The following is a 71648-nucleotide window of genomic DNA, read 5'->3' as shown; positions in this document are numbered from 1 at the left end:
AGAGGAGTAGACCTTTTAAACCAGAGGAGCTTCTCAGCTTCATGATGGGGCTCCACGATCTGCCATGGCAGTCTCCGCATATGGCACAAAAGGAGAACTGATGCCCTAGTGCTTTGAGTATATGCTATCTGGAGGAGTTAGGAAGCAAGCACAAGGTGAAGCTATTCTTGGTTTTGTCTTACGTGGCATACAGAAGTTGATTCACCAAAGAGCAGGACAGATGCCATTAGCTAGCAGAAACTGATACAGTCAGGTTTGGCATTCAGGAAATGGACCGGGACTCGGAAAAGGGATGCAACATCTTATAAAGGGGAGATATCATTAAAAGGAAGAGGTTAGTTGTAAAGGATCAGTAGCTTAAATGAAGCAAAGCACTAAAAAGTAATTTAGATATCTAACTACTGAGGCTCAGGAAATGTATTCACTGCTGGGTAGAAAAGGGAACCAGAATGACAAGAGACATACCAATATAACTAAATGGTAAGGGGGGCTCTCTGAGGCAAAGAGGAAGTCTTCAAAATTCAGAAATCTGACCTGGATGAAGTCAATAAACAAGAACATAAATTAGAGTAGGATCTAAGAGAGAAAAGAAAAAGATTAAGCTGGATTTTGCAAAACAATTAGCATAAGAATTAAAAACAAATGCCATCAGCTCATCTAGGTGTACCTGAAGCAGGAAACCTGTGAAGGAAATGGGAGGGGTCTGATGACTAGACAGGCCAAAAAGTTATTAAGATAAAGATACTGATGAGAAGCTGTGCAATCTCCTTGTATTAGTTTTTACGGCTAAAGATATTGGCCAAGCTCTTAGCTAGTAATAAAAATGAAATATCTGCAAAGATGGAAGTGTCAGAAGAAGACATGGGGAAGTAAATTTATCATCTGAACAGTCCCAGATGACATACATCCAAGATTAATGAAGCAGATGAGGAATACAGTAGCCAAACAGGTAAGAAAGGTAACAGCCACTGTCCAACAGGCTGGAGAGTAGATAATATATCTGTATTTAGGCCATAAATAATAAAATATTTTAATTGAGTCATAAGCATTTGCATTGTATCATTACTAGTAGACTTAGGGTAGTTAGGTTCCTCCTCTGTGCATTTAAAAGCCTGAGTTTGGATTTCTTCTAAATGCAACCACAATTTTGATTTCTGAACATGGTGTGATGACATTACGAAAGCAGTCCCTCTCAGGGCAGGAGGAGGAACCCTTTCAAGCTGAGGGCTCCTGGAGCCCACCACCCTGTTTGGGACTTTCACGGAGGTTTCACCTTTGAGTCTCTTCTACTTTCTACTGTAAGAAAACCAGGACATTCTACTTTAAAATTACCAGAAACAGAAAAATTTGTTGGCTACTACAGCTTAGGATTCTGTTAACTTTTTATTAAGCTTTTTCTCCCCACCCACCACTCACAATTTTTCTCTAAGCCTTAGTGGTCTTATTTATTATTTACTTAGTTCTTTCTCTCCATCTCATTTTCTTCTTTCTGACTTTCTTTCTTTCTCCCCTACCAGTCTGTGCAAAATGAAATATGACCTCAAGTCTATGGAGATCTATGCTTATTTTGATGTGCTAGGGATTAGATATTTAAAGCCCTGGCTATTGGTGCAATAACACACATCCTTGAATTATATGCTACAGAACAGTTCTAGTATTAATAAGACTTTCAGGAATAAAGCTGCATCATAACAGATTTAGTTTTCTTTCTGTATATACAGCAACATTTCTCTAAATTTTTGTTTCTTTCACGTTTCAATTAAGGTTTTGGATTCAAAGACTTTTTTTTTTTTTTTTCCCTCTGTGAACAAAAAAGATGTGGATGTCTGTTTCCGCAGGACTAAGGAAGTGTTGAAAGGAAATAGATTTCAGACCTAAAACATAGCAAGCTGATCTGCTGTAACTGAATTTTACTCTAACTTCCATCTGCAATCAATGACAGCATTTTTTCTTTCTTCTTTTGCAGATCTATGGTCTATCAAGTATTGACAGATGACAAACTGAGATGTAAAATTCTTCACTTGCTGACTGAGTTTCACCCAAATCTGCAGGCTCACTTTTCGATGGTATTACACTAAAGTACAGTTAAAGCAAGAAATGTTTCCGTAACTGAGACAGGGTTGGTTTTTTTTTTTTTTTTTTTTTTTCCTCCTTGCTGAGTCTCATCTAATAATGAATTGCTAATTGATAAAATGTCCTGCTCTCACTGTCCTACCTTGGATTCACTAAGTACTGCAGCTTACATATCATTCACAGATCATTAAGCCACGCTCACTCTTCTCCAGCCTCTGCTATACACCCTTCCCCAGAACAACATGCCATGTCGGAGGCTTAGACTTGTGATCCATGAATCTCGTCCTGATTTCTGGCGTGGTTTGTAATAGCTCAACTTTTACATGTCCATCTAGCCTTGCAATCTTCCCACTCTCTCCATGTCACAAGTTGCCCGTGAAGTTGCATGCACAGCTTAATCTTGCTGCTGTTAGAGCTCAGTCACAGCCAAACCAACTGGTGCAATGTTTCTGAGTGCTCTAGAGATGCTTCCCATCCATGCTATAGCTCCGTGCGAGCCAGAAGCAACGTGCTGTGATGCAAATGTGCATGCAGTCCTCCACTCATGGGCTGTGTTAATGCCTTAAACATCCTGTGGGAGACCTGCAGCCAGGTAGTCTGAAGCACTTCCCACAGTGCCTTTATGTGGAGTGACACCCAGCAGTGCCACCACTGTGGGGACCCAGACATGATTTCATGCTTCTGGTGCATCCCAGGATGGTAAGCTTGTGGGGTTTGTTCTCTGTATACGCACGGACATGTTTTGGGGGAGCGATCCTTCTCTGGTAGCCTGTATGGGAAGCCATGATTTGATTCTGCATGTTTTAGGAGAATTTGTCATCACGCCCACATAAAATCCCCAAATGTCAGAGGAACAAGAAGATACAAAGAGCAAGAGTGTTCTCATGCCTTTGGTCCAAGCATGCAGTTCCCATTCACAGCTCTGGCTTTGGAAACTCGCTGGCAAACTTCCCTTTTGCATTTGACACCCACTGACTATGGGTGTGGGCGTGTGTGTGTGTTAGTGCTCATACCCAGGGAGAGCCCATTTTTGTTGGATGAGACAGCTCTGCTGAGCTGATATTTTGGAAGCCATCATATGATGTCAGCCAAACACTAACATTATTTTTCTTCACCCACATGCTACTGCGAGCCAGAAAACAATGCAGCCGCCTGCTGCCGCTGTAACTTCGCCAGGCTGGCACCACAGCCCAACAGGCTGTCAGCAATGCTGAAGAGCTCGCAGGTAGCAACAAGCACACGTAATTCATGTCTACAGCTCAAGAACAAATTGAGCCAAACAGTTTGGAGGCCTTCAGCAAAATTTCCTTGCAGCTCTTGGTTTATTTGCTGGATTAGATATACACACTTATCAGGAAGAAGGAGTATCCACTTAGTATTAAGTCAGTAGGAATCACCAAAGCGCTAGTGCTTATTTCAGGATGAAAATTGTTCATCATAATTGAAATAATGTCACCAAATGACTCCAGCATGATGACTTTTTTCTTTCCAAACTAATTTTAAAATAATTTTTCTTTCCTACTTCTATTTCAGTCAGGTATATTTTGAGTTGTCAAGGTTGCAGAGGGTTTAGTATTCTTACTGCAGTAATGGTATAGAAATGAATGATTTACATTAACGCACCTAGAGCTTCCAGCTATTGTTTCCTCTTCTTCTTACCTAATAAAATGTTCCAATAACAAACAAACTAAGCTATTCTCCCAATGGATCTTGATGCATGTGGCTCACCTGATCTTTATGTTGCTGTCAGAAACCTGTTGTTGTTTTGCTTCTGGTGAGGGTATTTTAAGAAACTAAACAACAGGAAGCAATTTAGTGACATTTCTCCCAAGAGCTTGAAGATTGGAACACAGCTTTTTAATGGTTTAAAAAGAGAATTTCTACATATCAATCATGCTGACATCTCTTTCCAGCAGAGAGTTTTAATAGTCCATAAGGTTCCAATTTGTCTCTCTCTTTTTTTTTTTTTTTTTTAATCCTTCATTAGAAAACAAACTTAGTTACTTTGGAAATAGTTGTGTGCAGTACTAAACAACACTTCCAAGGAACATCTTACCTAAGATGAGTAACCAAAAATGTGAACAAAAGCAGAAATTATTTCAACCTTCAGTTCCTTAGAACTACATTTTAGAAAGCAGAAAATATCAGTCCCAACTGCTGTCACTAATAAATGAGATACAAAACAGTGCAACAGTGTATTTTGGGACAGATTTTTCTGCACACTTTTGCAGCCTTGGGCCAAACTCTGACTAGACACTGTCACCCAAAGCCTCTGCTCATAAATCAGCCTGGTTCCAGTTGAATCACCAGAACTGTGCCATGACACCCAGCTGAAGATCTGGTACACCAAAAATGTGTATTTCACGTGTGAGTTTGTCTTGCATTCTGTGATCTGAAGGACAGAGAGGAACATTTAGGAAAAAAGTTATTGTAGAATAACATCTTCAGTATGCTCAGGTTCAAGAGCCTGTCCTTCTAGTTGGCTTCCACTTCTTGTTTCCATCCCATCCGACAGGAATAGTGTATGTCTCCGTGCTACTTCCTTAGAAACCTTTTGGGGCTGCTTTGCTGTCACCACATGATGGATTATAAGAAAGGGGCTGGCTGTTCCCTGTAGCACTATCCCGTAGTTAAAGCAACATAACTCTGTGGACTTTCAAAGAGCTACACCAGGTTTACACAGGCTTTTGGGTAGTAGGGATGCAGTGATTCAAGGAGTTGTTTATTTTATTTAAATTAAGCCATTTCAGTATGGAGGGATTGCCCCAGGGCAAATTACCTACAAATGTTATTGAATCTTTTCTTCAAAAATAGGCATGTAGCACGTTCAGGTTGGGAGGGGGAAGGAAAGGAGGGCCAATGCGCAGCCACATCCACATAGACCTGAACCTGGTGACTGGGCTTCCTGTTCGCCTGCTCCAGCCAGGAGCTTAGGAAAGTGCAGAGCGTCCCAGCGGCCTGCTGAGTTCCTTCCCAGGTGAAACCTAGCAACCGTGTTTCTTGGTCTAAGCGCCAAATGCTTTTTCATTGTTTTCCTTTAGCAAAATCAGCTTTTAAGTCATTTTTATGTTTCCATTTAGATATTGATCTATCATATTCGCAAGCTCTTGGAAAGGCTTCCTTTGGCTGCGCTGAGGGTTGGATCGTGCCTTCAACAATGCATCAGTGAAGAAAAATTGGGGGAAAAAGAAAGCAGAGGCAGAGACAGGAAACCATTTCAAGTTTTCTCAGGTTTTTCCTTGCAGCTTTGAATTAAAAAAAAAAAAATCTAAATTTAACTTCCAGACCAGATCTTTTTTTCCATTTGCAAACTAGCACGCACACAGGGGTGAGGCACAGAGCCCCGGGAAGGGATGGCAACACTGACGCTGGGAGTCTCACTCACATGGTGCCACTTTGAAGACCTCCTCAAGCCAGTAGGATGCCAAGGGACTCTCTCGCCCTCCCCGTTTGGACAACCTTTGGTGAAAACTGAGTGTTGCAACAGGACGATGACATGTGTATATGTGAATGATATAGTAAAATAAAAATTAATAACAGCTGAGGGATAGGAGAGGCTATTCATCTACCTGCCATAACGCTACCGGCACATTTTGCAGGGCACTTTTCCTTTGATAGCCAGCTGAGTAGAAGTCTGAGGGGCAGCTGTTTTCTTTTTCCAGCATAGGCAAACGGCTTTGTGGGTCCTTCCTCTCTGCTCTCAGAATGACAGGATAGAGCATGGGGAATTTCCCACTGGATTTTCACATCCTCTGGGATAACGGTGTCGCCCTGGGAGCAGTGTGGGCCAGCTACCCGGTGTGCTTTGAGAAGAATGCAGCCTGGGTGTGAATACCACATCCAGCCTAAACTAGGAAAACGGAAAGGCAGATGTATGGAGGTGTCTCAGACACCCGGAAGGTATAGTTACTCACTGGTTTTAAAGCATTATTTGTATTTACAGGATGAACACAAGGCCTGAGTGTCTGTGTGTGATTTACTGATTATTGAATTGTTAAACATTTGCTTGCTGGGAAATGCAGACATTGGGACTGTCGCAAAATAAGACCATGTTGGTTCTAGCAGCTGAAAAATAATGACCTTTGTGCTATTTATAGTACAAAGAATGCCACAGTTTCTAAATCTTCTTAATCATCTAAGTAATATTCTTTAACTTCAGAATCCGATTCATTTTCCATTTTAATAGGTACATGCAGTGAAAATCTGAGGCATAGCAGCAGGCATTGCATTTGTAGCTAATTAAGGAAAACTGGACTGAGCCCACATGTGGATTATGCAAAGTGATTACTGGTGTTCTTTAGAAGCTGATAATTTTGAAAGCATTTCCTTGTGTTTGTTTGCTCTTTCCCGTATACCGGGCCATGATCTCATTGCAATTACAGAGACACGATGAGATAGTTCACATGACTGGAATACTGTCATGGATGGCTACGCGCTTTCTTAGGAAAGACAGGCCAGGAAGGCGAGGTGGTGGAGTTGCTCTTTATATGAGGGAGCAACTGGAATGTATTGAGCTCTGCCTACGGGTGGATGAAAAGTGAGTTGAGAGCTTATGGGTAAGGATTAAAGGGCAGGCTAACATGGGTGACACTGTCATGAGTGTTTACTACAGACCACCTGATCAGGAAGAGGAAGTCAATGAGGCCTTCTACAGACAGCTGGAAGTAGCCTCACGATCACGGGCCTTGGTTCTCATGGGGGACTTCAACCACCCTGATATCTGCTGGGAAGACAACACAGCTAGGCACAAACAGCCCAGGAGGTTCCTGCAGAGCACTGATGATAACTTTTTGACGCAGGTGGTGGAGGAGCCAATGAGGAGAGGTGTGCTGCTGGACCTTGTACTGACAAGCAAAGAAGGACTGGTTGGAGATGTGAAGGCTGGGGGCAGCCTTGGCTGCAGTGACCATGAGATGGTGGAGTTCAGGATCCTGCGAGGAAGAAGCAGGGCAATAAGTAGGATTGCAACCCCAAACTTCAGGACAGCAAACTTTGGCCTCTTCAGGGACCTGCTTGGAGGAATCCCATGGGTTAGGGCCCTAGAAGGAAGGGAGGTCCAAGAGAGCTGGTTAATATTCAAGCATCACTTCCTCCAAGCTCAAGATCGGTGCATCCCTATGAGTAAGAAGTCAAGAAAAGGGGGCAGGAGACCTGCATGGATAAGCAAGGAGCTCCTGGCAAAACTCAAACAGAAGAAGAAAGTATACAGAATGTGGGAAAAGGGACAGGCCACTTGGGAGGAATATAGGAACGCTGTCAGAGAATGCAGGGATGCGATGAGGAAGGCTAAGGTCCATTTGGAATTAAATCTGGCAAGGGATGTCAAGGACAACAAGAAGGGCTTCTTCAAATACATCGGTAGCAAAAGGAAGACTAGGGAAAACGTGGGCCCGCTGCTGAATGGGGTGGGTGCCCTGGTGACAAAGAATACAGAGAAGGCAGTTACTGAATGCCTTCTTTGCTTCAGTCTTTGCTGCTAAGGCCAGCCCTCAGGAATCCCAGACCCTGCAGACAAGAGAGAAAGTCTGGAGAGAGGAAGACTTTCCCTTAGTTGAGAAGGATCAGGTTAGAGATCATTTAGGCAAACTTGACATCCACAAATCCATGGGCCCCAATGGGATGCACCCACAAGTGCTGAGGGATTTGGTGGATGTTATTGCTAGGCTGCTCTCCGTCATCTTTGAAAGGTCATGGAGAACAGGAGAGGTGCCTGAGGACTGGAAGAAGGCTAATGTCACTCCAGTCTTCAAAAAAGGTAAGGAGAACCCAGGGAACTACAGGCCAGTCAGCCTCACCTCCATCCCTAGAAAAGTGATGGAACAGCTCATCCTGGATGCCATTTCTAAGCATGTGGAGGATAAGAAGGTGAACAGGAGCAGTCAGCATGGATTCATCAAGGGGAAATCATGCTTAACAAACCTGACAGCCTTCTACAATGGGATGACTGGCTGGGTAGATGAGGGGAGAGCAGTGGATGTTGTCTACCTTGACTGCAGCAAGGCTTTCAACGCTGTCCCCCATAACATCCTCATAGGTAAGCCCAGGAAGTGTGGGTTAGGTGAGTGGACAGTGAGGTGGACTGAGAACTGGCTGAATGGCAGAGCTTAGAGGGTTGTGCTCAGTGGCACAGAGTCTAGTTGGAGGCCTGTAGGTAGCGGTGTACCCCAGGGGTCAGTACTGGGTCCAGTCTTGTTCAACTTATTCCTCAGTGACCTGGATGAAGGCACAGAGTGCACCCTCTGCAACTTTGCTGATGATGCAAAACTGGGAGGAGTGGCTGATAGACCAGAGGCCTGGGCTGCCATTCAGAGAGACCTGGACAGGCTGGAGGCTGACCTGATGGAAAGTAGCTCTGCCAAGAAGGACCTGGGAGTCCTGGTGGACAGCAAGTTAACCATGAGGCCAGCAATGTGCCCTTGTGGCCAAGAAGACCAGTGGTATCCTGGGCTGCATTAGGAAGAGTCTTGCCAGCTGGTCGAGGGAGGTGATCCTCCCCCTCTACTCAGCCCTGGTGAGGCCACATCTGGAGTACTGTGTCCAGCTCTGGGCTCCCCAGTACAAGAGAGACAGGGAGCTACTGGAGAGAGTCCAGACGAGGGTTACGAAGATCATTAGGGGACTAGAGCACATCTTTTATGAGGAAAGGCTGAGAGAGCTGGGCATGTTTAGCCTGGAGAAAAGAAGGCTGAGAGGGGATCTTATCAATGAATACAAATATCTTAAGGGAGGGTGTCAAGAGGATGCGACCAGACTATTTTCAGTGGTGCCCAGTGACAGGACAAGAGGCCACAGGCACAAACTGAAACACAGAAAGGTCCATCTGAATATGAGGAAAAACTTTACTGTGAGGGTGACTGAGCACTGGAACAGGTTGCCCAGAGAGATTGTGGAGTCTCCTTCTCCACAGATAATCAAAACCTGTCCGGATGCGATCCTGCGCAAGGTGCTCTAGGTGACCCTCCTTGATCAGGGATGTCGGACTAGATGATCTCCAGAGGTCCCTTCCAACCTCAACCATTCTGTTTTTCTGTGAAAATAGTTCCTGAGGTGAGGAAAATTGGCTTCTAAGGAGTAACACTGTCAATGGCAATTATTTCGATCATCTCAAATTGACATGTCTGGTAGTCAACCATTGGGTCACAGCCATTCTTTCAATCAAAACCATTCATTTGTAATCCAAAGTTGGTGCAGCAAATAGTTTTCAAGCACGCAGTGATACTACATGTAGAACTCCACATACACCATAATTACCGCTCAAGCAACCTGCGAAATAGTGATATTTCATTTTCATTGGGCAAAAGCAGACAACTTAGTAAGTGCTAATTGTTCAAGGTAAGATTATACTGTGTTTAATTCCTGAAATGAATGGAGCTGTTTTTAGAGCAAGATGCTAGTCCACCTGAGGAAAGGAGACAGCATCAGACTTCTTAGAAGCAGTGGAAAAACAGCACTATGTCATGAACCTTGGTAAAGCATTGAGCAATATAAAAGATATATTAAACAAACAAACAACAAAACACTTTCAAATTTCCTTTTGAAATAAAATTTCTTTTAAGATTTTTTGACAGATTATCAAATTGCCATCAGAATATTGGGGGAAAACTGCCAAAAAAGATTAAGCAATGCAGAAAGATATTTAAGCTGATTTTGTGGTGGGAAACTTGCCCATGTACTCGATTTTACAAAGCTGAGAAGTGGTTTGGCAATATTCATAGCACCTTCTATTTACTCTCTTTTTCTCTCTCTTTTTTTTAAGGTCTACTATTAATCTTCTCATTAAACACTAGCAGTTCATCAGACCTCAGCCTTAGATGCAAGTAGGGAACATTTAAAACAAAAATATTGCCACTCCACAATACAATTATTACAAATAAATATGATTTTAAAAATAATATGCCCCTTCTGGGTTTTTGTAATCGGTTGCTGAAGTATTCCTCTCTGTGCTTTATAATTCTGCTGACAAATACTGCAGGATGAGCATAAAATAAATGTTGGTTGTGAAATGGAGGTGGTGCAAGGACAAGCAAGATGTCTGGGCAGACACCCATGAGGATGCAAAGGTGCCTTCAGAGCCCATCACGGGCCAGGACACTGTGTGCAAGCATCCCCCAAAAGAGGTTAAAGAGGGATGTGGACAGCCTGTGAGGGCATGGAAGCAATAATTTACAAGAGGTCTCAACACATCAGCAGCTCAACCGCCATCTGCTGCTTGGAGGCACCAGGGAAAAGGATGGATCTGAAAGAAAACAGCAAGACTGTTTTGGGGATGTTTTCCCCCACATTCTTGAGCAAGAGAGAGGTGTCATATGGGAAACCACCAAGATGCTTATTTGTCACTCAGGGAAATGATGAAAAACCTGACTGTTTGGGACATTTTCAGCTAGTCTGGACACTAATGTGTAGTAGGACTGGATCTTGCAAAAGCAGGTTGGTGGATGATGGTAACTGCATCCTTTAGTATTTTTTTAAGATGAACAACGGCAGGCCTGAATAATGAAAATTATACGCTGCTGGCATGTTAAGATTCAGAACAAAATTATGCTGCATTGAAAGATTTGTTAGCAGCGGGGACATTATCATGTCATCTATGGCCAAAACACAGCCACTTGCAAAAAAAAAACCCTTGAAGTACTGACAGGATAGTAAATAATTGTCATGCGCAGGACTGTTGCCTATGCTTAATCAAAGTGAGTGAGGACTGAAAAGCTGGAGCTGTAATGAGTTACATTTCATTTATGAGCATAACTGTTGCCCTCACTGCTGAACTCGCAAAACTGTAGTTTTTTTACAATAGTTTGATATGGAGCTACTACCTTATACACAGACATATGCTGTTTTTCCATGTACTCACAAACCATCTGCTCTGTTCTTTGCTTAAATTTTGGCTTGAAAGGGAAACAGCTTTTATTTTCTTAGTTGAATGCTCTGAAACATAGCCGTACATGTGGGAGAAAATATTGCTACGTAGGTGTATGAGATCAAAAAATAAACCTGTCTATAAAGATCATGTTTTATTCTAGCTATATTATTAAAGCCTTGATTATAAGTTTTCTGCCCTGTTTTCACTGCTTGTGGCAACAGAAATTTTGAAAGTGATTAGCAGCAAAGACAGCTGAAAGTAAGGTTGATTTAAAAACCCTTCAGTAATCTTCAGTAGTATTAATAGCTCTGTTAAGGATATTTTTAGAAATACATGAGGAGAAATTCTGCTCCGATATCGATCCTTGTACTGCCAAAACCAAGTTCATATTTTTTAATTTGATAACATCCCTTAAGATTGAGGTTGTGGAAGTTAAATTCCAGCAACAACAAGCGACTCCCTATACACTGCTCTTAAAAGAGTCTGTGCATTTTAATGCTACTTTCCAGTGTGTTGTTGCAGGACAGTGACGCCAATCTTCTCATTTGGAACTAGCTTTTTCCAAGATTTCTGTGTATGTTTTCAAACAGAAGCTTTCCGGCTCGCTAAGTATTTCTTCACATCCTTTCATTTCCTTAGTCAGACGAATCTCCTTCAGTAAAATAAAGCTGTGTTTTCCCAGTGGCTGCAACAACACCAACATAAATCCTACAAAATGCAGCGCAGAAATGGATACAATGCTGAAGGATTTGGAGTCTCCTTACCCTTATTGTCAGTCTTGTACCAGGACTGTATAAAAAGGTGTAGCAGAGTGCCCTCCTTGGGGTGGGCTGTGAGCTCCCCGGGATCTCCTGCACTGGGCATGGGCCTCACTTTGAAGGTCTTGTTCCCCGATTTGACTTTTGTATGACTCTCTGACTGAAGTCCTCTATACCAAGCGATCCACGAAAGCTGTGCTACTTCTCATAGCCCAAAAACGCAGCTGCTCGCCCTTGTGCAGGGCAGGGAGGTTCCTCCTTAGCCGGTAAGTAGTGCGTACACAGGGGAAGTCATGAGGCACTGCCCCGGAGCCCCCCTTCGGAGCAGCTTTTCCCATTCCTGAACATTTCCTACATTGCGTTTGATCCCCTCCCAGCGCTTCAGCCAAGCAGAAGATTTGGAGACTGTTCAGAGAAATGATCTGGGGGGATACAGCCCCAAATTTACTGGCCTGTTTTTGACGAGCACATGGGCATGGGACCCACTTGAATCCAACAGTTGCCTTCTCAGACCTTGCCAAACTGAGAATTTTTGGATGGTTTCAACTTGCAACCAAGAATCTGACCAGATTTGCTTGAAAATTGGCCCAGTTTCATTCAGACCATTTTACAAACTTCAACAAACATAGCCTGGGTTTTGACTTTTCTTGTGAAACTTGAAACCACATGTGTTCCACATGGTTTAGGTTTTTGTTGTGAATATCTTGCACAGCTCTATGGGAATAACCTTTTCTTGTGGGCTTCTAGCATTTCCCATCCCAGCCAGAACCATAAAGAGCAAAGGCTGGAAAATATGAAAACTACAATTATTTGGAAAAAAGGGGGGACTTAACTTTTTGAACCTCAAAGTAAGTTTGTGTTCATTTAGAGCTCAGAGTGAAGTTTTGAATTAATTTGTGTTTTATTTTAACAGTTAGCCTTAATTAGGTTCACTCAGGAGAAATCACTTCCTCTCTAATATAAAATCATGGAGCTTGCAACACATGGAAATTATAAACACTTTGGAGTGACTTAAGAGATGGGTGTGGGCTTCGCAGCAGCTGAAGAGCAAATATTTACAGTACATTAGGCTTCACTTCATTTCTAAATTATTATCTTCCCCTTTGGAATAATCCATTTCCAAAGACAGATTGCTACTAATGCTAGTCCTCTCCTCATCAGTTTTGTTGCAGGCAACTCTTTTTCCTTCATTTCTATATTGAAAATTCTTGTTCTAGCTCTCCATAGAGTCAAATGAAAACTGAGGAAATCCTTAATTTGACGTCACTTTTTCCCTGAATCCAACTGTGGCCTCTAGCAAATTATTTCACTTCTCCGAGCTTCAGTCTTCTTTTTTTCAAAATAAAGATAATGATACTTAGCCTCCCAACAGAGTTGTTCATTAATTCACATCCATAACAGGACTTTAAAATAGAAAGTGATATATAATGTTAATTAGTGGCATTATAATTGCTTATTCCAAAGCCCCAAAGAAGCTGTTACTTTACAGATTACTTAAGTTAGTACTAAAATATTCCCATCTTTGGTCTCAGTGTGCTAAGTTTATGAGAAGTTAAATACAATGAAAGCAACACGATGATATAAAAGGGAAGAAATAATTACAAACACCATTTTTATTCCCCTGATATAATTTCTGCGGTGTGTGATGTGCTGTTAGGCTTTGCAGTAAAAGTACAGCAACCTGGCTTTGCGTTACAATAGCTAAAGCCATCTGCGCACATGTAAAACCTTTGCTGGCAGGTTTCCATGTGCGGTTCATGCATTCCTTTGCCTGCGCAATTTGAAGCTGTCAAAAACTAATTAAATAATTATGTGGTTGTTACTGCAGCTGTGTGTATTCTTCATTACGTTATAAGGCTGCGGTTTGAGGCACTCTCCTGCTCTAGGTTTCAAAATATTAGTAATGGAAGGTGTGTTGTTGGTGCATGTTCAGCCGTTGCCAGGAAAAGCAGAAAGGGAAGGGAACCGTCCTTCGTGTCAGGCTGTCACCGCACTTCATACTGTACGTTCCTTATGTACAACACGGCTGCGAAGATATGAATTCACTGCTGGCACTGGGCAGAAGTCAGCGTGGCCTCTTCTGAGTCGGGGAATACAGAGGAGTCTCTGCAGAGGTGGATGTGTAATTGAGAGTGTATGTGCCTCTGCAGCATCTTGGACTTGTGGAGGCAACTTGTTGAGTGACTTTCAGGGGAAACAGAGGAAGGAAAAAAGCAAGTTTATGGAAGGGACTGGCCTCCTCCCAGGCCATGAAGGGCTGGGTGCTGTTCTCCCTCCTGCTTCAGACTCACCCTCTGCCCCCAAAGAAATCAGGTTTTGGGCCTCATCTTTCCTCTCAGCAAATTACGGACAGAATTTTATTGCCTCCTCCAAAAATAGAATCGAGTGGTTTCATTAATAATTGTAGTTCATCTAGACTGAGAGTGCCACACAGATGCAACATGGTGTAACTTTAATGATGCCAAATCATCATGTCTCCCCTCACCAGAATTAGTTTTTCAGCTGAAAAGCCAGGAGCTGTCACTGCAGCAAAACAAACCCCAATCCTCCCCACTGGAGATAGCTCTTGTAAACAGCAAAACATTGCTACCACTTACTTGGACCAAAACAGCGTGAAGAGGCAGCAAGAGAAAGACAGAGTCCCGTAGACGTAACTCTGACTCACGTCTACTGACCACAGGGTGAGGCAGGAGGAGGAGGAGCAGCCCCAAAGGGTGAAGGCATCTGACATGTCTTCACCGGGGAAGGCATTCCTCAAGACAGCTTAACGAAGCCCCTGAACCAGCATTTCTCCAGGCAGCGCTGCTCCTTCCAAAAAGGCAGATATCAAAGCTGGTTTTCGTCACCGTGGCAGAAATGCCCTGGTTACACACGCACTGTACGTTTTAGAGGCGACACAGCTGTGGGAGGAACAGTGAGTTACTGCAGCGGCAAAGCCGTGTATTACAGAGTGTCTCCAATTTATTATATTTATGGAGCAATGTTACTTTTAATAATGTTTTCCTCTAATTTATGGAACTGGCTCATCACATCTGCAGTTGCCTGCTTGGCTAGATGTTCAAAAACACTAATAAAGGGAAAATTCCAAATGCTGTATTTATTTAATATTTTTCTTGTAGGCACTCACAGTATAATACGTCAGTGCAGATGCTTTCCTCCTAATGTTTTTACATGATTTATGACTATCAGTCTAGAAGCTATATAGCCTTTCTCAGTGCACTAGGCATCCATGATCCATGTGAGAGCCTTTTTTCAGATTTTCCCTCAGAAGGCTTATAAGTGAGTAGTAGAAAATTTCCTCAGAACTAAAATTAAAAGAAAATAAACTATTTTTTAAAAAACCCAAGCTGGAAGGTAAAGGTCCTAGAAGTACACAGGGGCTCCTAAAAAGCAACGCGTGTCTTTGGGTCCCTCTTGTGGCCTGGCAACTACAAGCCGTCATCACTAATATACCCTTGCGTGATCCCAGACACATCAACACAAGGGGAGACACACGTTTGCACACATGCAGAAATCTGACACGCACAGAAGAAGGACAAACATGACGGCAATTTGCGTGAGCTGGTCCAAGCCCATTTTTCATTATTTTCACAACTATTGAAATTCCAAGGAAATACAATGTAGAGCCAAATGATGATGCTGCATTTGAAACGGTGTCCCATGAACACAGTGAAACTACTACAAACTACTATCTATTAGGGTATGAGGACACAACTGTGTTTCAGTTACCTTCCAGACATCTTTTGGACATTGAGGATTTTGAAGGTGCTCTTCTTCTTAAGCACAGTTAGTGGGATTACAACAAAGTTTGTTTGTTTGTTTGTTTGTGGCAATATATTTCTTTTTTCCATGGGAACTCTTGGTTAATCATCGAAGTATGATAACTAACCTTATCCATGCTTTCTGAGCTCCAACTCATTACAAGCTAAAGACTTCAGGAACAGCTTCAGGCAGTAGCTTAACAGTGCAAAATGAAGGAGTGACAAAATATTCCTAATAATAAGTGGCCCTTTTGCAACACACCAAGCTGCTCTTGGTACCTGTCCCCATCCAAGAAAAAGGTGACAGAGGAGAGCCATGTGCCAGGAGGCCTGGTGGGGACGGTGTTTCAAAGGGACACTGTGCTCCCAAGCAAGGTTGTCCCTCCGTCCAACTGCCCTGGCTGCTGCACACGCTCATTGGGCATGAACAGGTAGAAGAGATATGAAGCAAAAAGATGAATGTAGCACGCAAAGCTGTAAAAAACAGCAACATGCCGGGATAGCGGGAGTGCATACTGATGGGGGAGGGCTCACCCTGGACAAAAGCCTGCTTGCTCCACCTCTGCCTTCGCCCTCACCCAGCTGCCAGAGCTGGCTGCATCTGCACTCTCCTTCGGTGACTAATGGGAAGGAGAGTGGGACAACTCCACGTCCACCCACTACCTGCCTGCCTACCAGCATGCCCACTCTCCGGTCTTTTGCCTCTCCTGGATGTAACCAAGCAGCTCTGGCCCTGCTCCTCCGGAAATTTTCCTGAAAGGCCACTCACCCCTCCCTCCCCTCCAGCAGCATCCCAAAACCCTGAGGGCTCCTCCGAGCTCCTTTCTCCTGCCTTTGATTTACCCCAGACTTCTTACCCAACCTGCCTCCTCCTCCCCTGCACCAGCTCTACCACCACCACAAAACCAGCCTTTCCTGCCCCTAGAAAGGTATTTTGTCCCCACCCATGGGGTAGCAAAATTCAGTTTTGCCTATGCTGCTGAGAAGCCTTAAACCACTCTGAGTTTATGTATAATGTCAGCTCACTGTTGTTTGTCACAAAGGAATTATTAAAGGCAGAAGTGATTTGCTCCAGAGCAAGGGCAAATATACTAGTACATATATCAAGCAAACTGGCAGTGCTGTGTGTAACAATGCACATCTCCAATTTCAGCAACTAAACTGCCTACGTACTTTCTTAGAAACTATAAACAACAATATATATCAATATGTCCAGGCAAAGCCTCATTGTTTCTTTCCAAATACTCCTATAATCCACATATCTAATGACCAAACATCAGACAGGCAATTTTAAAGGTTTTGTCTTAAGACTGTCCACTTTCCTAGTTTCCCCATTTCTGAAATATTTGTATCTTCCTACATTCCTCATATATTCAGGGGCTTTTTAACCTTGCTTTAATATAAATAACCTGATGCATGTGAACAGATAAACTAACATATTTCTAACACTGGATCTTCCATGAGGTATGTTTTGATAGCAATGCAAAAGCACAACCAAATCTGTTTACCTGTTAAGCATAAATGTTTTCCTGCCAAGTCCTCTTCCTTTAGTAGGAAGGCAGACCTTTTCCATAAAGCAGTAACGTGTATCCAGTATTTGGAAAACCATGACAGAACAATTCTAACAATTCCTTAAATGCCAGCACTGTGTATTTAAAGAGGACTGGAGCTAAACTCAAATTTCCTCATGTTGACTGCTTTCTGAAGAATACATAGACTAGCAAGGTAAAATCAGTCCAAAAAGTGACTTTATTCAGTAGATCTCTTTATTCCTTTTCGCTACTTCCAAACAGGGCTGCTCTTTAATTTCCTCAGTTATGTCCTTTTTTCCAACCTGGAATCTGTTCTGGGGAGATTTTGAGAACTTTGGATATTTACTTCAGATTATCAGGCAACAGCCTTGTTAAAAAAGTATTGCATGTTTCCAATGCATTTCTGGACACTTGAAAATCCTACAGATGCCCACCAGGCCCAAAGAGGCAATCCGGCATCAGGCATCCACCACGTCTGCAGCAAGTGGGGAACTGAATCTGAAGATCAGTACTTCTGATTACATCACTGTGCACAACTGTTGAGTTTAACGGTCTCATTGCTATAGCCAACCATCTCGAGAAAATCTTGGCTTAAGAAGATCCGTGGTCCATGCTGCTTCCTTACTTGTATTTTGTGGTTATGGACTGTTTCTGGAGTCAACAGAAATACATTAGTTTCTATGAACTGAGTATCTGACCTCTCATATTTACACATGCTCACACACAGAGATATGTACGTCTAACTGCATGCATGTAGGCTGTATTTAATGAAAGTACTTCCTATCTTTTTACAATGTAAAGGGTCTTATAAACAGTAAATTAGTAAAGTCAATATTATTCATATACTTCTCACAATACTATTGTTTGAACGACCTGTCATGTTCTGTACTTCTAGTTTATGATAATGTTCAAAAAATTAGTTAACCTGGGAACTAAAAAACATGTGGGGTTGTAAAACTATCCACTATAATAAAACTTTTAGAGCATTTTTAGCTAACTGAGGAACTGGGAATTGGTTTGATGGAAGGGATTATTACTTAATATTTTCCGTAACATCAGCAATCTCATCAAAATCCCCTGGTTGCTCTGAGAGTAGGAGAGGTCAGTTTTATGGGGTGAGCACATATCCTGGGATGTCTGCCATGAAATAGCGTCACAACCAGGCTTCATTATCCCTTCACGCATTAAGCCTGGTTTACTCTGCACAGTGCCATGGAAAAAAATCACACCTTTGGCTAACATATGCTAGCAAAAGCCCCATTGTCGCTGCAGTGCTGCAGACTAAAAAATCCTCCTGCCTGTATCATTTAGTTCATGTGGGGAATCACTCCAGGCTGTACCCACAGATAAACCATTTTACCATTTACCTTGTACCACAGGTTTGCCATGTGAATTTCTGCTAGGAGCATTTGCTGGTATAGCTTTATGTCAGCTTTAGCCGTGCAGCTGAGACGGTGGTATTGGCAACCCTCCAGCTTACAGACCTGAGTGCCTGGACAGACATCCTCTTTCAACCCATCTCTGCCAGTGGAAGGGCCTACCCTTCCTGTTTCTGAAATTTTTTGAAATCTCAGGCCCTCTACTTCCCAATTTACCTCATTTACAATAGGTATTGTATTCAGACAAGCATGCTGCATGTCTAAAACAGTCTCTTAGATACTATTGAAACAGAGAATGAATGTTTGGACGCGGCATGGGGAGGCACAGCCATGCCGGCTTTGATCTAGTGAGCCTGGGGAACTGGAGATATGCTGGCAGGAACTGCAACCTTGGGGTGGCAAACAAAACACAAGTTGTAAGGAAATCCTGGCAAAAGGCCCTGCTTGCCAGACCACGCTGATGCCTGTGCTGCCATTTTCCCCCGTTCCTCTTACCCAGACTAGCTAAATTTTTAATCACGTTTTATAATTGCACCTTTATTTTACTGCATAGGCATGTCTTTAAGCCCTGTTTTCATAAACTGTTTATTTGAATTATGGCTTTTCAGCTATTCTTTTGAATCTGCTGCCATCTAGTGAACATGAATCAAGCTGTAATTTATGATTTTCAGGGCAAGCAGTGTGTTTTGTGAGCTTCTTAATAAGACACTCAGAATTTTCTCCCACTCTTTCTCCACTTGAAGGTGCCTCTTATGGTGTGGTAGGGTTTGCACACTTTTTTCCAGCAGGGTCCCAAATGTAAAGGTAAAATCAATATAAGGCTGCCATTGCCTTATACCATCTCTGGACAATACTAAGTCGCTTTGGTTTTAACATCTGGGGATTTTCATTAAATCATTCCCCACGGATCTGGATTGTTGCTGCGAAGGCCCTGAAATGTTTACTGTATTGGAAGAAGTTAGATTGCCACATGGTAAGTGAGATAAATACATATCAGTGAGATAAATACATCAGAAAAATGACTCAATTCTGAAAGGCTATAAACACAAGAGTTTTAACTGGGCAAGTTCTCTGCTGGTACAAATCAGATAGCTTTGCTGTCTTCAGGAAAATCCTGCTGTAAGATATCTGGCAGACAGGTAGTCTGACCTACCTGCACAGGTCAGAACTGAGATGCAGTTTTCCATTGATGTTCGGTATAGAGACAAGCAGCAACATTTTCAACACTGGAAGCTTTTTAGTAGCTTTTCAAGCTAGAGTGTGTTGCAACAGTGAAATACTGAGGTGACAAAGACAGCAGATTAGGGGTGAGGCACCAAGAGGAGGCTGAGTCACCGCCAAAACAAGCACTCCACCTCTGCCTACTACCACTCATGTTCCTGGGCAGTCCCACACCCATTAACACCAGCATGGCAGGTCTCTGACCCCTCATTGGCCCAGTTTAGCTCACAAAATCACAGAAAACTTCAATCTTTTTTTTTTTTTTTTTTCTGAGCAAGCTTTCCTAAAAGTAAACAGTATCTGTTTCGCAACACAAAGACACTGTTAAAAAAGTATACCTAATACTTGTCTGAGCTAAGTAAATGTTATTACCATTTGGTTAGGGAGAAATTGCAAATGTAATGACTTGCTTAAGCTGCAGCAAAAAGTTGGTGGCTTTCAAGATTAGTGCCCAAGAAATTCAAAAGATAGATGTCTTCAAAAATAAAGTAAGATTCTGTAATACCCAATACACTGCCTTGTTAAGTTCAATCTTATTTCTATGAATCTGGCTTTCTTATTTCATTTAATGCTATGTAATCTTTTAATACTTTTAAATTTCTATCTCTTGTTTTCTTTTATTCCAGATAGACCTACCAAATTCTACTACTTCTCTTTCACATTTCAATATAAGTATGCTTAGCTCAGTAAGTTTACTCTTTCTCACAAAAGCTGATAAACTCTCCCTCCATGCTCCCTATTCACAACAAAACCCCAGCTAATCAAAGTCGAGTCTTCCACATTTCACATGCATTTCAGATGTATCACTCTTTTAGCATACTTGCTCTTGTATTTGTCAATCTTAGAAGATGATAGCATTTGAATATACAACTCTCTGATAGAAATCTAAAACAGAACCTGTGAGTTTCTGTGAAGCATAAAAACGACAGGAGTTTCAGACCATCTTGCATGGATGCACTGGCAAGGAGCTTCCACAAGACCAAGCAGTGTTTGACCCAGAGCAGTCAATATGACATGAAACATGTGCTGAGCCTGCAGCCATTCAAACAATTTTATGGAAGGAGGCAAGACAGGGCTTAGAAATTTTCCTATATTTGGCACACCTGCCACATTTGCTCATAGCAATTGTTTTGATAAGTTAAGCTATCACAGCATTCCAGCCCCAGTCCAGCAAATGTCCTACCAGGGGAATTTTCTTATTTTAAGGGGGTCCTCTACGGGAAGGCAAAAGTAATTTCTGAGTCGTAATTCTGGCACTAAAAATGGATTGCAAAGCATTGGATTTCAAGGCTATGATGTTCTATCTTCAAAAGGCATCGTCAGTAATTTTGATATGTCTCTACCTTTTACCTTCAAAATCTTGTACATAATTTGCTAAGAAAGACTGGATTGGAATGGGAAGGTATTCTCATGAGGACTACTTCTACGGTCAGTTAAGAGCACTTCTTTTCCATGAATATGGATGCAAAAGAGCAGTAGGAAGAAACTAAGTTAAACTAGGCAGTTATTAGGTAATGAAGAGGGCCGGTAGAAACAGAAGGAAGCGGTAAGAGGAAGAAGCTGAGCAAGTGCAAGCAATATTCACAAAACACACGTGCCATTTAATTCAGCAAGAAGAAATTAGATGAAGGAAGTAGAAGTTCTCCTATAAGAAACCACATACGTGTTCACTTTCGCAGCTCCCTCAACTGTAAGCAATTCGGCATTTCTGTTCTCCTTTTTAAGGTAATCCATTCAATTACCACTAGGGAAGCAACACCATACCAGGTTTTTCCCACTTCCTGTATTTATGTCTGTATTTGTAATGAGTAATTTGCTCTGAATGTTACCTACTTATACTGGTTAGTTTTGATGAGACATGTGGATTACATGGGCTTGGTTTTGGTTCCCAGTGACATGGGAACGTCTTCAGTTCTCTAATGACATTACATTCAGAACAGTCTCTTACATTGTACTGGTTTTGTAATTGTTCTTGTCAGTACATTTATTTACTGTTCTGTTTCCAGTAAAATGACCAAAATACAGACAAAACATCTTTTTAGATCAGTTGGCTTCCACAGAAAATCTATTGAAGTATCCTCCCAGCTATAAGAAACAACTATATCCAGTAATGCATCCACTAATGTGTTGGCAGGGCTGGCTGTGACATAACGCCCTTGCAATCTGGAGCCTGTTTGGTGACCTATATTTGAAATGACTGGTGCGATCCCAGCTCTACAGCACGTAGCCAGTTGCCAAAATCACAGAGGTAGAGATGTCCTGAAATATTTGCACATCTAGCTATTTTGAAGGGTTGTACTGGTTATAGTAAACTTAATCTACGAATGTGACTCTCATACATTTAATAAAGCTGATATTGAAAACGGATTCACTTCAACTAGTACAAATGCTTGCACCCTATTAGGACTAAGTCTGACTTAGCTTAAATTGAAGTGGAATAACATCTGTATGAAAACAAAGCCTAATGCTTAAATATTTTCCCCACCACAGATTGGCAGAATGAGGCAAATTTCTTTTCTGCTAATTCCACGTGTGTCAAACCTACAGTCTCCACCAAAACAGTTTTATATACTCCCCCCTTTGCATGACTGCGTGATTTTATTTATAAAATCCAGCCATACTGTGTACTAGATTAAAAACCCTACCATAAGCAAAGCTAATTTGTGATGCTAGTCAACTGTGAATGTGCTTGCTAACTTTCCCACCACCAGTGACCGACTACTGAAACAGTGTTCAGGGACACTGGTAGGCCAAGCAAGTTTAGGTTGTCAACACTTGTATTTGGCATCTTCCCACTATTTAAAAGAAAAAAACTCTTCTACTTTTCCTGGTCTGTCTGACTGCTTCTCAGGTTTGTCTTTGAGGACATAAACATATCCTAAAACTGGCCCTGTGTTGTGCCACCGTGGGAGGGCACTCACAAATCCCGCATTTTGGGGTAAAACTCATACTCCCCCACAACTGGAGGCCTCAGTTTCCCTCTTGTGCAGCCTGACATGAGCCCTGAGGCGGGAAGGCGGCCGCTGGGCCCTCGATGGCCGATAACGGCCGCTGCCAGTGGCGGCAGCGAGAGAGGCCGCCCGCGGGGCCGAGGCAGGGCCAACGGCCGGCCGCGCTGCCTCCCGCTGCGTCATGGCGGCGGGGCGAAGGGCGGGGCGGGCTGCCAGGGGCGGGGCGAAGGGCAGGGCGAGCGTCGCCGGAAGCGCCGTGGCGGACGGCGTTCGCGAGGGACCGGGCCGCTTCCGGCGCGGCACAATGGCGGGGGAGCGGTGAGGGCTGGGGCGGCGGCGGCGGCCGGGTGAGTGTCCTCCCCGTGGCGGGGCCGGGCGGGAGCGCCCCTGGCGCCGGCTCCTCCGGGGGTCTCCCCCCCCACTCGCCTCCCTCCTTCGCCCTCCCTCCCCGCCGCTTGCCCAGCCCGGGGCCCTGTTTTCCTCGGGGCTCGGGCCGGGGCGGCGCAGGCCCTGCAGCCCCCTCTCCGCCGCCCGCCCGCCCGGCGGGCCTCTGCCCCGGGCCTTGTTTCACGTTTCTGTCCGCCGTCGTTGGGGCGGGGAGGGCTGGAGGCGCCCGTCCGGCGGGGGGGTGTTGGAGGAGAGGTGGCCGGCCCCGGAGCGGCAGCAGGAGGCTGCGCGGGGGCGGCGGCAGTCGGGAGTCATGAGCCCGGTGTCCGGGTGCGGTTGGTAACTAACTGGGCTGCCGCTACCTGCCGCTTCTGAGCCCGCGGAGAGGGACTGCTGTCCCCAGCTGTGTTTGCTCTCGAGAGCAAGCCTCTTCTCTTGCCCAGCTGTCTAGCCTGGCGCCTTGCTCCTGAACCAAATGCTGAAGTGAACTTTGCTTTGTGCTGTCTTCCAGCGCAGGGTGTGTTTCATCATCCGCCCCGGTGGTTGGGTGTGGGTTTTGCTTCTTGGGATGAGTCTAAAGCAGGCTGTTTCTAGGTCACTCTAAAATACAGATTTCACAACTGTTTCCTCCTTAAAATAGGTAGTAAGTTTACTTTGTGCCTTTTAAAGTCTTTCAGTTACTAGCTACTGTAGCTAGTTCTCCACAGTAATGAATAACTGACTGAATTTAGTTTTTTGGGACAGGTACCAGTCTATTTTTGTCACTCATATAAGAGCAAAACACTTTTTCTGCTTAAGAGAGGGATAAATAATAAAGCTTCAAGACTGTAGAAAGCAGACACTGAGGTTCCTAAAAGTGCCTTTAAGGCCTGCAGAATTAAAAGACATCTAAGCAAGTCAGACACCATGGTCCCATATTAAAGACAGCAGAAATATATCTTCTGCTTAACTGCTTCTAGTAAATGCTCTACAGCCTTCTCTGCATCCTTAAGCACATGCCTGTCTTTTGAAAGAGAAGGCATTTTGTTCTCGTTTGTATATGGCTTTACTTAAATCAAACAATATTCAGAGTAGTTGTGACTGCTGCTGTTTGTTTATGTTGGGCCAGTCTCTTCCAGATAGCTCCTCCTTTCACAGTCCACTGAGGTTTATGCTAGTGCTCAACTTCTGAATCTCTATCCTATTTGACCACAATTTTCATTTTCAACAGGTGAACAGTGCCAACTGTTGGGGGAAGGTGATTAATATTCAGGTGAAGTAGAATGGCTTTTGGAGCATCCTTCTTTGTTGCTCCCTTGAATTCTACCTGCGCCTAAGTTCCTAGAATCTTTCTTTCAAAGCATTCCTGTGCCATGAGCTGAGACTGACATGGACTCTTGAAACAGTCTATTTATGCCACCTTGTTTTCTGTCCTAAAGCCATCTAGACCTTCATATCCAAAAGCGCATGGGCTGTCACTGAATTTTGTTAACCACTCGTAGGTTTAGGCACTTTAAGAGGAGAAGGACAGCTGAGTTTCAGACAACCTTTTGTTTCGTAGGAGCAAATTTTGTTTTCTGCCAAGACTTGCATGCCTTAATGGTATTACAGGGCCAGGGCTTTGATTGCTGGCAGTTTCCTTCTCAAATTATAGCCAGTGCACCTGTGTTTATTAGTTGATTATTTTAAAATGCTACTTTAACTTTCTGATTTCTAGGTGTGAATCATTAAATTGAATGGCAATAACAATGGGAGATGCTGCAAAACCTTGCTTTGCCAAACATAATAAGGAACAGGAAATTCTGCATGAAGGAGAACTGAGAGGGAATCCTTTACAAAAAGACTACCAAGTCATGGATGAGTACGGAAATGGCCATAGCAATAAAATAGATATCAGCCTTCAGAAGAAAAAGGGAGCACCAGCTCATTATGGAAATAGTCCCAGACGAGGGCCACGTAGTGTTTTGAGTAGCCCAAATTCACTTAAAAACATGAGTCACAATCAAGGGTCAAAGTTACTTGATATGCAAAAAGACCAAGTGAAGAAGTGGATATCTGATGACCATCGTGGTGGTTCTGACAGCTGGAGAGAGTACAGATCTGCAGTCTGGATTCCCATGCTTAATCGGACAAGAAAGGACTCTTTTCAGGAGGTTGAAGGTGCAGGAAACAGAAATGTAAGAAGACAACTTCAGAAAGACTTAACAAGTGAAGACATTTCAGACATGCCGAAAGGAAGCTCTGGTAATCAACATGTTTGTTTATTTTGTATAGCTATTCCATAAAGTAGCTTTCCTCATATACTATTGAAAAGTACAATTTCAAGATTCATTGTTAAAGCAAAAAATCGGTTTTGTTCTGTAACACCTTGCAGACTGTTGACTGTACTGTATTGCAGCACTTTAAACAGATTGTTATAGCACATGATACAGAACTTGTCTTGTAAATTGTGTTGGCTTGGTAAATTGGTTTTTAAGTGGTAAGTATAAGTAGATTGCAGCATCTGTATAGCGTCTCTGCAGTTTTCAAGGTACAATTTGACTGAATTTGTCAAGACTGATAAGGGGTGTTTCAGTTAAACTGCTACAGAATAAGATTTTTGGAGCTTTCAATGAAGTCACTAACCATATACCTTAATGAAGATAAAAATAATGCATTATAGATATTGTGAGGAGTTTCTACATGCAAGAGGCAATAATACTACAATAATAAAAATAACTTTCTGTGCATATTGAACTTCTCTGGATGAAATGGGACAATTGATACTAATAATGAGAGTATAATTCCCCGAATGTTGAATTGCAGAGCCAGGCAGAGAACAGAGGCAGGAGGGGTTAAGGTGCTTGGTATTATCAGTTCTTCATTGAACTTGAGCTCAGAAAGAAGTGTAAGTAGATGAAAGTAGTACAAAGCTTTGAAGAATGGAGTATGTATTGGATAAAATGAGAAAGACTGAGGTACTGATGAGCTGCTGCTAACAGGGATCTCTGAAGTTAACAAGAAATCTCTCTTAGTTTAGTTAAGAAAGTGACCAAGGGCAATATTGGTCTGCCACTCTGCTGAGAAGGAAGGATATTGATGGCTGATGCCAAGAAGGCCAAGAGTTAGTTGTCATTTCCCTTGGTATCAGCTGTTACTGAAGAAATGAACTGGGACCAGGTGCCTCATGTCTCTCACTGTTGGAAATAAATTGTGTTGCACAGTTGAGCTCAACCTCAGATGAGGAAACAGCAGAGTAGAATACTTAAATGTTCTCAGATTGGTTGGGTCTACTGGACTTCATCCTGTGAAACTTAAACTTGCTGAGGTAGGTTTTGGGGATCACTGGAAATTACATTTGGGAACTTATCTGGGAGGAATGAGATACCAGCAAATAGGAAAAGGCAAACATCTCTTAACAACAAAATGCACAGAATTAAAAAAAGATACACAACTTTAATCTTAGAAATCCATTCTGGAACAAATAATATAGCTTACTATAAGTATTTGAAAGGTAACACAGAGATGAGTAGCAGTCAGCATGGATTTGTCAAGAATAAATTATGTTAAGTCTGTCTAATTAATTTCTTCAAAAGGGTGATCAGCTCTCGCAGCCATGGGAAAAGCAGTGGATAGATACTGCTAATAATATTTGAGATGCTTTTGTGTGGCAGTCCTGTAAGTCAACTAGGGGATATTTTTCTAGATGAAATTAATAAGAGTTACAAAGCCAATTTGATAACTATACTTACAGAATACTTATCAATGATTTTGTGAAAATGAAAGGCAGCATTGAGCGAGCATCTACAAAGATCTTATTCTGTTTGATGTTTATTATGCTATCCAGATGATGAATGAAGAGAGCGTGCTTATTAGTCTGCATGTGCCATGGAGCTGGTAGGAACTGAATACAGAAAAACAGGAAGAGATATTAAAATAATTTTGCAAAATTGGAGACATGGCCTAAAAATAGGATGAAATACAATAGAAATATGTGCAAATACAAGTAGGAATGTCAAATGCACAAATGCAGGAGAAAAAGCTACTAGGTAGCAATTTTTCAGAGAAGAATCTAGAATTATAATGAATCAGAAGATCACCAGTAGTCAATGTCATGCTGTTGTGAGGCATGAAAACAGAGTTGTAGGCTGAAATAGTCTTTATTTTGTGTTTGGCAAACTCTCAGTTGCAGTGCTCTGTTCAGCTTTGAGCACCCCGTTTCAACTGACAAAACAGAAACAATCCAAAGAAGACCAAAAAATGCTAGGACATGTAAGAAAGCAGAAACTACATAAAGTTTAAACAATCCCCAATCTTTCTACAGAAGGAAAGGAGGGACTGGGGGCATGATAATAGCCTTCAGCTATTTAAAGGAGTATTAAAATCTGTTTTGCGTGCTTCTCATAGGTGGGACACAGAGCAATTAGCCTGAAGTTCAGCAAGAAAGATTCAGTAAGGAATAAAGGAGAAGTTTCTAATGGTAAAGCTAGTGAACTACTGGGCTAGCTGTCTGAGGAGCACAGGGGGTCTGTACCTGAAGGCCTATAAGAACAGATTAGGCAAGCATCGCGCAGGATTGACCAAGCCTGTTTAATCTTTGCTGCGAAGCATAGGCATGGAATAGCTCACCCCTTGAGATCCCTTCGAGATCTCTAATTCTGATGTCTTGGCGTTTCCTTGTACTTGAGATCTTTTATGTACTTGTCCCTTTGCCTTAGCTTTTTACTTACCTGATTGTAACTCATAGTGAGGGAGTTTAGTAAATCTCTGAGGCACTGATTCTTCTGCATGACCTGTAATTTTACCTTGCCTTTAGTACTTATGGTCATTAGCCTATAATTAGATTGCCAGTACTGTAACTGCTGAATAATATTAGAAATATTTACTTTGTAAATTTTTTAAAGTTATTTTGTGCTTACAGAAATAAGTGACTAGTAGGGACCTGTCAGACTTTCTTGCAAAGTCATATATTGGACATTTTCTCCAAGTTCTGTCTACACTGATCAGTAATCAAATGTAACCAAACAGCTGTTGTATGTCTTAGGAATTTTAGCAGGAGAGACAGTATGGAAATCAAAGGGATGTGCAAAGTAAAAACACAAGTTAGACTTCTCTTTCTGCTTCCTGGGACTTCCATTGGCGTACTGTTCCTGCAAACTATTACACCTTAGTTCTGTTCTGTTTATTCCAGCATAAACTTCTGCTGAAAGGAAGTGTATTACCATTCTTGCGCTATTCCTGCTGACAACACTAGCACACACGTGCTGTGCAGTGAACTGAATCAAACAACTGGTTGAAAACTTACAGCCAGGTCATCCCTCTTTACCAATTATTAGAGACAATAAATTGGTACGGGTGTGTTGTTTTTAATCTTTTTTTTAATATTACAAATGAAAACCTCAGGCTATGATGAGGGCTTCAGAGTTTAAGAAGATTGCATAAAACTTTCTCAGAAGCACTCAGAACTTAAAAATTCCAAGCACCTGGACATCTTGTATAGATGCTTAAATGAAAGGTAAGATGTGGTCTAAACTCATGCATTTGGCCTGTGTAGATTCCTGAGATCACTTTTACCTGTTTTCTTCGGGCCGCTATCAATTCCTGCTTCAAAAAAGGCAAAGCTTACTTAAAACTAGAAATGATATGTCCATTAATGTCTTCCAGAACTTTTGATGTAAACATAACAAGCTTTCCAAGCATGTTCATTTTGCAAGATATGTACCTTCATTAAGCAAGGTATGCAAATACTGTCAAGTTAATTATTTATGGACATGAGTAGCCAAAAGGGGCTATTATCTTGTTTTTCAGTTGTCAGTTTAATAATCTGAAGACAATCCTGATCCATATGCTGGTTTAATTGAAAAGCAAGTGCTCAGTTGTTTACAGTTGTTACTGCTGATAATAAATTGCTGTATGTCAGCTAACTCACTGCAATGCTATATCTTAGTGCTCTTAGCTCTTGCAAGTAAAGATTGTTCAAACTGGCCTACACTCAGTAATTCTATAATATTCTAAGTGATCTGTGGGACTGCTGATTTTTTTTAAATGATTTGTGTATCTAAGCCTTACTGGTCATCCTGAAATGTTTGGACATAGTCATCTTTTCATTCAAATGATGTACAGGTGTATCTCAAGTAGACAGTGAAATCTGCTGCATTTAGTTTTATTTTTTGCCAATTTTAACAAAACTAAATAAGGTTGACTTTTATTCTCTCTTTAGTGGGACAAACTATTTGTGTTTTTTTCAGGTGGCAAGAGTCAAAACAATGATACTATAGGTTATTACATACATGTAATACTCTTGTTATTAACAGATTTGCACAGAACAGACTAGGAAACCATGCAGGGTAGATTTGTATCTTCTTTGGTTAGCACATAACCAGAATGGAAACTAAAGAGGAAAGGAAAAAACCCTAAATGCTGTGTAGTACTCTGAAGTTATTTGACATGTTTGCTTTCATAACTCTTTATAAGAAATGAAGAAGCATAGGAAACCGAGGAGATCAAGAAGAACTAGAAAAGATGAGTATGATCAAGATGAAGAGGTGGATGGTCCTGTCATAGATGAATCTGTGCTGTCGGCAAAGGAACTTCTCGGGTTGCAGCAAGCTGAAGAAAGATTGAAGCGAGACTGCATTTATAGACTGAAGAAGGTGCCATTGTCTTTACCTATGTAGTTCTCTCCTATTTGTTTAATCAGTAAATACAATGTAGAGGGTACACTGAGCAATTTTTCCGACTGTAGCTAAAAAGTCTGGTTATGTAACTGAGGTAACTCTGCTGTTAGTGAATTGTCAAGAGAAGGCACATTATCCTTTGTATATATATCCTTACTATATTAAATCTTAGTCTATATCCATACTGCCACAGGAGTTTTAAGCATAAAAAAATCAAATACACAAATTTATGGAAGCAAGTTAAGCAGAAGTGGGCTGTTCTTTTAATTTGTGAATTAACTACAGGCTGGGCCAGTGTACTGGAAAAGTTTTGTCATATGTTTGCCCAATTAATATAATCTTCCATGGGTATTGGAAATTTTCCCCCACAAAAGACAGATGTTGGATTTGATTGGTCTGATACCACCATTCTTCTGGCATTATATATGATATTCAAAGCTTTTGTCTGTAAAAAGGGAGTTAGGAAAGCTAGTGTGCATATTTCTGCATTTCAGAGTTACCACTGCTCTACTTGGAAGGAGCGTTGAATAAAATGAAGGTAGTATTTCTCTGTATCTTAAGGGTTTTTTTATCATTTCTATTTTAGCGACCTCGAAGCTACCCATCAGCAAAATATACCTGCAAATTGTGTGATGTTTTGATTGAATCGGTGGCTTTTGCTCATAAGCACATGAAAGAGAAGAGACACAAGAAAAGCATAAAGGTAAGTTAAGGACAGTAAAAGAAGTATAAAGCACAGATTCATGAAACTCTCCTTACCCTGCTAGTGAGAATGAAACTGCGTTACTTCTAAAACCATTCCTTATGTATTTTTACCATGTAGATGTTTAAAACTCTAAATGCTTCTCAAAAACTCTCAGTGATGCTAGTGAAACAATAAACTTGGGACCTGGACCTTGCTTGGGAATTTAATTTGTACCTTTTCATGTCCACTATTGAAGAAAGTCCTCATTTAAAGTATAATTCAATAATACCTAGTTACTGGTGATTTAAATATAACATAATTAAAAAGCAGTAGCAACTGAGCCTTCTATCTTACTGTTCTTTAATCTTTCTAATAATATATTTAGTCATCTTAGTGCATATTTCAACAATGAAGTGTTTTGATCAAGTCCAGAGCAGTGAGGAGTAACACTAAGCAAACATACTTGGTATGGCAGGATTAGAAATAACCGCCTGCGTGTCTAGGTGAAGCCTGCCGTTCGGAAATACTGTAAGTGAAATTCAGAGGTTGAGTATTATAGGCATGTTTATATGTAAAAAGAAATAATAAGTTCTGAGCATAATCAAACATCAAAACAACTTCCAGCATAACCTCAATTTTACTTTTTATTTTTAATTAAATTTCTCCTGATCCCTCTTACTTTATCAGCTTGAAGTAGATGAAAATCAGTGTTTTGTGCAGGTTTTCCATTTTTTTCTCTTTAACTCCTACCCTTTCCCACCTCATAGGAGATGAGGTTGGTGACGTTTTCTTCTATTCCAAATATATGTGATGTACCTCTGCGCAGTACTGAAGCCTCCTGGAATATCTAATTCTTTGTGTCTGTTATGGTTTCTGTTTTGATACACTTGTTTCCAGTTACCTCCAGTATTTTAAAAAGCCATAGTGGTGTTAATGGGGATAAATTGCATGCATTCATTCTAGTGTACTAGAAAATCATTAAAACATCAGTCATCTTATCCTTAAAGGAAAAGCAAGAGGAACAGCTGTTGACTACCTTGCCTCCTCCAACACCTTCCCAAATACGAGCTATTGGTATCGCCATTGAAAATGTAGTGCAAGAATTTGGCTTAAATAATGAAGATTTAGAAGAAAGGCTCAAAATTAAAACGACAATGGAAAATTTACTGCATCAAAAATTGCCAGGTATTATTTGCCATTTTGCTTTAGTGCTAGATATGTTAACTTGCAAGATTTCACAGAGGTGAAAACTTACTTAGAAACCTTGATTAGTTAAATAATAAAACACTATATGTAGTAACTACATTCTGCTGGATGACATGATGTGGCAAAGTAGCCTCATATCAGAATTAAATTACGATGGGTACTAATGACCCAAACAGACCTGTATTGTAGGAAAAGATGAACAGGACATGGGCAATATTTCACCTTCACAATAAGCCTTTACTACCTACAGCATGGAAGGTAGGACTTGCTAACTCAGCTCCGTGCTGTTGGAAGACCCTTTTTCACTTCCTGTGGCTATCAAAACTAGATGTAGGTTTAAGATCTACTGGCAAAGCAGTAAAGTAGCTACAGACTTAGAACTAGATATAGAGTAAATGCAGTACAATTCTTTCCGTTGCAGAGAGCTCATTAAGATTGTATGGCTCCTCCTGTAGCAGATTTGGTTTCAAAACTTCAGATGTAAACATAGATATCCAGTTTCCTGCCAATGTAAGTAAGACCATTTTTATTACACATGTCCAAGTGGTTTTGGATGTTTGCACCTTTATGTATAGTATAACTTAACTATAACTTGCAACAGTGTGGTAATAGCATTTTTTTAATGAAAATGCATTAGGTAAAGCAGTGCTACCGCATTAATGCAGTCTTAAAACAACATTTTTTGCTTCATACACCACAATATAGCATGGCTTTGTGCTTTATTGAACCTTCCTTCTAAAAAAACTCAAAGCACTTAAAACATCTGGACTCCTGGTAGTCCTATAAGACAGAGTTATTTATCTTCTCTTATAACTGAATCAAATGGCAGAGCTGTGCTTTTGCCTCTACACTGGTATATACACATTAGTGTTTCCAACTGCTAGGTTTTGTTTGAGCCATGAAACCATCTTTGTCATTTATTTGTGAAGCAATATAAAGTCTTCATTTGCTATTTGAATTATTTCTGTACATTTCTCTGCTTGAACACTGAAAAGAAGTTAAGGATTGTGAAAAGCTTTTGATTCTATGCTTGAACTTATTCCTCCTGTAGTAGGTGTGACAGCCTCATAGCTAAAGTTTAGCGTTTTCTCAGGGACACAAAGATAGAAATATAATTGGGGCAAAAAAACTATTCAAGTTCTTAAATATGTATAATTAAAAATAATACTGTGATTCCAAACTTTGACATGAGGTAAATCCCCTATGTCATAAAGCTATCATATTTAAACACTGAAACAGTATTTCTTTAGGTTTTTACATAACCAAATCTTTGGCGTAGAGGTAAAAATAGCTTTATTTACAATTATCTAGGATTTTTTTCTTGTAAATAAGCAGAGTTCGTGTTCCTTTTTATATAATCTAGCACTAGCCAAGGATGAAATGTTATATTTTCTTATTTTCTTGGTTGCTGTTATTTTGTTTCCTTTTTGCTGTCCATTCGGGGGTGTGTGTGGGGGGGAACAGAAGTGGCATGGGGGGTATGTCTAAAATTTTTTTTGAGTTGTGGAAAACCATCTTTTTGACAGCAATGAAAATGGCTTCATTGCTTTATTCACAGATGGCTCAACCGGATGTTCTCTTACTTGTGCAAGAAAGTCTGAAGAACAGTGGTAAGAAAAAACTTCCCTGTTTTTCGTTTTCACATTGTTCTTCTTACTATTTAATAATTTTTAATCCCATTTCTGCTGAGCAGATAAGCCATATGCTGTTTTGCTGAATAATGTAAGAGTGAAAAATATTGTAGAAAATGTTGACAGAACGTACTTTTGTTTTTGTGTTCAGTTTAAAGGCTAATGAAGTCTCATTATTTTTGTTGGTGTGAGAAATTATTGGTTGAGTGTTCTTTTACATTACAAGCAAAGATGCCATTAAAGTAGACTGTGCTGCTTTTCCTTCCCCATATTGCTCTATTACCCTTACCCTTATAGTAGAGAAAGTAGTTTAGGCTCTTCTAACTTGTATTCAGAAACTTAGAGACTTACTTCCTTATATATACAATTAAGTGCATGTGCCTGTTAGCACACCAATGCCATGTACAAATGAATGCATGCAGACATGTTTTTTCATGTAACAAGTACAACACTATGTACTAATAAAGGCAAGTAAAATTTAAGATATTAAACAAAAACTGCACTCCAACCAAGTAGAGCATATACAGGTAAAAAATAAAAGATGGAGAAGATGCCCTTTCCTTTTAAAAGTGAATTTCAAAGTAATTTTTTGTCTGGTTTTTGCTTTGCTTTATGTCCATAGCAGGGGCAGTAGAGGTGTAGTTCCAAACAGATATATTAAGTATGAATATATTTATTGAACTAGATTTTCTGCCTTTCTCACCCCTCCCTCCCTTAACATCTGTGCATTTTCTTCTCTGGTCAAATGACCTGTACAGTCCTTGAGAACAGGGTTGTTTATTGCTAAACCAAAGTGAAGGAATGAAGGCCCAGATCCCAAAAGAACTCAGGATCCAGAAGCATTTTAAAAGCAATCATCAGTTGCTCTAACAGCTTGTGCTTTTCCTGTGAGTCAGGAGATGCAGGGGCAGAACATTAGGCATTTGAGGAGTCTGGTGCCAAAACCAAGATGTTTTCAAAAAGGTCAGGTGCCACAATGGCTAGGTGGCACGAAGAAAACACTTACCACTTTCAAAATTTTTGAATCGAGTATCTAAAATTTCATCATAGCTTCTTCTGGATCTTGCCCAATGAAACAACTAGGTGTCAAATAGTAGCTTCTATTTTGGATCGATTCATTCCAACTGGAAGAAGGAACGGAGTAATATTTGAACTTTTTAAGTGTAAAGATAAAAACAAAGCTGAACTGAATTTGAAAACCTATATAAAACATAAGAAGGGGGGGAAAAAGTATAGAAAGAAGACATTACATCGTGTCGAAAAGCGAGCTCTGACACTTATATTAAGTATTTCTAATTTACCAGGGAAAATAAACTGAGATATTTTCTTTCCATTTAGTACTGGGATAACTCTACTTTTTTCATCTTTCACTCTAATTTTGTTTTACAAATGTCATTGGTCTGCCTGAAGTACTGAAGTTCTAGAGTTTCATCTGCAGTAAAGCCAACACTTAACCGATACATCTGCTTACTTGTATTATGCCTACTGTATGTATTGAATTTTGGAAAGTTTGTTTTTTCTTAAGTATTTTATTAAACAGCACTGCTTAATATAGTTTAGAACACATTTTTCCTGTCTCATTTTAAAGCTTGCTTTAAAAGAATAACAGGATTGATCTATCAGATGTGCTGCATTCTTGGTTGAGTTAATTAAATGACTAATTTTGAGATAGTTAGGAAATGGATCCAGAATCTGTGTGTACTTCTCTAATTGCGTGAATTTACAGTTCAACACTGGAATCACTACCATTGTATCACTACCATGCCTAATACAGCTTTTTCTTTTTTCCCCTCTAGAATCTTTTATTGACGTTGATGCAGATTTCCATGCTAGAATACCAGTGGTGGTGTGCAGAGAAAAACAAAGGTCTCAGTTGTCACTTTGTGTGTTCTAATAGCATATAGCAATGTAATTTATATATACCAACATCTGAAAAATGAAGTTTTTGTACTAAATTATTACAGTTCCATGGATCTTGAAACACAAACTAACACTCATGGGCAAGTCATTCCTAGCCTAGAATAAGAGGGTAAGGGTTGTTCTGTCCTCAACCACCTGTTTCCCAGTCCCCTAAAGAGTTACAGTTTCCAGCATGTACCCTTACTCCTCCACTTGGGATAATTGTTTAAGCAGAAACTTCCTTTCTTTCCTTCTAGATAATGTGGATACCATGTTAAATTAAGGATTTCTTTAAGAGCAAGAGCAGCTTGCTTAGCTTCAGTAGTATGCTGAGAACAGGAGAGAGGCATTTTATTTTGCCCATTTAATAGCAGTCACTTAAGATTCATGAAACATTCTATAAATAGCTACTGATAGAGAAATATTACTGATTATTTGCTGCTACCTTGATTTTTCACCGTTTGGCAACTTTTCTTGTGCTCTAGAAACACTATAGAAACCATTGTATTATGGGTGTGGAAATGGGAAGATGTTTTTGTTTCATGAAGAAAATTAGTACTGTAAATTTAGTGTATTAATGTTTAGTTATTAGAAACAAAAATACTTGAATTGTATTTGAAAACGCTTACAGAAAATCTTAATGCATATGTTCTCAATCTAATCATAAATCAAACTGGTTTTATTTCTTTTTATGTAAATGTGGTGTCTTTGAGAGGTTGTTAAATGTTTCTTTATAGCCTCAAGCTATGATGTTTTGTGAGATGACATCTGACCTATCACTCTTCTCATAACACCTCCAAGATTTTTTACTTTGTTTCTTTTTGGTTTTTAGTGGTCTTACTTGTAAAGTAAGTGCAGGGAATGAGAATGCTTGCCTGACAACAAACCATTTGGCTTCTCTTGGGAAACTGGAACCTACTGTTGTACCTTTAGTGATTGCCTTCAGGTACTGGGCAAAGGTAGGAGTTCTTTGTATTCCCCCATCTGTGAATGAATATTGAATGAATATTAATGTTATACTAGTGAGACAGTTGGTATAATTTAGGAAACCATTGTTGAAATTCTTTTTAAGGAAGGAGCTGGAAAAGGGATATTGAATTTTTATAAATAGTAAATTTTATAATTTATATAATTATGATTTGTACATAGTGGTGTGCAAAATTGAAAAAAGGGAATTCTCAGCTTCAGCCAGTGGCATACAGATTTAAGTGTCATGTTCTTCTACATTACCAAACAAGTCAGAGGGATCTGTATGAAATAGAATCACTGATTTCCATAAACTTAATTTACCATGAAAAAGTTGGAAGAAAAAATGTTTATATCTCAGTATGGAAACTTAAAAAAAAAAAAAAAAAAATCCTATAAACCAAAATGACTTGTTCCAAAACTTTGTGTACATGCGACTAAAATATGACTTAAGAAAAGCATTGCGTTTGAACTTCTGTTTTCTCTATGTAAAATGAGTTATCTTTCTTTGCATATGTGCAGTATGCTCTGTTTTGCCAGTCTGCATACAGTGACTCTTCAGTGTATTTGAAGAGTAGGACTCTCACTGAAAAGATGATAGTAGTAATATGACTCCAGAAAATATGAGGGCCTTCAGAGCCAAGTCCATCTCACAAGAGAAGGTCAAAGATGTCTGAGTCTCCCTCATTATTTAATTTGACAGACTTCCAAAGAGAAATTGTAATAATATTTTTCACAGTGTCACTTGAAAAGAAATTTTTAATGACTGCACAACTTACCTTTACAGCTGTGCTGTGTCGATCGTCCTGAAGAAGGAGGCTTGTCACCTTATGTATTTGCTTTAATGGTTATCTTCTTTCTGCAACAGAGAAAAGAGCCATTTCTACCTGTTTATTTGGGATCATGGGTATGTGTATTAATACATTGAACATTATGAATGAGGATAGTCCTTCCCTTGTGCTGCTGCTTCTTCATCTACGGAGCAAGCTATAAGCCAGTTGTTTCTGCTCAGATTGGGAAAGAATGTGAATTCAGCCAGGCTACACGTATGCTTGGCTCTCTGGATGAAATTCACAATCAAAATCACTGAACTAGCTGCTTCTGTTTCCCCTTTAGTGAGCAGGGAGAGTTGGGCAATGAAGAATGTGATTCGTAATCCCACCTACTTCCTCACTTGTTCAGCCTTTCTTCCAAATTCTTGAAAAGTCTCAATTCACATAGATACAAGCCAAAACAACATCTTGGACCCTGACATCTAATTCTTTGTTTCTAATGAAGAAGATTGGCTTATTCTTTAGAAATAGTAGTGATGGTGTTCAACTTTTAATGTGTAAGCCTTATGAGCCTGATGTCTATTTTATGCCATCCTCAGCCTGAAGGACTTCAGACATACACGTAGTGCTTTTCAAATGGGTAGCCTAAGCACCCAGCTCTAGGATGGGCTGTGATGAAGGATACTATCAACTCTTCTAGTTGAAATTATGCCACTGTATAGGCAAGAATGTGACACTCCTCAGACCAAAGAAAGCGGAAGTATGATTTGCTGAGAGGAGTCCCAAGTTCTAGTTTCTGGTCCCAGCACTACTTATGTATTTTATTCGAAGACTCTGTAATGCAAAATGCCTAAGTAGTCCCTAGAACAGAGACCAGAACTCAGGAATCTTCTCTTCTGGGAAAAGTAGCTTCTGGATGTTTGTTGTTGTTGTTTGTTTGTTTGTTTGTTTGTTTGTTTGTTTGTGTTAGTAAAGCACAGCTGCCATCTCATTCACCTGTCAATATTAATGATGGTAGTAGTTGTCATGTGTTTTGTGTAGAGCTTGACCTTTTTAATTTGTTAAGCTTTACAAAAAGTACACCTCTCAGATTTAGCTAGGTGGGAACTTAAGTGAGGGAACGCTTAGCCAGAGGACTGTTGTGGGCACTTGACTTAACCTAGCAACAGTGAGGTTAGTTGTGACTACCTGTAGACCACGTTACACATAGTGGTGCATCATCTGCCTGAGGAATCAGACTAGGCATTTAGAAGATGCACCTTTTGGATTTTGAAGCCCGAATTGTATCTTTATGTATCAGGAGTTCCATTATGAACACAGCTCCAGAATCTAATTCTCCTGGACACCATTCAGCTCTTATATTCATAGCACCTGTTTTTCTTACAGTCTCCTGTTAAATTTAGTGTGAACATTCCAGTCTCCACAGCAATTAAACACGACTTGCAGATAACTACTTGGCTGCACAGTTGACTCATCCCCAAAGCCTGTCTACTCTCCTCACTGAATGAGGCAAAAATCCTGTAGTATATGGCTATATAATTAAGAATTGCATATTAATGGATTTGTAATCTGCTAAGACAAGGTTTTATGACATACAGATACATTTCCAAAAGCACTGAACTCCTGAGTGCTTTTTGTAGGAAAAGTACAAGGAAGAGAGAAGCAGGGTAGAGAATATTCTAGGCAAGGAACAGCCATCTTTAAACCCTGTTCTGCTTTTCTGTGCATTGTTAACTTTGGGGGGGAAATGATTTAAAGTTCACGTGATATTAAACTTTATGATGCTTTCTCTGCTTTCTTCAGATTGGAGGATTCTCATTAAACAAATTAACAAATTTTAATCTTAAAGAAGTTGAGAATGATACTGTGGTTTGGGAACATAACCCCGTTGATGATTCTGATTCGCCAAAAGAAACTTCTCCTAAAAAGGGCAAGGTCTGACCATTTAACGTACTTTTGTTGTAGTCTAGCAGTCATTGCTGCTCTTGGAGAAAGACCCATCTTCTATTTTTGTTTTGTGTTTGTATTGCAAAGCCATAAGATGAAATAAGAAATCGGACAGCTGTTTGATATGAGGCTTACTATGCTTAGCTTTTGGTGCTGAGAAGTAGCAGAAAACTGGGTGCTGCTTTGAACTCTTTGAGACAGCAGTTTTAATGTGTGAACCAGAGGAGAAAACAGAGTTTACAGACTTGAAGCAATTTTATTTCAAAATTAGATCAAGTGTATGAACAATATTTCCTATTAGTTTTGAACATTATTTATTTTATAACAACTTTTCAATTTCACTATATAATTGCATGTTATGACATTTAACAATGCAATTTCACCTTATAGCTAACTTTACCTTTTTAAAGAATAAGACTCTGTTAGATACCTTTTTGTTAAAACCTCTAGAATTATTAACTGTCAAAATATTTTTAAATGACGTGTGCTATACAAATGCATTGACACATTTAATTTAATAAATTTACAAATATTAAGATGAAATGCATAAGACTTCAAACAAAAAATTTATTTAAAAAAACATACACTGTATCTTTTAATATTGAGATAGTATTAGTGGCATCTGTTGCCTGTTGCTGTGTACTAAGCAGATAAAAAGACGAAAAAAATTATTTCATGGAGGTTAAACATTTGCAGACTTGGCAGAATAAGCATCTAGAAAGTCTAGGATAAAATTTCTGTTTCATGCCTTCCTTGAATGAGTGTTTTTTCTTCTGTAGACTTGAAGGAAGATTCAGTATATTTTATGCATTCGCTCTATCTCAAATTTATGCTTTGCTAATAAAGAGGCTGCATCTAATAATTTAAATTTTATGCGATATTTTCTTGGAAGATGACAAAAACACCTGCGGAATTATTATTAATCAGTGATGTTATTCTTCAACCATTACTACAATCTTAGATATTGAAGTTTTATAATCCTAGCTTATACTGTCTCTAAATTTTGCTTTTATTGCAGTGTTAATCTTTCATGTTGAGACATGAGCATGGAATACGGAGGCAACTATAAATTTTGTTATATTATATTACAGATCAAGTACAGTGAAATCAAGTTACATGACGTTATTAACAAGCGCACATTTCTAGATTGGCAATTTTTTTTAACAACTAAATCCCTATGTATGCATTAAATATTATTTAAGCTTTTCTTCTGTAATTAACAGGTTCCCTTAGTATTTGATTCAGGACACCAGCGTTCAGCACCAGTTGGGCAGCTCTGGGTAGAGCTGCTTCGTTTCTATGCCTTGGAGTTTAATTTGGCTGATTTGGTTATTAGCATACGGCTCAAAGAAACAGTGTCTCGTGAATTAAAGGACTGGCCTAAAAAGCGCATTGCTGTGGAAGGTATATGATATTTATCATCAAACTTTAAAGATCTATAACCTTTATTTTCCGAGGGTGTCGTGTGTAATAAGTTAGAATTTTTGTATCTTGGTCTGCGATTCATAATATAGTAGAATGTTTTGAAAAAATCAATTTAAGTAATGTTTCTTTTCGGTATTCTTATTAACATTACCAAATATAATTAAGTAGATTTAAAAAAACTTCTTCAGCACAATTCTTAGATTTTATGTCCTTAATGTAATGTCTTAATGTAATTGATGGTACTAAATTTAAATTTTGTAAGGATGTTATTGTACTCTTTTTTAAAAAAAAGTTAGCTCCTACACTGCTGGCTCACTTCTTCTTTCTACTAGACCCCTATTCAGTCAAAAGGAATGTGGCAAGAACTCTGAACAGCCAGCTAGTGTATGAGTATATTCTTCACTGCCTGAGAGCAACGTACAAGTATTTTGCATTGCCTCACAAAAAACCCACAAAGTTCAGCAAAAAAAGCCCTCCAAATACCAGTGAGGAGAAATCCCAAATGCTGGACTTTGAAAAAGATGCTATAAAGCATGAAAATTCTGAATTGCAAAACTTGGATAGCAAAACAAACAGAGCAATAGTAGAAGATTGCATAATTGGGAGTACAGGTATCCCTAAAACACATAGAATTGATCCTTCAAAACTATGTGACGGCTCAGAAAGCTTGACTGAAGAAGAACTCGCTGATGATATAAGTCATTTGGGAATTGCTCATGAAGATTCGGACTGTGTAATTGAAGAAATTATTTCTGGAGATAATGAAGATTTTAAACCAAGTTGTGAAGAGACGGAGAGTGGGAATGAAGAGGAAGAATATGAGGAAGAACATGAACAAGAAAGAAGATGGAATAATAACTTGATGACTACCGATCAGGGAATGGATGAAGACAGTGAAAGCGGAGATCTCCCTGTTACAGTGAATGAGCATGATGTAGAAATGTGCAGTACTTCAGACTTCGAAGGTTTTCAAAACACTGCATTTACGGAGAGCGATGAGTATGGCTTAGAGTGCAGCAGTATAATGGATGATAAGGTTGATGTTGACGAGGAGAGCACTGAAGGTACTGATGAACTGGATGAATCCCCAAACAAATTCATACCTTCAACACAGAATCAGATATCTGAAATGATTAACTCGGATGATGAGTATGAAGAGGAGGAAGAAGCAAGTCTTCTAAACCAGACAAAGTGTGGCGATACCAGAAGAGCTGAAGGTGAACTAGATAACACATACACTGGATCTGGAGATGAGGATGCACTGTCTGAGGAGGAGGAGGAGTTGTCCATCCCTATTAAATATGAAGAAAAACATCTTGAAGAAAATGTGGATGGACCTTTGAGGATCAATTTGAGTCAAGAGGAGCTTACTGAGAGAAGAAGCTCTTCTGAAGAGAACACAGCTATAGAACAGTGTTTAGACTCTGAACTTGTTTATGAATTCAGTAAACCAGCTTTTACAAAGGGCAAGGTAAGCAAGCTTTATTGGAATATTAACATATTGCTTAAGTTTTATTATCAGTTGTATGGAAGCATTGCTCAAATTCATTAAAAGACTGTATTTTTTTTAAAACCAATATTGCTTTCTGTTCATGCAGACTCCTACAGTAGTATGTAGCTTGTGCAAACGGGAAGGTCACTTAAAGAGAGATTGTCCAGAAGACTTCAAGAAGATTGAGCTAGACCCACTGCCAATGCTGACACCCAAATTTTCATTTATTTTAGATCAAGTTTGTATCCAGTGTTACCGTAAGTTTTTTTTTTTCCTTTGGATATTGTTGTGGGGAAGAAAAGTATTGCAAAAAATAATGAAATAACCACTGACTAATGGTGTTATAAAGGGGACCAGTTTATCTGCCATGCAGCATCCAACCGCATTAGATAAAATTTTAGATTTATAAGGGCTATTATAGGACTACTGAACAGTTTTTATCTAGAGAAATAAAACCTGTTTAGGTTTATCTTCTGCATACTGAAAGGTTCTGGCTATCTGATGACTCACGCATCTTTATATTATAAATCTAAGATTTTAATTTTGGGTAGTTTTTTGACTAACGCTTTTACATTTGTACATACTTTGGATGAATTTCATCACTATTCCTCTAATTGTGGTTTCTAGTAAGCAAAGATGTCAATGCTCTAGAAAAATCAGAGTAAGAATACTGTTTTATAACACTTCTCCACTTTTGTTCTTTTCAGAGTGACCCAACTTTCCTCCTTTCTTTCTCGCCATTTCTGACCAGACAAAATGCATTATTTGTCTAATTAATGTTTTTCTTTGAACAGGTATTTCTCTTCTACTTCATCCTTGCCTTCTCCTTCACATGTGAATCTTCTCTTGCTTTTCTCCCTGCTTCCCGCCCTCCATCCTCCCACTTTTTCATTTGAATCTTTGCTATTGACTGTTTTGACAAATCACTTTGCCTAAATTGATGTCTTTTTTTTTTCCCTCCCCCCCCCCCCCCCCAAGAGGATTTTGCTCCAAATATTGTAGAGGATCAGGCTCGGGAGCATATACGACAAAATTTAGAAAACTTCATTAGACAAGACTTCCCAGGTAATCATGTAGTTCTGGCTTTATACTTCAGTGTCTTCCAAGTATGTTAGCATGTCAGCAGAATAAACATTTTAGTATTTGATCATTTAAATGACGTTGTTGCTCAAACTTAGTATATAACATTACGTTAGCTTTTGTTATCTTTCAACAACCACATAACTAATACACCTTAATGTGTCATCCACATATATCATGTCCTGGGCTCCTCCCTGTTGACTTGGATTCTTCTTGTTTAAAATACGAAGGCTCCAAAATCATGTCAGTTGTGTTTAAAAAAAAAAAAAAAAATTCTGATTTTTTTTTTTAAGTTTCTTTGTCTTAGTCAGAAATATAACACATAAGTAGGAAGGAAAAATGGCAAGTTAAGAAAACAACAATCAAAGTAGTAGTGGAACAGTTCTATAACTGTCATTCTGTACAACTGTCAGCTTCTTATTGTTGTATCTGTTCTTACAAACAACAAGTTTTCTGTAGTCCTTAAGAACCCCGTTAGTAGTCCTGATTCCAAGATTAAGAAACAGTGTTTTAGTTCATATACATATGTTTCTCTTAATTTCAACATTCCTTTTTGTTCTTATGTTTACTGTGACAGAAAAATTGATAATGTCTAGAAGTTAAAAAAAAAAAAAAAAAAAAAAAAAAAAAAAAAAAGAAAGAAAGAAAGAAAGGCACAAGGCCAAGAGAGTTTGTGCTGCTACCACAGCTTATTGTTTTTGGAATATTTTAAACTATAGGCACAACATCTAACCTGTCTGTGAAGTCTAGTTGTTTGACACTGTTTCTTTTATTTCTGGAATTCTTTTCTGTAGCACCTGGACTTCAGTCTTTTAAAATTTTCAAAAGAATTTTTGGCTGGAGCCTGGTATGTGGACAGATCTATTCCTTATCCTGAAGAGTTCTATAGAGAGCAGTCTTCTGTATTTTATCCAGATTTTAGCTTGCATGCTGATGATTTAATTATTTGACCACCTCATTTGTTTCTGGATCTGTGACAGACTCATTTGAACTAATAAAGTAGTGATTCTTTCCTAATCAAAAAGGTTGATGAGAAAGTAAGGTTTGAAGTACCATATAAAAATGGTAATGTGTTCACCCCTGTGTTAAAAGGCATGCTGTGGTTTGAAGCTGTATAAAATTTGAGATTCTGTATCAATATGTTGTCCGTCACATCTCTTACAGGAACCAAGCTGAATTTGTTTGGCTCCTCCAAAAACGGTTTTGGCTTCAAACAAAGTGACCTTGATATCTGTATGACAATTGATGGACTGGAAACTGCTGAGGTAGAAGACTTTTCTTTTAACAAATGCAAAACTTTTAGGGCTAGGTAAATAAATTGCGTTTATATATTGAAACACATTTACTTTTTGTAACAGTGCTTCAGATTAGAGGAAAATGTAAATAGGTGCCTGAAAAGCAGATAATGTGGGCAGTATCTTGGGAATTTTTTACTGTTGTTCTAGATAGACCTTTAAAAATTTTTACTCTCAGTACTTGGTTTTCTTCTGTATTCTGCACTAGTGTTTTTCTAATATTAACTCTGCAAATAAATAGGGTAGATTTGTTTCAGTGTTATAGTTCTGTAACATAAAGAACTAGAAATGGAAGGTAGTGGGAAAGGACTATGCCTAATATAAATTAACTTTAAAAAAGCCTATGTTAAGACCCTGTCTAGTATTGGTTTTGCAAGAAGTGCCGTTTTGAAACGTTTTCTTGTATTCACATCATTCTGTACAATTTGAAACCCTGAGTTATATAGCTGTAAGCTTAATGACAAGTAATAAAAGATTTGTCTGAAATGCTTTGTCTAGACCTGTTCTAGCAGATGCAACTTTAGTATTGATTTTGGTTTTTTCTTAATGTCTTAGAGCCTTGATTGCATCAGAATAATTGAAGACTTAGCAAAAGTTCTCAAGAAACATTCAGGTACTCTCATGAAAATGAAAATAAGTGGCTTCATTTATGTGACTTTAACTGATGCAGTGAGAAACTTCTGGGGCATTGTACATGATAATCGTTAAAATAAAACTGCATTAAAGAGCTTGGTATTAGTAAGAATGAGGGTATATGTTGTGAACATTTTGGATTTATTTTTGTTTACATATGGAGGTCTTTGAGGTTATAACATTGTAGGGCCAGATCTAAATTGGACAGATTCATAACCTATATGCTTGAGAAGAAGCCTTAAGATAAAATTTGGGGCTTCAGGTTAGTAGCTACATTGCATTCATATGTTCTGTACTCAAAAAGTTAATAGTAAAAGGCAGGCTTACAGGAGTTTGCCCTAGGCATCCTGTTTTATTTACAAGAAAATATGATTTTTACAGGGTTCTGATGTATCTCATATAAATTTAGGATATTTGCAGTGAACTATCAATGCTCTCAAGCTTATTTTGCTGTAAAATTTAAGCAAATCTTCAGTTCATTCGTGTGAATGTATGTGTGTATATGTATGTGTAATTGTTTGTAGATTCACAGTGTTTGACAAATGCCTAAAATACATATTAAAAAAATAACTGAAATAATTTTTGGTATCAGCTAAGATTTTATTTTGTAACATTTCTGCTGCAGTTTTGGGTTGTGTGTAGGGCATTTGATACTGTTATGACTATATGTCGTCATTCAATAGTTAAACTTTTCATTCTAGGTCTAAGAAATGTCTTGCCTATAACAACTGCTAAAGTCCCAATTGTCAAATTCTTCCATGTCAGAAGTGGTCTTGAAGTAGACATCAGTTTATATAACACTCTGGTAAGGTTATCTCCTTTTCTATTAATAGGAAAAAGTGGGGCTTCTGGGTGAGGATGAAGTGCTGGTTTTGCTGAGGTTCAGTAATAACTTACCAGTTACCTATTTCAATTTTGCATTTCTGAGTACCAGTTTTTTTCATTTGACTACAAGTGGAGTCAGTTACACAGTTGAGACTTTAGAGCTGTCACTTCTCTAAGATTATACATTTCTTCAGTAAGAGTAAGCACTGATCTTTTAGGTGTTTGAGTCTTTCTGTAACTCAGAAAGAAAATGTAACATAAATTCAGTCTCTCCCCCTCACCCTCAGTCATGGCTGTTCCTTACAATTTGAGACCTGGGATAGTGATTTTGACTAACTTGCCTGAACTGGGACACATGTTACAGTCTACAAAAGAGCACAAGTCCTCGGCCAAATATTTTAAAAACAAGTTTTGTTTTTTTTTTTCAATGTCTATGAACTTCAAAAGCCAGTTCCTTGAAACATCAAAGGAAAGTAAGTTTTAGAGACAAGCATTAAACTTTCTGAAGTTTCTGTATCAGCCCAAGGGGAATCTTGAGGAGGATACTTCAGCCACCCAGTAAGTCTGAAAGTCTGTTCTTGAAGCTATGCATCCATATGGGTCAGTTGATAGCTGTCACATCTCTGGGCTGAAATTCTTTTACTTCAAGAATTTACCTTCTCCCAATTATTTTGAAAACACAGTAATTGATTAATGCTTCCCTTCCTGAGGTACTGTTCTGTGAATGCTGCTTTGTACCACTTGTGAGCAGGTTAAAGATGTTTATCAGCTCTTTAGCAGGTGATAACCTCATAGTTGAATGCTTCCTTTCTCAACTATATACATTCTACTACTCAGGGCTTCACATTTGCTTTTGTTGAGCACACAACTCGAGTGTTTTTGTCCACAAATTCATTGACTTCTAAATAAATTGGAATGGAAAAAGTATGCATGTATACATGTAAACTCTCCAACTACAGTACTCTGAATCATTCCTTGACTTTGCTTATCTTGACTAAAAATGTTTTCATGTTTTCAGAGGCTTTAGCTTATTACCTCTTTTCTGGAGGGCATCTGTTTTTTGCGTATGACTTTCTTATTTTTATAGGCCTTGCATAACACAAGACTCCTGTCGTCATATGCAGCCATTGATCCTAGAGTAAAATATCTATGCTACACAATGAAAGTCTTTACGAAGGTAAGTATACTTGAGACATTCTAGAAGCAGTAGCACCTACAGTGAGAAATGATAACTATGAAAATTATAATTAATATTTCTCTTTCTAGATGTGTGACATTGGAGATGCATCTCGAGGTAGCCTTTCTTCTTATGCATATACTCTTATGGTGCTTTATTTTCTTCAACAGAGAAATCCACCTGTTATCCCTGTTCTTCAAGAGGTACAGTATTTCAAGGAAGAAACGAGTATCAGTACACAGTATTGACCAGAAGAATGTCAAAGTGCTGAATCTGAACAGCTCTTCTAATGAGTTAATATTGTATTTTTAGATCTACAAAGAACCAAAGAAGCCTGAAATTTTAGTCGATGGCTGGAACGTTTATTTCTTTGATAAGATAGAAGAGTTGGTGAGTATATCAGAAAGTGAATTTGAAATGATGTTACCTGTAGCTTAGCAAACGAAAAAGAATTCATTTGAAGGAACATAGTTCTCAAACATGGTGGTGATATAGAAAACAGTTTCAAAAAAATGATTTTGATCATAAGTTTTGTATGGGTGACAAAGAAGAAAACTATATTAGTAATACACACAAATACTAAAACAAAGAAACTGAAGTGGAGTGGCTATTACCTTGAACATCCCAATCCCATGCTGTGAATTTTTCAGAACATAACTGATTGTGTTTATGTATGAAAAAATCTGAATAAAGAGATTTAATAGAAATGATTTTAAGGTGTTAATGATGATTAATTGATATGTATGTCACATTACTGGGTGGAGATATCTCCTACAAATATTGGTTGCGTATCTAGTCACTGTTTGTCTAATCCACTTCAATAATTTTGTATTACATGATCAAATGCACTGCAAGTGAATTAATAAACTTCTTGATAATAAGCAAAACTAAATGTTAGAAGTAGTAATACTATTTTTTGTTGCTAATCTCAATGCTTAAAAAATACTATTTTAAAGTCCAAATTGGTTTACTAATACCAATTATGAAGGGAGGTATTCCAGAGTAACTCGATCATGTTTCTTTATCCTTAATGAAAATTATAAAATAAAATTTATATTATTTGAAATTCAAACAATGTAAGTGTCGGAAAAATAAATATTTCTATCATTTTTAGTCTGTCGTCTGGTCAGAATGTGGCAAAAACACGGAATCTGTTGGGCAGCTGTGGCTTGGACTTCTCCGTTTCTACACAGAGGAATTTGATTTTAAAGAGCATGTCATATGCATTAGGAGAAAAAATCTGCTCACAACTTTCAAAAAGCAGTGGACTTCCAAATACATTGTAATTGAAGGTAAAAACACATAAAGCACATGAATATGTGGAGTTCTTTTAATGCCCGTATGAAAAATTTGGTCTTTCTACGTGGCTTTTTTTGTCTTTCTATTGCTAGATTATAAACTGTTATTTGTGCATGTTTTGAAATCTTAGCAAAATTCCCACTGAATTTCAGTACTGCTAGAAATTCTTCAATTTTTTTCCCCTCTGAAAAGAAGCTGTAAAGTAAACTTCATACTTTGCATAATGACAATAACTGACTTAAAAATGAATTTAACCAAAGGCTTTGGAGAAGAACTTAGCTGTAATGCAACTGAGGTTTTACCCTAACTTTTATTTAGGTGATTCCGTATTTATATGACTCATCATACCATATGCATGTGTTACACTATTAAGTAATACCATGGTATGAAGAAGATACACAGACACATTTTAGAAAAGTGCCTTAAGCTGTGATTTGCTTGCCCATCTGATTTTCACAGGAAGGATTTCTACTCTCCTGCCACCCCCCACCCCAAAGCTTACTCTTTTATAACATTTCAGTCAGTTCAGAGCTGAACTGCTGTGATCCTTTGTCCTTGGAGTGAATTTGTGTTCAATAAACTTGCAAAGAATTTAATTTGCATATTGATTCTGCATTAGGAATTCTGCCTTGAGTTGTTCATGTATGTATACAATCCTGATTTTGCCCTGGACTTCAGTAATGCCTGTAATGCTTTTTATACAGATCCCTTTGATCTGAACCACAATCTTGGAGCTGGATTATCAAGAAAAAGTAAGTTTTCTATTCACAAATTTGGGAATAAAGTGATGATCTTATCTTAGATCTTGTTCTGGTGGTTTGTTTCATATTTGGATGATTTTTTTTTCCTTTTTTTTTCCCCTTCAGTGACAAACTTTATAATGAAGGCTTTTATCAATGGAAGGAGGGTATTTGGTACCCCTATAAAAATATTTCCTAAAGAATATCCATCAAAAATGGTAAGTTGCTCTACAGGATGTGGCAGTTCTAAAAGGGCAGTGTGTACACGGGTGTGCTCTTACAGTGTATAAAGTATCACATGTGGGAGTATGGTTGCACTCTCTTTACACTCTTCTCATTTAAATTTAAATGGTACTCTAACAAATCTTTATTGTGAGAGTTATTACTGAGTATTGCTTTTGTGTTGTTTGCACTTGGAAAGTGGTAACATGCAGCATACTAGTCAAGTCAGGACTTCATGGTACAGGCTTATCAGAAATGTTAGTTCCTATCAAAACAGGATTACCATTGTTTTTTAACTGCAGTTTTAAAAACAGCTTGCAGACCTCGTGGTCAGCAGGCTACCTGTGAAGAAGAGGCAGCAGTGGCCAGTTATGTCATCTGGTCTTTCAGGAGTTCAGCTACACACATGTTTATTCTTTTCCATAACTCAGTGTAGTTTAACTCTTGTTTACCTGTCTTGAATTCCCAAGAGGGATTGTTTTTTTGAATGCATGATTTCTTTTTCAGGAGTATTTCTTTGATCCAGAGGTACTGACAGAAGGAGAATTGGCACCGAATGATAGATGCTGCAGAATTTGTGGTAAAATTGGCCATTTCATGAAAGATTGTCCCATGAGAAGGAAGTGAGTATTTGGGATTTGTGTGGAACATTTCCTTAGCTTTGTTTAGAAGAAATATTAGGATAGTGATGCTAAAGCAAAAGTTGTACATACTGCAAATGATTTCTTTACTGTTAAGATGGGTATGTATCAATATCAACTTTGGCAGTAGGGGCAGATTGGGCTGTTTTTAAATGTTTAGTCAGTCTTGAATGACCACTTGACTTTTTGCCAGCATCTTCTTGAGTGTTTAACAATCTTTTTCATAGAAGACTACAATACATGCTTTTCCCCTCTCTACTTAGCTTAAGGTTGGTAGATGCTGATTCTGTGCTTTATGTAGGAAAGCAGTAATTGAAGAGAATCTAAATGCAAAGCTGAATAGCTGTGTGCTGTGAAGAGAACTCATGAGAGCTTTTTACGTATTTTCATTTAATAGCTTCTGTTTCTAGAATCCTGGTGCTCCCCGCAAGAGATGCGTTTTTGCCATGTTCACAGAATTATGCCATTCATGTCCAAAAGCAAAATAATGGCACGACAACATGAGGTTTTTTTAAGCACCTATAGATCAAAAGTGTCCTGTCTGTATCCAAGAGCAAGGCGTTCTGATCCTCAGTCACCAAATATTTGAAATTCAGTAAATACCTTCCGGCAGCAAATGAATGCTAAATTGATTTTCCTGCTCTTTACATGACAAACAGTCTAAACTTAAAACTGATCCACTGATTTTTTTTCTAGTAAAGACACTAAAGCACTTCAAAGACTTCCTATTTATAAGACAGTGAAAACCAGCAAATAAAACCTCAACAGGAGGAAATCGTGAAAACCTTTGTGCTCATTTGTAGGGTGAATGGAAACCTTTGTTTACAGTCTGTATTATCTTAAATTGTAATTAAAAAAAATCATCTGCACTTTAATGTAAGTAGCTAAAAAGCTGGTGTAGAAAGATTAGATAAAGTTGCCTTTTTGATGCATTGTAGAGAATTAATATTGCTGAGATCATTACCTTAGTAATGTATTAAACATCAGCAAATTTAAATAAAGTAGCTGATGATGGTTTGAAAATAAAGAATGCTGAAGGTGTGCTGTTCTAGATACACTTGACTGCATTCTGGAGTGAAACCCTAGTTCATTTCACATGTGCAGCTATGCTCTATGCAGCGTTAGAGCAGAAGGCAATGAGATTTTGTTTCTAAGAACATAAATGCCTTTTGGAGTTAGACCGCTGGTCCATCTAGATGAGTCCTCTGTCCAGCACTTGCAATAGGAGATGCTGTTTGTGGAGGGCGTGCTAGTTGGTTGTTTTTCGTAATGTCTTTTCTAGTACTCCCCCAGCATCCACAGTTGCTGTATGACAGCCAATACCTACCTTGGTCTTGTAGTAGTCATTTGTGGACCAGAGTTGTATCTGATTTTTGTCTAATTTTTTTTTGAACCTGCTTCTCCTACCTTCCTTACCAATCTTCTATGACATCCAGTTCCAGAATTATGCTAACTGCTGTTTAAAGTAGTACTTTATCTGTTTTAATCAAACTCACTTTAGTTTCATCAAGCATTCCATAGTGTTGTGGGATTTAGTTGGTGGTAATAATTCTGCATTGGTGTGTTTGTAAGCTATGATTGTGTCCCCCCTTCTGCCATCTTCTGTGAGGTGAAGAATCTTTCAGCATCTCCTCCTAAGGCAGTTGTTCCCTTGATCATTTTATCTACCTTTCTCTGTACCTTCTCTAACTCTACTACTTCCTCTTCAAGTTATGGAGACCAGACCAACATGCAGTATTCACATGTAGGCACACCATGGTTTTTATATAGCAACAAAATGCTTTCCGTCTTGTTCTGAGTATTTTATCTGATGATACCAATATCCTGTTAGCCTTTTCAGCTGCTGCTGTTTGTCAATCTGTTAATTTGGGGGATTTCTCTAAATTTATTTCAAGATCTCTTTCCTTAGTTGTAACTGCCAGCTCCCAGTTCAACATCATATAGACATGGTTTAGGTTATTTTTCCCTGGATGTATTACCTTACATTTATCTACACTGAAGTTCATCTGCTACCTTTTTGCTCATTCACTCAGTTTTTTGAGGTTATTTTCAAGTTGCTAGTCATTAGTGCTATATGTGACTGGCTGAAAGAGCCTAGACTTGGAGGTTTCACTGATATCTCCTCCAGATGATGGATGAAGAAGTGGAATAAAACCTGTCCAGCAGAAATGCCTCAGTTCCCATTGCTGGATCTTTAAGTCACATAGAATGTTAGAAGCTTCTCCCACAGGAAAGGTTTTTAGAAATACTATGAAATATACATAGTTTCAGACTAGTGGAGGGAAGCAAGATTTCTGATGGAAGTATACAAAAAAGGGGGAAAAAAATACAGTCCCATTTTTATAGCTTCTTAGCATTTTGCTTGGTGTTTCTTCTCTTCTGCTTGTCTCTTACAACTCCAGCATCTAGATCTTGGTTTATATTTCTTGAGTGTGGCTATTGGATTTTAGTGCTACCTGGTAATCTAATTGTAAAGTTATGTTAATAAGGATACATTACATTCACTCTCCTACCAAACAGTGCTATAGTAAAGGGATGGATGCATTAATTCAAATTATTTAACCCACTGAAGAAATACATGAGGATTATGTGATCTGTAAGCAACTTTTTTTTCCTCTGTGTATGGATGTAAGACCTATGAACCCTGCAGCCTTTTTCTTCTCCTGCAGACTGAGGCGACGACATGATTATGAAGATATCAAAAACCAAAGGTACACAGAAAACAAAGAGAAAAGAAGCAAAGAGGACAAAGAAATTCAGAATAAAACAACAGAAAGAGAGAGCTCAATTAAGGAGGGAAAGTTGCAGCTATGTACACCTCAGAAGAGCAAACTAGCAAGGGGAACAGTAGAAACTGGAAGAGACAAGACTCCCAGGCAATCAGCAGAAAAGTGGAAGCGCCTGGAAGACAGAGACTTGAGAGAAAAACGTTGCTTTATCTGTGGAAGAGAAGGTCACATTAAAAAAGAATGCCCGCAGTATAAAGGAGCTACAGGTATGAAACCAATATAGTTGAGTAGTTTAAACAATTTACACTTTTTTGGTTTACTTAACAGAGTTGACTAAGGGATAAGGTTTCTGCATTTATGTCATGTCATTCAAAATTACTCTATTTTAAAATGTAGTCGCACTTGGTCAGTTTTCCCTTCATCCTCACCTACTTTTCGGAACATTGTTGTAGCCTGAGAGATATGACATGGTTTCTTGTAGCAGGTAAGATACTTGTATAGAAAGGATATTAGTTTCTAGTATGTTGAAACTGCTTCCGTTGCCTTCACCATAGTTTGCTAACTTTTGAGGCTACAAATTTCATTTCATTACATCATAACAGCAACAGAAGCTAGCCTGTAGCTCTTCCCATCACCTGAAACGGACTTCTCCCATACTCAAGTCATTATGACAGTGTATAATTGCTCTAATAGAATATCGTGAATGAAATAGAATAAAAAACATTCCTCGCAATGTAGCTATCGGAGGGATGCTCTTCACAGCAAATCTGTCTTATTTTTTCTCTAACCCAACTAGCAAATTTTGCTTAGAAATAAATCTCCAAATTACAAAAATGTCCCCAAACAGTGATCCTGACTGACAGATTTGTAAGCAACAGTGAACTACTAAACAGTAGCTGTCATCCTTCAGATCAGAAAGATCAATCATCTGCCTTGTAAATGAAGATCACTGTAAGAGAAAAATGAGACTCCATAAGATGGTGCCTTTAGTTAGCTTCCAAATGAACATAGTATTACAGTTTTTCTTTAGGTATACCTAGAGACACTTAAATTCATGCTAGAAAAATCTGCTGTACAGATTGCTCTGTTACTTTGAGACCAATAATAGGAGTCCTTTGCATAAATGTACCTTTAGACCAGCTCTTCTCTACCAGCAAAAATATTCTGTCCTGCTTAGATACATAAGGAGAGCCTGTTTATCAGATGTATGCAGTGTAAGAGGGCATAAGAGTATGATATAACTAGATGCTGGAAGTGGAAGGAAAATGGTACAAATATATTAGGAATGTTCAAGATACTGAAAAGTATTCACAATTTTATCAAACCACTAGAAGTATTGGATGGACAAAAATGTTTTAAAAAATCAAGCTACATTGCATTTATTTGCTGACCTTTTGAAAGTTTAAGTCAAGTCTACATTTAACATTTGAATTTCTGTATTTTTGACCCAGTCTGTGTGAGCATTTCTTGTTACCGTTCCATTTGATATGATATCAGTTTACGAAAATGAAAGGGAATATGTCTGACTGTTCTGGAGTCACTGACACTGCTGTGTTTTATACCACTCAGTATACTGGAATGGTGCTGAGACTGTACATGTGTCCAAAAATCACTAATTCTGGAGTAGGAGTTTTTGTCTATTATTTGAATTTTGGAAAAGATTGAATTTGAGGAAGAGAAGTATTACTGTGGGTTGGGTCTTTTTTTCCTTTTTTCCCCCCCTCCCCTTTCTTGTGTTGTGCACAGTGTCCTCTCTAGTTGAGTAGAGGACCTAAGGGATCTGATTTATTTTTTTATTTTATTTTTTCCTTGCTGTGCTATAAACATAAACATTTTGTGGGACTATGGACAATTCACACTATCCCAGTATCATCTTCAGTCTTTCTCTGAAGGTCCCTATTTGCTTTGGTTAATTCTAGAGGAAGATACAGAGCTTAACTTACTGTCAATTACAAACTTAGATGCTTAGTTTTAGGTGAGATGGATCTTGCCTTATTGTGCCCATTTTCTGTATTATAAAATTAATGAAAATAATGTCCTACCTCCTATGTGTTATGAAGGTAGATGTTAAGTATTCCGGTATTTTTATATCTTACAGTATCTGAGAGAGAAAATGAGTTTCAAGTTAGTAAATCTGTGTTATATTACAACCTTTACAGGTAATTCAAAATCCGAAGTGTTATGTGGATCCCCTTCTTTACCCAATGCTGCCAAACATGCTGGTAGATTAAATCAGGTAAACACCAAATATCTGTTTTCCTAGACCTCTTTTTCTTTAAATGTACTAAAGCCCATATAAAGTAACTAGCAATAGATTTACATAAGCTTTCAAGGAGATCCTTTTACTTTTGTTTGTGGAATGCCATAATTCAGTTTTTATTCATCATTCTGTATATGTTGTTTATAGGGAATGCTTATACATGAAGAAAAAAAGAAACAAAAAGGAAAAGTGTTTTTGAGTCCCCAATCAGGTTTGTATCTCTTAATTTGGAAATGCAGTATAAAAGCATATCTCTTTAACCTGCTTTCCCTATCAATCCTTATGGGAACTCTGCCCAATATGTTGAATGCAGCACCAGTCTGGATAGGTTGCAAGATAATTCTGAAGTGAAGCCAATTTTTGTTTTACTGAAAAAATGTGTAGGTTTTTTTGGTTTTGTTTAGGAAGTGAAACTTGTAAGGCATGCCAATTCTCTCTGCAGTCTGTTCTTTAGTGAACTCTGATAGATTTATTTTGCAGATGGATGCATTGGTTTTTATCCATCTCTGTTCTCCTTCGTATTTTGGTGTACATGGGGTTCTGTGTTTCTCTTCAGGGACCACATGTGGAACACTTTCTTGTGAGGCTTCCTCAGAGTAATCGTCTAGAATTCCACATGACGAGCTAACTTAGCAGACTATGAAAGCACGTCCCTTGTCTGAGCTTCCAGCATGCATGAAAGTTGCACATACTGACAAGCAGAAGTCAGATCATGACATAAAGGCCTTTACGTACTGTCTCTGGATCAGAGATGTGTTGTGTGTATTGTGTTAGATGCGTGGTTGCAACTGCAGCTTGCTTACAGCAACTTTACACACTTAACTCCTTTAATGGTACAATGATGACTTTAAAAACAGCTGCTTTTTTAATTACCTTGAGTCTTGAATGCAGCTCTGCTGTCCATTAGCAACATTAGCAATAATATAAAGTTGACTTGTGCTTGCTTTCATCATAGTTTGACATTTTTTCTCCTGACTGATGTTTGAATGTTTCAGTTATTTTATGTCTTTTTTTTTTTAAACTTTAAGTGTAATGCTTTTTTTTTCCCCCCTCCCCAATCTTAGGCAGCCTTTCCAATAAATACATGACTCAGGGAAAAGCCTCACAGAAGAGGACCCAGCAAGAATCATGAGGGATATGAAGCACTGTTAAATTGCAATACAGGCCATTCATTCATTTTAAAAACTTTTCTTTTTTCCCCCGCTTTGGCTAAAGCATCTGGATTCACAGGACAGCAGCATAAATGGTCTTCAGCTTAAAAAAGAGACATGGTTATTTTATTTTAGATTGCTAGTCCAAAAAACTACGGATTTTAATACCGTCACCTACCATGGAGCCCTGCTCTTAAATAGATTGTTTGAGCATTTTAATAGAAAGCCATGATGTTTTGTATTTGTTTTCTAGGTAAAACATGTAGATAAGGGCAGGTACTAAAAATGGACCATTTTCAAGGTTTTATTGTTCAACCTGATCCTTTCAAAATGCACTAAAATGGTGTGCAAGCCAAATAAATGATCTATTTTCTTCAAAAATGGATTTTTTTGAAGGAGGAAATAGTATTTATTAATGTTGATTTGCTTACTGAATCCTTGTGTAAAAGTGTTTGAAATGTTTGTAGACTGCTACAGCTGTGTTTGCAAACCTTTTTTTTCTGTAGACAACTGAAAACATGGACATAAGTAAACTTATTTAAAAAAATCTCTGTGGACAAGCAGTGCCATCGAGTTTTCTTTTTTTTTATCCCTTATGTGATTTTATGAGAGTTCATTTGCTGCTGTGCTTGTGTACAGGAAAAAAAAAAGACTTAAGACACAGGTCAGTCCTGTTTGCTGCTAAGACTCTTTTTTCATGGCCTTGAAGACACAGACAAAATTGCTTTAAGGATTAAAAAAAAATTTGGCAATTCGGGAAAACACATTTCCATTTTCATAAAATGTGAAGAGGATCCTTCTACCAGCCAATAATTTAATTAATGTTATCAGCTTGAACCTTACTTGAAGTCCTGCCATAGCTGGTAATGTACCATCTTATCCTGTTCAGGAAAGAATTATTTACATGGTAAAATGGAAACCACTGTTATTTATGATTTTGAAATAAAAAAAAAAATCAAAATTCAGACAAGTTTCTAAATTTTTTCTTACACTATACTTAGTTTGCAGTATTCTTGATTTAAATACAGAATTAATTATAACTTATTAGAATTTTATCTCTGTTCTTTGAAACATGTCTTTTTCAATGATTTTTTTTTTCCTTAACTGTCTGTTTTTAATAAAGGTAAAAGTTGGAATTTCCAAAGAGGCCTTAGGGAACTGGGATTCAAACTCCTACTTTGGGTTCCATCCCTCTGTAACCAGCCAACCATACATTTATATGTAACCATATAAATTTCTAGATATGCAGGTTTCCCCAAAAAATTATTTTGTATATCTTCCTCACCATATTTTCAAGCAAAATCTTAACCAGCAACAAACAGCAAATAAGTTCAGCTTTCTTCTATAGTTTATTTTTTCATACAAAAATAAGTTGATTTTCTGCCTCAAAAGTAAGTTGTTTCTTGTACTTTTATTGATAATGATGCATATGCTGACATTGTGTATGGAATTTAGCCCTCTGTTCAGAGCTATCTTCAGTCTTTGCTGATGGGAATGAAATGTATAAACCTGTAAGGGACAAGAGCATCATAGCATGTAAAGATGGAAGACATGTCTTAACAACAAAAATCATATATATATCTATATATATACCCTCTTCCATTTCTGTTATTTTGTGGTTTAACTGTGAAGCTTTCAACTATGAAATCTCTGAACCGACATTTGGGTGAAAACAAATTCTGCAGATTCCCAGTCCTCTCATTTTGAAGCTGCTGCTTCCTTATGAAACTACAAGTTTTATATTGTTAATATCTCAGAAAATAAACCCTCCACACTTGAGTTATATATTAAACTCTTAAACCAGTAACTAATAAATGCATTTCTTTGCCTAAGCAATATTTAAATAATGTAGTGATAGCTTATAATAGAATGATCCGTGACAGAATAAACACAGTTGATGAGACACACTCATCTGCTGGATTGATTAGTAAGGCTTAGTTTATTGTAAAATCTTAGGAAAGGGATTAATTTTGAACTTATGAAGAATTAACTCGCTTTTCTTCTACTTAACATTCTTGATATCCAAAATCCTGCTTGCCTCATGTGAGTATATTTTCAAGGTAACAACTCTCCACATTTTTAAAAAATTCTGAAAGGAGACTACTGTATAAAAAGAAACTTTCTAGAAAAACACTATCAAAACTAATAGTAATAAACTAATAGTTTACAACTAAGCTATGGCTAATAGTAATGAATACTAATAGTTTAGAAGATCAAAAAGCAAACACTTTCTGTTGAACAGAACATATGCAGTCAGATTGCACTTAACATTGCCCTCTAACAAATTTCAGTAATAATGTCTGCTCTGTCCCCAGGAGTGTTTAAAACCCTTAGCATTCGTGTCAGAATTCTGAGATACTTGTAATTCTGTAGCATCACTATGTCTCTTCTAGTCAGTTAGAAGTTTCTAACTTACTACTTCCCTTTTTGTTATCTTCTGGAAAATGTTACGTTTAGGGAAGTCAGATGGCCTGGTCATAGAAGCCTCTGCATCTTCACTCAATTTACTGCAATGTATTAATTTTTCTGGTCTTTCTGGAACAATTGCGCAGCTTTTTAGGAGCCTAGGCTGCAGAAAGATCCATACTACACCTATACTGTCCCTTAAATAATGCGGTGGGACAGTAAGTGAGGTGATAGTACTATTCATTAGTGCTGCCTTTTTTTTAATTATTTTTAAGGGTGCTGTTGTCTTGCTTCATAGCACTTCCCCATGCTTTTCATGTCTCTTTCCACAGTCACTATACATGTCTTGTGCTATGAGTAGCTAACAGCGCTGAAAAAAGGGAGGAGGAGAAGTTCTGTGTTTCAGATAGCAGCACAGTTAACCAGCTTTCTGGCTTCAAGCTTGCTCATCTTTCAGGTGGGTCAGACCTCCTTCAGGCCTGACCAGCCTGCCCTGGTGTGCACCTTGGGCAGGCGCCAGAGGTGAAAAGCATGCCTGAGCTCCGCGACCAGGCAGCAGTCGCAGTGCCGCTGCTGGGCCTAAATCCAGATGGGGAGCGAGAGAAGAGCAATTTTGAAGGGAAAGAGGAGATGGAGGAAAAATGATGCTACGTGGGTACACAGTATGTGCACTCGTTATCCAGGTGCGATTGGTCAGCTTCAGCCTGTCACACACGTTGGTTTCCTGGTTTTAGGCATTTTACTGGACCATTTGTCCAAAGCTTAGCTGTTCCCTGACTGCGTTTTGCCTGAGGTCCAACGCTTAAACCCAAATAGCGTTATTCTATGCTGTTCTCTCTAATAAATGTCGTCTTTGTTGACGCTTACTCTCTTCCACAGGGGACTACAGCGTCAGGAGCAATGCCGGGGTTTTGTGGGGAGCTTGTAGGGTGGGACTGGACCAGGGTTAGGAGCGAGCGCCTCGCGCGGCCTCCCGCTATCTCTGCGCGCAGCCCTCCGCCGTGCAACGGCCGGGCGCCCTTTGAAGCGCAGACCGGCCCCTCCCCCACCGCCGCCTGGCAGCGGCCCGTAACGGCCGGCGCGGTGAGGGCGCGCGGCCTCAGGCCGCCTCCGCCCGGCGCGCCTGTCTTGGCTGCGCGCAGAGCCTAGCCGCTCCCTTGGCCGTGCGCTGAGGGTGGCTCTGCTGCGCGCTAACGGCCCGGCGCGGCCGGCCCCTTCGGCGAGCTGCTCCCGCCTCGGGGCCCGCGGTTCGGCCCCCGCCGCGGGGCCTGGGGCGGGAGGCGGGCCCGGCGGCGGCTGCCAATCACGCGCTGCTGCCCAATGGGGGCGGGCGGAGGGGGCGTGGCGCGCGGTGTGTCGTCACGGCGTCACGTCGGCGGTGCCCATGGCGCAGGGGGGAGGCCGGGGCTGAGGGGAGCGCGGGGCCATGGCCTCGTCGGTGGTGCGGGCCACGGTGCGCGCCGTGAGCAAGAGGAAGCTGCAGGCCACCCGCGCCGCCCTCACCCTGGTCAGTGCGGCGGCGGCGGCGGCGGGCGCGGGCCCCTCCCACCGCTGCCTTCGCCCCCGAGCAGCGGCGCTGGAGCTGCGCCACGGGCCGGGGAGCGGGGGAGGCCGCGGCGGGGGGGTGCCGTTAGCCGCGCGGGGCTGCTGGGGGCGGGTGGCTCCCGGCAGTCCGGGCCGCGCCCGTGCGGGCGGGGGGAGCTCCAGGGCCGCTGCTTGGCGTGTTTTGGGGGGGCTTTTTGCGCAGTGACCCCAAGAGGTGTGCGTGTTGTCGGGGTAGGGACCCCGCGTCCGCAGAAACGGGCGCGGAGGTGGTTCCCAAGGGCGTCGCGTGTCGCTCTGTTGGTTGAGGAAGGGCATTTGCTGGTGGCGGCTATGCCGTGCCGTGGGGAGGGCTCACTGCAGGGGGGGCAGAGCACCCTGCGCTGAGGGGGCGGGCGGAGTGCGTCTGCCTCGGTCGCTTGTCGGGGGGTCGTTCCTGTGCGCTAGTGATTCGGTAGCAATTGAGCATTAAGGCTGTTAACTAGAAAAGGTAATTAACACTGCTAACTAGTAAAGGTAAATCTAGTTGAAGTTCTTAGTGGCTCGGAAACTTGTATGTAAGGGAGGGCTTTATATATACTTCGTGTACGTAGTCTTGCATTGCTGCAGCAACCAGATCTACGTGAGCTATGAATTTATCTGCTGTAAAGTCACATTTCACCTCTAAGTCAGTGGGAAGAGAGGAGAAGGAGACATGCATTACAGACAAAAATCAGTATGGCACAGAAATATTTATGCGACAGAAATCTGACTAGAACAGAACTACTTAAATTGTAGTAGTAGTTTTGCCAAAAAATCATATTAAGGACTGAAGTTCTTGCCCTATCTGCTGCTAGCAGGGATGAGGAGGGAAGTAAACAGTTACTGTATTTTTCATGGATTAGATTCAGGTGCTGTTTTTTTACAGAAGAGTACATTAACGTAAGATCAGGCATCAGTTTCAAGTAGAACAAAGGTAGCCTGCGCTGACAGATGGCTGGTTCTGTAAGTGGACTTTGCAGACAGGAGACAAAGCTACACTGTATACTAAGATAAAATTTCATTGCACAGAGTTGGAATTAAAACTTCTTGCATTATTTGCAGTGTGTGACTTGCATGTGTTACAGCATGTGTAATATACTTAGGTCTATTTAAAAAAAAAAAAGTTTCAAACTGATGAATGCACTTGTGTTTTTCAGACCCCATCAGCAGTTCAGAAGATAAAACAGCTTCTTAAAGATAAACCTGAGCACGTAAGTGCAAACAGGGCCACCTTGTAGATTGTATTAAGGTAGCATTTCTGGCTAATCTAGTAGCTTGAAATAAATACTGAACAATTTAGAGATGTTCTTGTCTTTTTTTGGAGGGGAATGTATCAACTTGTTTATCTGTCAAGCTTTAGTTCTATATAAAAATGAAATTCTGAAAATGACTGATTGTGATGACTCTTCACTTTACAGTTATTTTTGAAATAGATAAAGCTGAAAAAATTATTCAACCTTCAAAATATTTCTAATCTAGATTTTAATTAACTGTTCTAGCATGGCATAGGTGGTGACTTCTGGCAGGGCCAGAGATCGCCGACTGTTGATTTGAAGATGTAATTAAGTTCTTGAAGGAATTCTGGCTGTGAAATATATAACTTTAATATTAGATTCATACTCATTGAAGGTAGGTGTAATTCTTATGAACCCTGTCAGATAATGTATTTTTGTAAATGATGATCCACTTTTCACCAAGTAACTGATTGAACTTGTCATCTTTTCTTCTTGGGGAAAAACACATACAGTTTTCCTTCCTAGCATCATAAAAACAAGCATTAGTTTTTTTCCTCACAGCAAGAGGAAGATTATTTGTTATTTAACTGTTGTACAAGACCTGTTGTTTCTTTTCCTTCCTGCGTCATGGCAACTGATTAGACTCTTCTTTTTAACATTTTAAACCATCCTACGGAAGCCCTGAGCCTGCAGTTTAGCTGATCAGTCATCCCCTTGTTATAAAATGGTGTTTGTGGGTTTTTTTTCCCTAGCCTGTTGTTTCTAGCTGTTCTTGTAGAGATGAGTATTTAATCTGAAAAGAACAAATGCTGCTTGTCTGAGATCCCACTTGATGACATCTATTGATGCATTTTTGTCATAATACTTTTACAGGAGTTACTGTACTTTTCCTCTCTAATTATGTACTGAAGCATACATGTTTGAACAGAGGTGCAGATACTTTTGGAAGATTTAGTTTTCTGGTTCAAGTGTCCCTACAACCATTTCTCAGGTCTTTATTTACATAGATGTTCTTTTTGTCTGACGTACAACATAATATTGGATAATTGCAAATAATTAAAACATATTGACTAGGTTGGCCTTTAATGTTGATTACTGCAATAAATGAATAAACATACTTGCTAAAAAGGAGAGAGAGAGAAGATTGACTTTTAGGTAATTTTTTCAAAACTTTGGATCGAATGAAAATTTTCTGTAGCTATCAGGAGTTGCATGAAAATTTAGTAACTGCCCTTGGCTTGGTGTCACAAGTTCACGATTAAGTTACTGTCAGTAATCTTAAAATATTGTCTGACCTAGCATTTGAATAAACTTTGATTTGAAGTCACAAAAATATCTGTCTTCAGAATTTAACTCTGACTTTTATGGTATTGAGTACCTACAGAAGTGCTGATAGTTTATTACTTTAAAACTTTTTTGTAACGTGCTTTAGGGCTTTGGCCACTATAGCAAACATCTGATATATGACTTACTGCTAGTATAAATAAAATGATTATTAATAACAGCAGAAGTGGTAATGACAAGTATAACTAGACTCAACTGATGTATTCTTACAGTACTGTCACTTTCATGTAAAATGTGCAGTAACATAGAACAAGCATAGGATGGAATGAAGAGGCAGATTTTTGCCAATATCAACCCAGATGAGAGTTGTAAAATGAGTAATAAATATGATTTGTGGCCTCTTACCTTGGTAGTCAGTTTGTAAAAGAGGAAAATGTTACCTTCTAATCTATTAGGCTTCTGTTTTAGCACTGAGTTTGAGGCAGGGAGGAATAAATATCAGCATTTTGTTGTTATTCATACTTTTTATCTTTGTGTTCCAGAAGATGTTTAAAACATCATTAATGTTTTATTTCAGGTAGGCGTGAAAGTAGGTGTTCGTACAAGAGGATGCAATGGACTTTCTTATACATTAGAATATACGAAATCAAAAGGAGACTCTGATGAAGAAGTAGTTCAAGATGGTGAGTTTTTGATAGTGTAAAGTGAAACTGTGTGGTGGGAGGGAAGAATAACTTAATTGTAACTTTGCCAAGGGATAGGTTAGAAATTCTTTGAAGTAACAAGTTACAGAGGCAGATGTCCTAGCATTCTGTTAAAAGAATTTTTGCCTTAGGTTTTTGTTGTGAAGGTGTAGAAGTAACTGGTTAGTTAAAATCCATAGATTTGCAATGGAAATGAAAGTTGGATCAAAGATAAACCTCATTTCCTGTCCATGTTAGATTAACTTGGAGTTCTCTAGGATAACAACAAAAGAGTCTGTGTACTGGGTGAGAATAGATGATCTAGCCTATTATTCCCATCTTTGGAGGTGACCAAAAGCAGATACTTAGAGTATAAAACAAGGCATATCTAGAAAAATACTTTATCAGCATACCTAAAATAATCTTGGAAAGATAAAAATTTTCTGCAAGGAGTTTTCCAGTCAGTGTTCTCTAATAACTAGTATTATACTTTGTTAACTTAAAAATTAGTTTTAATCTCTTCATGCTTTTGATCTTGACATTGTGACAATTAATTCCATAACTTTAATTAAGCAATATGTTGAAAACTTTTCTTTTTTTTATGCTGGCATTTAAGCTTGCCACCTGATGATTTCGTTGAGCATCTCGTCATAGGTCTGTTATTGAAGTACAGAATAATTATACCATAGATCTTTCTAATTTTTATGGAAACGTCTATTGGTGGACTTTATGTCAAGCTTGGATTTTTACAGAGGCATAATAATGTTTGTCTTGGTCTCCATTTGATCTCTGTTTCTCTTCTTAAAAATTCCTAAAATTCTTTGGTTTTTTTAGACCTTGTTGAACTTTGCTATGTTTAAATCCAGGGGGATTATTTTTAATCTGGTGGCAAAGTCGGAGATTAGAGTAAGAGTGGGGTATCACGATTTCCTTCGCACAGAAGCTGTGCTCCTTGGCAGAGCCTGTCTCTTAGCTGCTTTGAAAGTATCTGTGACCAACTGATAAATTTTATTCTCTTACAGAGAGAATTAGTTGGAACTTGAGCAAATAATTAAATTGAGCTGGGGTAGATGAGATCACAAATGCCATCTAATTTTGCAGGTGCCTAATTTCAGTCTAGTCCTAACTTCAAATTTAGCTGGCTCCTGGAGTTTCCTCTTCTGCTGGACTCCAGGGCTGCTCTGGCTTTAGGGGAATTGAAAACAATTTTTTGGAAGGCAGTTCCTGGCTTGGATCTTCAGGTAGATGAAAGCATTTTGCCACTGTTATAACAGAGGCTTAAACTCCAGAGCCAGACAGTATTTCAGATATGTCTGTGTGCTTTCTGTTTTGTTTTGGTTGTTTCAAGACAGCTTTTGGCTGAAGACTGGCTTTTGAATAGCTCTGTGCTCAGTGAGCTGGTGGCTTTGGATCTCAGCCCAACTTTCCTGACTTTTAAATAGCAAGCGCTGACGTTTAATACAGAATTATGATTCTGCTTCGAGGACCAGGTTCATGAAATCTTTCATTAGATTTATCCTTCCCTGTCTATTACTGTCCAAGTTGGCCAAAAATTGTGCAGGTTCAGCTTGGTTGCTCACAAACTTGAGCTGTGTTAGTAACGTGTTCTGTCTCAATTTCTATGATGAAATAGCTTTCCAAAAATATTTCATGAAACTTATTGGTTTTTTTGTTGCTGCTACTGATAGTATTTTTTATTTTTATTATTTCCTAGTCAGTGAGTGGTCAGCTAAACCAGTTCGTTCATGCTAACCACTTCATATCAGACTCACAGTTTTAAAGTTCAGTAACTTTCCAGGTTGGTAGATACTTTGCATACTTTAAAAAAGGGAGCTCTTTTTAGCTTCTGAAATGAATTACTAATTCTCAATCCTTAAAGGTAACTGTATCTTCAAAAGTTCACACGTTTGCCTTGGTGTAAGACTGCGTGTTGCTAATAATTTACATACACTTAATAACTCTGGCAGAGCAAAGGACTGTCTCTGAGATAGGGGTTCATCGGTTTGTTTTTTAGGAGGTTTTTTGGCATTTTGTTGGGTGCACAGACTTTAAGAACATTAGGAAATAGGTTACTGATTAATGCATGGGAAAGCAAGTATCAAAGGTGAATTTAATTCCCAAGTTCTACACCTTTTGGCCTAGGTATCATGATTTTAAATTCATAAAAAAAAAATACATGTGTATATACACACATGAATACCAGTACTATACTGTTCATGGAGCTTTATAGGAAGAGCAAAATAGTCCCATCTTAGGCTGGTGAAATCAAGTTATATTGATGGACTTTGTATTTAGCTTTCATTTTAATCACTGGTTGAAGTGCAGGTTCAAAGTAAATGATGAACAGTTTGGCTGTATGTAATTTTGTTGTTGTTGTTTTCAAGGGGTTAGAGTGTTTATTGAGAAGAAAGCACAGCTGACACTTCTAGGAACAGAAATGGACTATGTAGAAGACAAACTGTCCAGTGAATTTGTCTTCAATAATCCAAACATCAAAGGAACGTGTGGCTGTGGAGAAAGCTTTAACATATGAAATCTCAGGACTGTTACTTTGACTTTGAACACCACAAAACACTTGCTGAGTATGTGGCTTTCAAAAGTAAATGTGTTTTCTTCAGGTTCTTAGGCTGTGTAAAGCGTGGATGCCGTTAAGGAAAATAAAGTTAATTCATTTTGAAAAAGTAAATCGTGTGTTAAATTCCAGCACTGATGTATTTATGCTGTAATTTGTGGTGAATTGGGATCCAGAAGGTAAGAACAGTAAGTGCTGTAGCATTTCTGTATTTTCATATATGAAAGAAATAAAATCTCACTGTTCTTTTCCTTTGTCGTTTTCTTTGTCCGCTCCCCTCATACTTCCCAATCCAAAACCCATGTGCAAGAATATATCGCCTATGTATTCTGCTTTGATTTGAAAAGAAATACCATTTATATGTTTGTGTGTTTATGGATACTTATACGCAGACACACACTGAGCTTCAGAATTCACTATGATTATGTAGATGCGTATTCTGTTTGTTAGGTTTCAGATGCTTTCATGTTTCTATGCATAGGTTTTCTGGTGGTTTATTTTCCCATAAGTCTAAAGAAGTCCAGAAAAGAAGTTCATGTGCTATTTCAGCAGCAGTTCAAAATGTGCTAACCCAATCCTGGACCTTGCCTTGTTGAAGGCACAGTCTCTGATGTTTTCGAAAACCACTTTTCAACAACATACAGTTAAAATATATTCAGGCATAGAAGTATTAAAGCAGAATACGCACGGGCCTTGTTTGTCACATCTCTGTTGTTTCTCTTCATCTTGCTTGACTTAAATTGCCAAACTGGTAAATCTGCTTCCAAACTCTGATTTCCACTGTTCACAGAATGTATGTGTTCTCCTATGCTGTCTGCACCAGAAGCTGTTTTTTTAGAAAGTAATTTTCATTAGCTTTTTGTAGTCATGTTTGTTCCTAATTTTGCTACAACTTGGACTTTATTTAGTAACTGAGTAGGAACCAGGGTTTTTCACTTATAAAACTTGTGGTAATTTCTGTTTGACTTCTGTCTTGAGATTAACTTGGTAACAGGAAAACCATTTGTAACTTGAAAAGGCTTCTATGTAAAACTTGTTTAAAATTAATCCTATCAGTAATTAAAATTTTTTTATTTATAGGAGGCCATTTTTTCTTTGGAAATTAAAGTTACTTATTTTCTCCTAACAAGAATTTTCCTTTTCCAAAGCAGTGTTTTTTCAAGCTGATAACAGTCTTCAGCACTTATTCCACTGGTGCTCTGGCAGAAGTGTAAACCGCTCTCCTGGGCTTCTCACAAGCTGGTATGATAGAAATAGCTTTCCATCCTCTTATCCTCCTGTTTCCCTGATTGTCCAAAGATGGTGTGCAGCTAGGCTACTCACTTGTGCAGAAGAAAAGACAATGTACCTGTCTGGGCAACTGATCTCAACAGTTACTCAAAAGGTAGAAATAAAAAGTAGTGGACAACAGGGACTTGGATATTATATTTAAAGATAGGAGGACATTGACATGGGAGTGAACAGACTATTTAAGGCAGGAGGTTGGAAGTCCAGAGGTCACATTGGTCTGGAGAGTTGCTCATAGACATGTGTATTTGACAGCTTTGGAAGAGTAATGTACTGAAGGTGTAGGGATGCAGCTAGGTAGACCTGGCTTGGGGTAAAGGTGTAGAGGAAGACTAAAAATGAAAAAAACAAAAAGAATTGCTCTTGATATATCTTATGTAGTGCACAGGAATAGAAGGATAGAATTTCCACAGGTGTAGTTTAATATTAAATACTTGAATTTAATTGTGTATCACCTTTTGATGTAAAAACACTGATTTTCTTTTATTAGTCAACTGTTGTACACAATTGCTTTATTTTATATAGTAATTCAGGAAGAACTGGTAATACAGGGGCTAGGTGAATTTATAATGCCATAAGTCCTTCAGTCTTGCCAAAAAATCTAGTGAATGTGATAGAGTTGAACTTGTGTGTCTAAAACTCCAAGTTCAGGGCATTTCTTCAAATTGCATTTCTCTGCTTCTTATTAGAAGATAAAGACTATGAATGTAGCGCTGGTGGTTGCCAAGAGTGCTGTTATTTTATTCATTTAATGTGCTTTTGGGTTTTTCTTAGGCCTTTGGCATATTTAGCATTCCTTTTTGTGTGTTGTGTGTATGCCTTGAATGATAGTTTGCACTTTCATACTCCATGAAATAATTTCCTAAGAGTTGTCAGTTTACTAAAACACTTAACGCACAGTGTGTTGAAGTAAACCTCTGTAGAAGTGCTGGTAACAGTTACATAGTAGCATTGTTTTGTTGATTGGTCCATTATAATTTTGTGCAATACTGTATGTAGAGTTCTTGGTTATAATAATAAATATTGCCTGTTGGTAAACATGAAATACTCCTCTTGAAATGATTCTGTTTACAATAATAAACAAGTGCTACTGGGGGGTGGGAGGAAGCATGGAGGAGATCAGGCTTCTAATTGGGGAATCGCAGAGGTACAACATTATTATTACCTAAAGTAATATTATTGTAAAATATTAAATATTTCCAAGTAGTGTTGGATTAGTTTAGGAATGTAGTATGAAAATTTGTTTACTAAATTAACTATGTACAAGAAAGTATTTTCACATCTTTCTTGGAAAGGTTGGTGATGAATGCCTAAAGTTACTAAACTTTTCCATACGCTATTCTTAGGGTAAAATTCTATTAGGCAGAGGCTTATTTCAAAAACTTCCATATGCCAAAAATCTATTTTGGTACATTTCAGCGAGGGGAAGATGATTCTGTTCAAAGTAACTGTTGGCATAAAAGTGTAAGTGGGGGTTGTTTTTCTTTTCTTTTTTCTTTTCTTTTTTTCCCCTCTCCCTACAGCTAGGCAATTTGAGTGGGAGAATTAACAAAATATCCTGACCATTCCACAACAATGCTGTATGATGTTACTAATATGCCTTAGTGTATCATGTTTATGCTACATTTTGGGTCTTTTCTCCTTTAAAGCTAAATTCCCTTTTCCTGTTATGTGAAGATTCTGAATAAAGGGCAGAAAGTAAAACACTTTGTAAATATGCTAGGGTTCATCAATGAAGTTGTATATTCATGGGAGAGTGAGCAAAATACTTCATGTAGTTGGGAGCCTGGAAATGCAACATCTATCACTCTGTAGGAATTCTTACAGAACTTGTAATAATTGCTACTTGTGAAGGGTTAATTGCAGGAAGTCTATACCTGATCCACCTCTTTATTGCACTCTGAGTGGCTCAAGAAGAAAGACTTGTTGAGAAAAACATTGGAAAGTTCAGTATGCAAGTCATTCTGACAACAGTTGATGGGACAGAGTGAATTTGAGCTCAGAAATGAGAAATAATATGCACGTAGTGGGACTGTAAATTTTAATTTTGAATAAGTGTATTTTTTTGAGTTAAATCCTGTAGATTGCTTCAATTTATTTGTTTCTTACTATGATCATTATTCTGCTCATTTACTTAAATGACTAGAATTTTGAAGTTGCTTCCGGCAGAAGCATTTGATAGGTGTCTAGCGTGGCAAAGTGCATACTTGTGTGTGTCCCAAAAGAGCACTCAAAAGACTACTTGAAAAATTAATTTTAGTCATGGCCTGTACAGTTTTTTGTCTATATAGTGATCAGTTGTAGAAGTTATGAATAAAGACAGCCAAACTGCTTATTTGAGAATTTACACTATACTTTTAAGGTAAGTGAGATAATGTTACTTCAATGTGGTGAGCTAAAATGCAAGTAGTTAGCACAGTTCCACAGGCATTTGGGTTTGAGCAGCACTAGAATAGTAATTCTTATATGTAAATATCTTAAATATCTTCTAGCACTGCATTTCTACTTAAAAATATTTAAGGAATATATCTGCTGAATTTAAGCAGGGTCTTCACCTTCATCTTTTACTGTCCCCTTCTGTGGGCTATTTAAGAGCATGTATGTGTTTTAACCAATAATTGCTTTCGCCAGGCCAAACTGTGGAACCCAGGAGTCCTAACCCCTACTTCTCTTCCTAGGTTCAACTGTAAATACTAGTTCATGGGGAAAAATACCTATTGCCACAGGGTGGCAGCAAGTTTCCAGTCCATCCATCTCAAAGCAAGAATCACTTCTCTCCTGACACCTATGCTCTAAGTTTCCTGTTGTATTTCATGTATATTAGAGTACTTCTGCTTATAGTGATGATAACTGTTGTGAAGTTGTGCTGTTTGTCCTTTTATGTGTTTTTTTTTCTGTGCTTTTTCTCTGCTCTTGGAGAGAGACAGATGGCTGTAGAAGTGCAGAAAGCCAAATCACTTTAGACCTCTTGATGCAAAGAGTACCAGACAAGTAGAGCATAGCTTTGCTGACCAACTATGATTAAGGACAGTGCTTTTTACTATTAAAGTATTGTTTGGGGTGGGGGGGAGGGATTCCTTTATGTGCTAGTAGTGTGCTGATGTAGTTCATTACTGTTGTATACGACTCCAAATTATTGCAGATTTGTCTCTGATTGTTAGCTTTAACCTGTAGGATAACAGCAGTTCCTTGCTGGAATGACCCACTGAGGTGAAGAATCTAATGAGACTATGTAGTGTGCATTCATAGCAGAAGTACCCTAATCTGCTATACCTTACTTACTGCGGGTTTTTTTTGCTGATTGCATATGATTTGATGCTGAATTCCTTCTATAGCTTACTGAAACTAAGTCTAGATAGCAGAAATAATTCCACCTATTAGCTAATGAAACAGTGACCCAGGCTCAAAAAAATTGAAATAACCTGAGTAGTAGAATTCATTTCACACAGAGGATTTCCAGCCAGCCACTTCCTTTTTCAGACATCTGTGTTAATCTTTCATTTGTTCATGGTGACTCATTCACATAAACCTGTCATACCTAATTACAGTATTCTTTCTGATTCAACACTAAATGATTGTATAAAGTGTGGCAAAACTGTTTAAATTGGCTTGCTTTGCTGTGAATTATATTCTTTCCTGCCTTGTACTACTTTCACATAAGAGGCTTAAATGCAAACAAGCATTTGAATGAGGAGAAAAGGCAAGGTGCTAATGAACTTAATGTTGCCATATCCTCTGAAGCACATAGGTGGTAGGAATGGGAACCAGTCCCTCCTGCAAGCTGTCATCCTCCATTTTTGCAAGAGATGTGTAGACTGCAGTCCTGTTCTGCAAATCAGAGCTGTTTGAAGTGTAATGTCAAAGCTTCTTTTCTAGTGAATTTTCAATTAACTGAATATCAAAAACATTTATAAAATACAATACTTAGGTGTAAATAGTAATAAAAAAAACCCCTGCTGTTTGGAAATTGTTAAAAAGAGAAATCACATTGCTTTCCTTTGAGATTTGTTTCCCAAAATTTTGCCCTTATTGCTCAAGCTATGAACTGAGATTTCACCAAACAGACTCTGGCAAATCCTGCAGAAATGATTTTGAGAAGTTCCTGTCTACTTGTCCCCACCATCTGTGACTGCTGCTTCTCCAGCAGATTTGGAAAGCAAGTGCCTGCATCTCAAGTAGTGAGGGTGAGTTTATGTTAAGATGTATTGTGCACTTAGTTGCTCCAAGAGAGGCACCTGTCATCTTTTGCTGCAAGTCAGGTAACTCCAGCAGTGTGATAAATAGCTATATAGTGAGCGTGGGTTTCTTAAATCACCATATCAAGATGAGCTAGAGAGCATCTGCCCATGTCCTAGGGAGTCTGAAATACCTGCTGCAAGGACATTGTGAGCTGCCTTTTAAAGTATTCTTTTCGTAAAGAACTTCTGGCTTCTACAAATAATTTACAATGTTAAAATTATTTTATAGCCCTTAAATCCAAAGACGTTTAACAAAGACTTTTGCCTTTCTCATTTGATGGACATGGCCCACAGCAGAACTGTAAAGGAATATAAAAAGACTCAGTGATAGTTGCATATTGCAGGTTTTGAACCTTTCAAAGAAAATTATTCATGGTGGATCTACACGTGTCATCCTGCATGTTACTGCAATTTGTTCTACCAGGGCATTAGTTAAGCTAATTACAACAGTGTTGTGTATAATTAGGCCCATGTGTTGTAACAAAGAGGAATTGCCCACATGCACTTCTGAAAATGCAACTCTTAAGACACTGAACTAGAAGCGCATTTCCTGGGAAATGGCGCTCTGGTGGGAACCTGCTTGAGCTGAGTTCTGATTTGAGGGAGTTTGGTGCACTGCATGGGCTGTGGCTTCATTCCTGGTTTGCTAATACCTCTGGCTGTGTTAGCTCAAGGAGTTTCTGCATTGTCCCTTGCTGTTTAAAGACAGATTGGCGCAGAGCGTGGCCCTCTTGATTCAAGAAACTG

General features: G+C 39.0%; 2 protein-coding genes across 3 annotated transcripts; both read left to right on the top strand.

Moving 5' to 3' along the window:
- Positions 1–22785: 22785 nt before the first annotated feature.
- Positions 22786–57233, top strand: LOC112978784 (terminal uridylyltransferase 7). 2 transcript variants are annotated; one of them, XM_064501876.1, is made up of 29 exons: positions 22786–22882; positions 24619–25145; positions 29355–29533; positions 30144–30260; positions 31250–31427; positions 31870–31958; positions 33007–33058; positions 34876–34945; positions 35811–35937; positions 36732–36851; positions 38521–38652; positions 39888–40068; positions 40422–41560; positions 41688–41838; positions 42560–42646; positions 43826–43926; positions 44512–44569; positions 45291–45394; positions 46502–46591; positions 46681–46794; positions 46904–46981; positions 47706–47883; positions 48595–48642; positions 48757–48848; positions 49360–49475; positions 52163–52488; positions 54382–54458; positions 54630–54693; positions 55547–57233. In XM_064501876.1, exons 2-29 carry the CDS (start codon positions 24638–24640, stop codon positions 55612–55614), a joined length of 4644 nt encoding a protein of 1547 aa, XP_064357946.1. In that variant the 5' UTR covers positions 22786–22882; positions 24619–24637; the 3' UTR covers positions 55615–57233. The 2 variants fall into 2 exon arrangements, with proteins under 2 accessions (XP_064357946.1, XP_064357947.1); XM_064501877.1 differs by lacking the exon at positions 55547–57233 and adding an exon at positions 55039–55538.
- Positions 57234–59371: 2138 nt separating this feature from the next.
- Positions 59372–65627, top strand: LOC135324871 (iron-sulfur cluster assembly 1 homolog, mitochondrial). Its single transcript, XM_064501878.1, has 4 exons — positions 59372–59546; positions 60760–60813; positions 62699–62804; positions 65189–65627. The coding sequence occupies exons 1-4, from the start codon at positions 59466–59468 to the stop codon at positions 65335–65337; spliced, it is 390 nt and encodes a 129-aa protein (XP_064357948.1). The 5' UTR covers positions 59372–59465; the 3' UTR covers positions 65338–65627.
- The last annotated feature ends 6021 nt before the right edge of the window (positions 65628–71648 follow it).

This window comes from Dromaius novaehollandiae, chromosome Z (genome assembly GCF_036370855.1).
Source record: "Dromaius novaehollandiae isolate bDroNov1 chromosome Z, bDroNov1.hap1, whole genome shotgun sequence".
Taxonomy (NCBI): Eukaryota; Metazoa; Chordata; class Aves; order Casuariiformes; family Dromaiidae; genus Dromaius; species Dromaius novaehollandiae.
Note: the sequence above shows the minus strand (reverse complement) of the source record. Positions and strands in the feature narration are given on the sequence as shown.

What these genes read in the sequence shown, in the direction of transcription:
- LOC112978784 (XM_064501876.1), top strand. Translation starts at nt 24,638, where the DNA reads ATGGCAATAACAATGGGAGATGCTGCAAAACCTTGCTTTGCCAAACAT. An exon ending in AGAAAGTCTGAAGAACAGTG is followed by an intron (nt 33,059 to 34,875) that starts GTAAGAAAAAAC and finishes TTTCCCCTCTAG; the next exon opens with AATCTTTTATTGACGTTGAT. An exon ending in CAGCTTTTACAAAGGGCAAG is followed by an intron (nt 41,561 to 41,687) that starts GTAAGCAAGCTT and finishes CTGTTCATGCAG; the next exon opens with ACTCCTACAGTAGTATGTAG.
- LOC135324871 (XM_064501878.1), top strand. Translation starts at nt 59,466, where the DNA reads ATGGCCTCGTCGGTGGTGCGGGCCACGGTGCGCGCCGTGAGCAAGAGG. An exon ending in TTAAAGATAAACCTGAGCAC is followed by an intron (nt 60,814 to 62,698) that starts GTAAGTGCAAAC and finishes GTTTTATTTCAG; the next exon opens with GTAGGCGTGAAAGTAGGTGT. An exon ending in TGAAGAAGTAGTTCAAGATG is followed by an intron (nt 62,805 to 65,188) that starts GTGAGTTTTTGA and finishes GTTGTTTTCAAG; the next exon opens with GGGTTAGAGTGTTTATTGAG.